The 60,064-nt window shown below is 41.8% G+C and overlaps 1 protein-coding gene across 1 annotated transcript; it reads right to left on the reverse strand.

Annotated features, from left to right (window-relative positions):
* Positions 1-2,148: 2,148 nt before the first annotated feature.
* igsf9a (immunoglobulin superfamily, member 9a) lies at positions 2,149-49,006 on the reverse strand (the record flags this gene model as incomplete). The annotated part of the gene is made up of 19 exons (XM_084382862.1): positions 2,149-2,575; positions 4,246-4,319; positions 4,767-7,037; positions 7,357-7,393; positions 7,784-7,954; positions 10,299-10,383; positions 10,758-10,975; positions 13,155-13,345; positions 15,201-15,312; positions 15,569-15,719; positions 18,345-18,461; positions 19,233-19,373; positions 20,921-21,063; positions 22,806-22,951; positions 29,505-29,646; positions 33,474-33,585; positions 36,256-36,404; positions 39,749-39,895; positions 48,883-49,006. Coding segments are annotated over 19 exons (4,695 nt in total), but the record flags the coding sequence as incomplete, so codon positions are not given.
* Between the last annotated feature and the right edge of the window lie 11,058 nt (positions 49,007-60,064).

Genomic DNA, 60,064 nt, shown 5'->3' on the forward strand with positions numbered 1-60,064 from the left:
AGCAAAGCCCCAATTTTTCTTTTTCCTCCATTGTTCATGAAGAAAGGAGAGCATGAGGCATAAGCATGTTTCTCCCAGCTGGTTCAGGGCAGGGGCGGCAGGTTTTTCACTGCAGTGATCCCCCAGAAATAACAGCAACAATCTACATTGGGAAATAGGGTTTGGCCTGATCAGTGCTGTATGGGTGTCCAATTTTGCAATATTAACATTTTTTAGCGTATAAGTAATATTTAAGTTAATGGTTCTAAATAATGTAAACCAAATATGTTTTCCAAAAACACTAAGCACCATATTCTCTCATAACTTACAATGACTGCACTTCACAACCAAGCCGCTGGGGTCAAGTCGAACATTGCGCAAACTATCCCTCTTGAGAGCGTGTGAGCCGCGAACACGTCATTAACCTATTTGGAGGAAGAAGCCGCTACATATCAGTAGTCAATATTATCTTTATAACATATATTGACAGAAAGTAGTAGTATGGACTAGCTACCATGCTGCTGAAAAAAAGCCGCTGCTCACTGCCTGTCGGGCTAAATGCTGCTGCTAATTTGGGGTAAAAACAACAGGTAAGTTGTGGCCCAACAGGTTAGTTAGATCTCCAGTCTATTGTTTGTAAAAGTGTTCTTGTTGTTTAAAAGCATCGAATATGCATTTACATGAACTAGATGTATACGCTTTGAAATAATGTAATGACATTTTTTTTAAAGAATTGTATTTAAAGGAGCAATATGTGAGAATTTAGATGAAAACATTCAAAAAATAACTAAAATAATCAAGACTATAAATAAATAGCAATTTTGGAATTACAATAACAACGTAGGCCTTTGGTGTTGCCAAGATATGTACTGAGGTGAGCATGCTAACCACCTAGCCCCAGTCGAAAACCCCTGTGCTAGCGGAGTAAACACTAACAGTCTCCTGGTCCCAAAGTTCTCAGTCAATCCACTAGCTGCATGGCTAACTGAGCTAACTGGCTAAGGTAGCTACAGTTAGCAGCAGTCAGCGGTTACTGTGGTGATATGCTGCCCCCTATCCTTTTTCCAGTATGTATCTGACAGGTGACCAATTCTTACATATTGCATTTTTAAGCTAGGACATGATTGGTTTTATACAGTTACAGGAATAAATCATTACGCACGACACAGATTTGCTTCCCCTCTGCAACTAAATCCTTTGAACATATGGTTCCCACTGACATGAATGAACTTGGATCTGAAACTCTGCTGTTACAAACACTGATGTGACTGAGCACTCAAATAGAGTAAAAACTTAAATGACTGAATTTGTAAATTTTCAATAACAATTTACTTTTACTCTAAATTTGGCCTGCAGCATTATGAAAATGACAGCATGACTAAGCAATTTGACTGTCAGTCTATAAACAATAACGTCAAATTATCCCCCAGCCCTACGAGGATGTGTTCAGTGCCTGCTGTTGACGTGCCATCAAACAAGACTTTTAACCACTCGACTGGCGCCACTTGTCAGCACCACTGCTGGCTTCCTAGTGTGAGTGTGATGCAGGTGCCGGGGGAAACAAAGCAGTCATCATTCAGTGAGTTGACCCTTGGTAAATTAAAGTCAAAATAAAAGCTAATCTCCCTTTGTGTCCATAAAAAATAAACAAGGACAAACCACAACGCTAAACTTGACCCTCTTCAATTACTCAACATAATTACAGGTCTTGCCTCGCTGAACAAAGAGAGGTCTGCAGAGGAAACCAAGGCTTTCATCCCAACACACATTTTGTAATCCAAAAAATCTATTCACAGTATTTTAAGGGCATAAAAGATAATGATCTCTGTTGGGAAATTAGACTTTTAGAAACAGTGTTAAAAACCACAACAGTTACAGTGTGGCAGAATTAATTTCATGCATTTATCTTCTTTATTTTATGGCATTGAATAAGTATGTACTCTGTTGAAGTCAGGGACGGATGATGATATCTACAGACTTATTCATCCCCAGCTTTAAACAGTCACTTGATGATGACGACCAGGATCGTTCGTGTTCTCCTGTGTGGCCACTGAGTCATCCCTGGATGATGAATGCTTTTCAAACTACACACTTAAGTATGTGGTGCATCCATGAGCACAATGAAGTGCTTTGATACCAGCAGATATACAAAAGTAAATGTCAGGAGCGTGATGGTCACAAATCGAACACAAACTTTTAATGCTCAGCATAAGGGTAAAGGTGATTTTGTATCTCGATTACTTTAACAAAGACCTGTATTGTTGAAAACCATTATTTTACAAAGAGACAGTGGAGAAAGATTCTGTACTTTGGCCTCTTTTATGTTTGAAAAGAGGGAAGCTCACTCTCTGCCACATGCATTTTCTGTCGTCGTGATGCGAGTCAATAAGTGAAAGGACACACTAGGTGAGATGAGCCGAAGGCTGGCGCTGTCAGAACAGCACGGTGTCTGGTTCTGCCTCAGCAGAGCAGCTGCTTTGATGCCCCGGGAGCATAGAGAGCGGAGTGCAATTTTTCAGTGCCTTGGTGGAGCGCTGCATGCTGGGAAGGCTACAGCACCGAGCAGGCTTCAGCAGATTCAATGAAGGGAGCGGGCCTGTGGGTAAAAAAGAGACTTGTGAAATGATCTTTGAGCTTCTTGATAATTCACCGCAGATGTTATTTCATTAATCGTCGGCACTCTGCTGGGTCTAACGGAACTCCTACAGATATGTAACACTCAGAGATTAAGGGTTGGATATTAAATACTGGCTTCTCACTGCAAATGCAGGTTAGCTTGCAAGTTAATTCACAGGAGCCAAACAGTGAAAACCTGTCTGACCTTTCTCTTAATTTGCTCCTGAAAGAACACTAACAAATGTCACTGAGATCATGGTAAAAATTGCTAAGTGTTCCAGTAATGGCTTGTTAAACGTTGCTCTCTACCACACATGCCGCACTGCTGCGGCAAGCCACTGGATTTCAGTCTATAAGTCTTGTATAAAACATCAAATAAATGTACAAATGTCATGACAAGATATGCAAGCTCGCTGGTTAGAGTTACACCACACTGCACTACACCACGTATATATACATATAAATCATACAAAATTCAGTAGTAAAAAGCAGAATATCTAAACTTTATATCAGCAGATAAATCAGTCATCAGCTGTCCTTTCACTTCTGTATTTGTATCAATTACCACATTTCCACCACAGCTACTTTTCAGGTGCCCAGGAACCATTTCAGGAACTCATGGACCTTAACCTGCAGCTCGACCGGAGGAAGCAGGCTCTAAATTTCCATCCTTAACCAAAACTGCTGGTGTGAGACAAGTCTCTACCCCTGTTGATGACTTTCTAATGTATCGGGAATGGACATTTCTTTTACTATTTATTTATGAAGGTCTCAATGCATCTCACGCCGCTGTAATTTTAACACCATTAATTCATTCATTAATTCATTAAATCTTCACAGTTCCTCAGATGTGTTGGAAACGCAAACAGAAACAGAAATGTGCTAAAAGTGCATTAAAGGAGACATATTGTGCCTTTTTTCAGCTTCAAAAAATGCATCGTGGATTACCAGAATATATTTAGTGTTAAAATAAACAGTTTCTCATTCTGTCCAAGGCTGCAGCTCCATCTGAAACGCTCTGTTTTAGCTCCTGTCTCTTTAAGGTCCCCCCTTTCCCAGTCTCTGATTGGGCAGCTCACACAGGCCTGACCCAGCACTGCTAACAACAAGAGAGCAGCTGTGCTAAATTAATTCTTACATGTTAAACGAGGCGCTAGGCATACAGTAAATTATGCAAATGTGTGACACAGTTACGTAGTGTGATGTCACAAAGTCACGTAATTTAAAGGCGAGACTACTGACGAGGCGTTTCAGGAGCAGTGTTTTCTGTGGGAGAGAGGAGCTTCTGTCGATGCTAACTTTGACCTTTTTAACTTTCAAGATCTTTAACATAACTAAAAAAACCAGCCCCGCTCCACAATGACCAAATCAGAGAATGTCACCAGCCAATCAGGGAACAACTATTGCTCTTCCATGCCATCACCTAAAGGATCAACTAATACCCCACTATACCAAATATGATGCCCCAGGGTGTTACCCCTGTGACAATTTCTTCATCACACTCATTAAATAAAAAGCATGGCTGAATAACTTCCCCCTCATGTTCTCAGCCTATCATTTTGTGTTGCTTCAACATTGTGCTCGGGTTTTTCCACCAGTGTTTTTGCCAAAATGTGAACTGCATATTAATAAGATAAGAACAATCCTCACCATGATGGTCTCCAGGCTGTGAGCAGAAATCAGCAGCATCCCACTCATAATTCTCATCAACGGAGGCCTTTCTCCTGGAGAGGTCACAAAACACCACTCATTACATAAACACAGTTGGTATCTTTAATGCACACATGTACACACTCGTAGCGGAGCACCCAATAAAAAATGCATATTGCAAAGCAGAGACTCTTCTGTAAAATGTTCTGTCCGTCTTTTTTCTGGTATGTTGCTATTTTCTTCTTCTGATCCTACAAAGAAATTGTCTTCTTTGTTTATTTACACAGCACTGAAGACATTTTTCTAATTCTCAGTCATGAAACAGTCTAGCTCAATGCAATATACCAATGTTTGCTGGGCTACACAAACAGAGAAATAGCTTTTTCTATTATATTGACATTTTCAGACTGAATAATATACAAATGGGAATTTGAGATCCATGCATTTAAGGACTGAAATGTAGTTCCTGGTAATAGTATATAGTAAAACATTATTTCCCTCATTCATTATGTCTTTAATACCTCTGGCCTGGCTCCATTTGGTGATTGTGCTTGTCCTCTGTGCTCCCCTGGCTCTCCTCTACAGTCTCGGGCGAGCTGATGAGGGTTGGGGAGAGGTGACACAGGGACAGGCGTCCATTGGCGGGCTCCATGCTGCCTAGGCCGCTGCTGGCGTAACTGCTGTAGCTGCTCCCAGACTCTGGCACCCCCTCGTAGCCTCCTGCCTCCACTTCTAGTACATCTTGATCATCGTCCTCAGGTGGTAGGCATCTGGAAGCTTCCTTCATCGCCTCCAAGGAACCTTCTGCCTTTTTCATTGCCTCCTGGTAGGCGATCGGCCAATTGGCACCATTGGGATAGACGGATGCTTCTCTCCTTGGCTTGAAATGGCAAGGCACGTTATGGTTTGGTATGGGCCTCTCTGGGCTGCTCCTCGGAGATAACGGATCCACAGCGGGAGGTGAACGGGAGGCGGGTTGGGTAGCAGAAGGAACATTTGCAGGAGACTTAGAGACCTTCCTGGTAGGAGAGGTCTGGGGTTCCCAGAATACAGAATCTGAATGACGGGAAGATGCAACAGAGCAGTTCTCTTGGCTGAGAGAGTCTATCCACGCATCAGGAGTCAGGAAATTGCTTTCTCTCCTTCTCCTTGAGTCAAGACTCCGACTTCGCTGCTTTGAGTCCAAAATTTTAGAACTTTGGGTCACAGCTGTCAAGAGCCCTGGCTGTGGAGGTTGCGGAGAAGCCGGCACCCTAATAACATCGTGACTGCGAGAGTTAAAGCTTCTACTCCTACTCGTGTCTTCATACCGGCCTCCGCGAGTCAACGAGCGGCCGTGTTGCACATGAGAGGCGATTCTGTGGTGCAGCATGGGCCTCGTAGGTCGTATTACACACACCTCCAGCTCTGGCTCATCCACACTCATCTCCACGCACACGTCTTCATCAGTGGGCTCGGGAAACACCACCTCCACTCTTGAGTAGTCTGGCGCCGCTTCTCGAGTCGAATTAGATCTTTCAGTATATTTATTGCTATGGAAAGACGATGTTGACAGGCTGCCATGACTAAGATTGTTCTGTCTCCATGCCTCAGAGAATGAATCATTCGTTTGAATTTCTAAGAGTGTGGATTGTGGTGAATTATCATAGCCCTCTGGTGCTGCCTCTACACTTTCATGTCTCTGGTGCTTTGAGGGGAGATGTGGGAGAGTTAATCTGTCTTTGGAGAAACTGTCTGCCTCCTCAGATTGGTAGGGGGTCTGTTTAGTGAGCGATGGAGGAGGATGATGGGTGCCGGACTTAAAAAGAGTGGGACCAACAGGTGAAGACGCGTTGACAAAAGTGCAGGCCGGGATCAGAGTGGGAGGAGAGGCACAAGAGCGAGCTTCCCAATGCTCAGAAGATGAAGAGAAAGGGTTCGGGGACGGACCAAAGCTCTCCTTGCTTGGCGGGTATCTGTGTGGCAAAGTGCTGCTCTTATATTCCCACAAAGGCTCATAAGCACTTTTTAACTCTGAACGCTCCCTCCGCATGGAGCTTCTTTCCAGAGTGTACCTCCGGAGCTCCCTCTCCAGCTCCTCCCTCTCCTCAGCCAGTTTCAGGCAGTGACTCAGGTTTCCCGCCTCCCGCTCGTGCTCCATTTGGAGAACCAGTGCGCTTGCGTTCGTGGATGGTTGACCTAAGCCGCGTCGGATGTGTGGGAGAACTGGGAATGTGAGAGATAGTTCTCTGTCTTGATGAGGAACGGTGGCTAAACTGCTGTTTGAGCACATGCTGCTGAGGTCAGGAAAGCCATCGTAGCTTGGCTTCTGATCCAAGACGTAGGGGCCGTGACGGGGCAGGCATTGGGTTGTGTCATAAAGCCGCCGTGTGGAATCAGCCTCTGCTGGTTTGCAAGGCAGCAGGTCAACAGAGAGCACAAACGGCGGCTCTTTCCTGTCTTCCCTCTCTGAATGCAGTGACACAGACCTCCTGACTCGAGCAGATTGGATATACCTTATGCTTTTCAGTGTGTCACTGTCATACGGCGGGTGCATGAAGCGCCCGTCTGGACCGCGAGAGATCAACTCAATTGCAGGCGAAATGGGAGAAGAAGTCGTCCTGGTGAGGCGGCCTCTGTTGTAGCTGGACAATAGATGCTTCCGCCGGTGATGATTCTCAGTGCTAAAGGAGGAACAGTCTGTCTGCGAGGAGGAGGAGGTGGTGGTAGAGGAAGTGGTGGGATAGAGGACGCTGGCTGGAAGTAGGCTTTTCTTCAACACACTGTCTGGACTGCCGGTGCCTGAAGTCTTTCTGCGAGAGAGAGAGAGAGAGAGAGAGAGAAAGAGGGGGAGGTAGGGGTGAAATAAGAAAATTGTAAGAGAAACCGGAGGTGTGAGAGGGAGAGAAAATAAGACAGAGAGAAATAAGAGTGAGCAAGAGGGAAAGAGGGGGCGGGGGAGACGGAGAGAGACCAAAACAGCAGCAGTAGCAATAGATGAAGATGAGGCAGAGAAAGAAGATATAGAGAACAACCGAAGTGCTGGCATTTTCAAGATATTTCAGTTTGTAGGGGATGCTGAGGGAAAGGTCAATGGGAGGCAGTATAATGAAATGATGAAGGGGTACTTACATTGATGGGGAGCGTTTATAGATGGCAGGAGGGGGATCTGAAAGGGAGGGAGAGGGGCAAGATGGTATCTGACTCATTAGGAAACAACCACACTGACCAAGAAGTAAAAACATAATCAACCCGAATAAGAGCCCATTATAGCGCCCAAGGCACCCAGGCTTGTCCAAAAAGTTAATTACACTTACATTTATCAGCCACTAATGAGAAATTACCCTAATTAGCGAGTAATGTAAATGACATCAATAACTTTTACAACTGGATGGACGAGCAGGGGTACAAGAGGAGCGCCAAATCCATGCAGTGGGCTATGATTTATATAATGGATTGAAAGTGCCTTCAATATTTTATTGAATAAATGATGATATTCATGATGCAGTTCATCAAAGTGAGTGTCTGCTGAGTCTCTGTGGAGTGAGGGGCGTTTTACCATCCTTCTTCTTTCTGCGGCGCCGGTCCCTCTTGTGGCTGATGATACAGGCGGACCCCAGCAGCAAGACCAGTGCCAAGCACATGAAGCCGACCCCGCCCAGCACGCCAGCCAGTAATGGCTCCGGGACGAACTCCAGGAGTCGGGATGTGGCGGGGTAGATCTCCATCCCTGTGACATCATTTTATCAGTGATGTAAATATTAGTAAATAAAAATAAAAGACGGCCAGGTCTGACTATACTGTAAACTTTAATTAAAGCACCGAAACAATAAGGAAAGTGAAAAAAATCAGAGATATCCCTTTTTTACTATATTACATTTTACTGTTATTATTTATATTTGAAACATGTAGATCATTTTCTCAGAAATCAAAGAAATGGTAAGACTGTATAATAACTATCATTAATAAATCGTACATTTAAAGTTCACTAAACTTTATTTTTACACATATTTCACTGTTGACAAACAATTAAATGCTTTATAAACCATTTATTAAGCAAATGTACAGGTTTATAAACTTCGCAACTTTACGATGGCCATCCAAATCATGTTGGATAGATGGACCACACAGTATTTATCAACCATTTACAAAAGATTATAAACATCAGTTGCAACAATATAATAGATAATTGCTACATAAATAGTTTATTAAGCATTTCATTGTTTGTTGACAGTGAAACAACTATTGACTAAAGCTGAAATTACTACAGTAAAGTTAAAGTAAACTCAGTTGAGTAGAGTGCAACTATTTGCTTAGCTTGCATAATATGGGTGTATGTCATCACTGTGGGTCTTGCAGGTTAAGCAGATACTGGATGTGGTTTGTGGTTGAACAGAGGCTGAAAGATCAGTTCATGCAAGGGTGACAAATTGAGTTTAGAAGTATGACTTCATGTGATAACTATGTAGAATTTTAACAAGGTCATTGGAAGAAATAAAGGGCTGGATAGAAAGCAGAGGATTTATAACCTGAGAATCGTTTGGGACACGAGTATCATATTTCTCTACTCTTCTCTAGAGAAAGGTACCCAACAGCCAATCTATGCTTAAAGGTGAAATATGTCAGGATCTTAGTTGAAAAAGTTCAAAACAAACGAAAATTATCAACAGAGTTTGAAGAAATAATGTTTTGACGTCATGGCGAAGTTAGAATGCTAACCAGCTAGCCCTGGCCTGTCCCAGTCAGACGTTCATGTGCTGGTAGTATAAGCAACAACAATCGCCCCGTGCCCCGTACCAGCTGCACAGTTAACTGAGCTAACTAGCTAATGGCAGCTACATTTTGCAGCAGTTAGCGGTTTTTCTGTTCATATGCTGACCTGTTTGTTTTGAGAATTAATTAGACAGAACGCAGGTTCTTACTTTGCACCTTTAAATTAATTTTGTTATTACAATGAGATACGCTGGACGTTATACACAATACAAAGTATTTTTTATTTAATTATATTTTTAAAATATTAAATATATTATGTGTCTATATAGACATTTTTTGGTCTAAGTATTATTTTATTAGCGGAAATACAGTACATAAAAAGGACATACAAGAGCCAAAGGTCTACTTAAGTTTTTCCAAATTTAACAAACCACAATATACTGTTGATGAAGGTTCTCAGTGATCCAGGTCATGGTAAATCCATGTGCTGTATCGTAGGCAACTGGACTTTTCACCTCTCATCCAAGAAGCTTATTCAGTTCTAACTAACTGGAGAGGAGTTGCAGGCTTTTAAACTCTGTGTGGGAGCGTCCTTACAGAGTCGTTAAGGACACAATATACTGTACAGACTCACATTCAAATTGTGAGAAAACTTCAAAGATGTATAAAGTTTGTATTAATAAATGATTATATATGATATTAAGCTTGAGATGCTTGAAATTAAGCTTGTACAATCATCTGATCATAACGGCCGACCTTCAGTTCACGCATATTTGGTGCCGCTTGCGTCAGTCAATAAGTATGATTCATTTTTATAACAAACAGTGAAACTCATAAAAATAACACAAGATCGCTGCGAGCGTTGCTACCACCAGTTTTAAGTGGATCTAATCTCCAATCCATGTCCCTGATGATCGTTATCGGCAAATCATAAACTTGATTGCTTTGCATAATTCACTCAGGCAGAGTGAAATCATCAGCAGGGCTATGTTAAACAATATACAGTCCTTGGGTGATACCAGTGGGTGTCGTAGATCCTTCTGTTTGATATCTCTGTATCATATCTAATAAAAAATTCATGTTACATTCACATATGAATCAGAAAAGACCAGTACTACTTCTATCACTAATTCTTTTGAGAAGTTATTAGTGGTGCTATTTCTATCATTCAGGCGTCTAATGGGCAGCCTTCCCGGGGGCCCTGCTCTAATTTAGGTCCAACACTGGGAACACAGGGACGGGAAGAAATAAAGCAAGAGAGAAAAAAAAGAGTTGGAGACGAAGACTGAGAGAGAAGGATGGGTTCGAACAGAGGGTGGGGCACGAATGTGAAGGGGGCAAGGTTGCTCTCAGACACCTACCCATTGTTGAGACATTGACTGATGGACTGGGCTCGCTCAGCAACTCCCCGCGACGAGATAGCAGCCGCAGCTCGTACACACAGTCCTGAGACCAGCATCCGCACACACACACACACACACACACACACACACACACACACACAGTTAGGGGGGGCAGAGGATGAAACCACACTTTGTCAACACGGGACTGTGCCTGCAATGCTAATGAAGTTCATTTGAATTTGTGTAGGCCTATATAGGCGAGGAAAAAGAAGGATGAAACAGGCAGAGAGGAGCAAAGACAGGGCACGCAGATTGAAAGACGACAGAAAAGTGATGGCTGCCGTGTAGTGTGCATAATTTGAGAGTCTACAAAAGTAAAACCATGGAGGTATAGCCTAGATAACAAAATCTCCAAGGCATTCAACAAGCAGCGTGGACTGATTAGTCTCAGAGGGAGCAGAGCAAATGGCTTGTTACCTTGTGCAGACCCGGAACGACTATCTCGCTGCTGTTGGCGCTGATGTCCTCGTCCAAATTAAACCACTCCCCTTGCTCTATGCGGGATTGCAGGACGAAGCCTGAGATGGGCGGGCGATGAGCTTCAGGAAGGGACCACTGCAGAACGACACCCGCTGAGCCTTGATTAGCCGAAAGCGACGCCGGGGGCTTTAGTTTACTTCTCCGCAGTGGAGCATCTGATGCAGAGGGAAGCAGAAAGACCTTCAGTCGATCAGCCAGATACGTTGTGGTGGAAAAATTAAATTACAGGGGAGGAAATTGCTGCTGCCACAGAGGTTCAACCTTGAGTGTGAGAGGAGCAGGGTTGGGGTTTGGTGGTAGCTCTTTGCAGAGTCCCAAATAAGCTGTAATATGCAGTTTACTGACCAGTCTGTTGGGTTTGATTAAACATGGCATGAGGCATGTTCACTAAAATTCAGTATTATTTCAGAAAGTTTGATTACTATGGTGATAATACTGTTAGCAGATACATTTATGGCCCAAATAAATGTAGCATGAATATTTGAACATCCCCAATCCCCAATTCAATCACTATCAAGTTGAATATTGGAATAGAATAATAATACGGATGATGACTGATTTTGCATAAATGTTTAATAAGGAGATTTTTGAACTGAAATTGCCATGTTTGGCTAGATTGTGTCACCAGAAATGACTCTCTTCCCAACACAAACCCTTGGGAAAGAATCTAAATGTTATTTTTTGCCTCTGATCCAGCAGCAGGTTGCATCTTCAAAGGTATTTCCGTGATCTCTTAGATGTCTCAAGGATGTCTACTCTCTGCCAGGAAAGGTAAAAATGTTTCCAGGGGGCAAAATCAACATTTCGCTCCCAAGATTTCCACAGTCTGAACCGTCCACTGCCCGGGTCTGCCATAGGCTACAGGGCAGACAAATAAACATACCTATATCTAGGTACGTCCAGAGAGGAAGAAGAGAAGAACATTGTGATGAGACTGCTTTCAGTGTAACGACTTTCCCAAGGCAAACATTTGATCATTCAATGAAGACTGTAGACATCATTTAGCTCAGGAAAATACCTTTGAAGACACATCAGATAACACATGACTACAGCTACACTCACTCTGTGAGGCACAGCCGGGCTTTGAGGTAAATGCTAACGTAGCGTGACAATGCTAACATGCTGATCTTGAGCAAATACGATGGGTACTATGGTCAGCATCTTAAATTAGCATGTAACGCCTTTTAATAACCATAATTAATAAATGTTCAGACGATCTAACTTTAGTTTATAGTTGATGCACTGCTACAGCAATGTAATGCTTTATAAACCATTTATTGAGTTTTCAACATCAGCTGCAACTTTACAATCAGCAATAGCTTTTTAGTAGTTTATAAAGCATTTTGTTGTCTGTTAATAGTGCTAACAGTAACTCAAGTTGAATTTACTAAAACCATTTATCAGTGATTGTTATTATGAAGTGTTACCGTCAAGTATGTTAGCATGCTAGCATTTGCTTAAGAGCAGAAAGTATGACGTACAAGCTGAGACTGATGAGAATATCATTAGTTTAGCAGGCATTTGGCATTGACATATAAGATGGATGAACTGACACCGCCCCAAAAGTGAAGTCAAAATATCCACATTGCCCCCTGGTGGCCGGCCGCAGTACTGATCATAAATCCCGCCCCCTCGATGTTAGCAGAGTACACATTGATCACATTTTTGTTTTTTGTCATTGTAGTTCTTGACAGATATATGTTCAGGTGCTATTTGTTCTGCTAAGTTTGGTTTAAATTAGTTAGCTGCTATAAAAAGTGGATGAAACATCATTATAGTGAGCTACGCCCTGCTATATGAAATATGACTATTTCTGGCCTGATGATGTATGTATAAAAAGAGGATCATCATCATCAAAGTTCTGTCAGTTCATCCTCACAGGGAGGCTAATGAATACTGTACAAAACTTAATAGCAATCCATCCAATACTTGTTTAGAGATTCATGTTTTGGATAGTGTGGCTAAAAATCCTGCTCAGGCTTGTGCACAGACACCATCGTATTAACCACACAAGAGCCATGTTTCATCTTGTCCTCTGGGCGATTTACTCAGGGAGTTAACTTTAATTAGCTACAGTTGATATAATCTCCTGCTGGCAGCGTTTGTTTTTTCAACCGGTGAAAGTGACGGTCAGCACCGGCTGAAAATGAAAAAGCCTGCTAGCTGAATGTTTTGTGCCTTGTTCTAATAAAATGAGTGAGGAGAAATACAACACTTGATAAGAGTTTTGTTAGCCTCGGAGCTCGGTGGATCTGAGAATTTACAAGCCTGAGACTGGATCTAAACTGGAGGCAACTGTTGAAATGCACCAAATCCACAGGAAACAGTACTGACCCAAGGTCCGGGCGGTGGCAATATCGCTGAAGGGTCCTGCGCCCATTTTATTGTTGGACAGGATGCTGAACTGATAGTCGGTGGCAGGAGACAGGCCTGTCACCTGCAGCCTGGTACCGGAGGAGGGGGGCACCGACATAGAGAACCAGTCCTGCTTCTCGTCATTATCGCTCCCTAAAATCTTCTTCACCCTGCCATGGGAGAGAGATGGAGAGAAGAGACGTGAGAACAAAAGAGCGGCGGGAAATTCTTGAAGTCTGGTTTTATGAAACATGACAGAAAAGTAGGTTTCATTAATCATTCATACTCATCATCAGCTCCCGATTTTGTGGCAGAGACAGCACTGATGTATCCCTGCAATTGCACGGAGAGCTTGCAACTCCAATTATGGTGATTTTCATGTTCCTACCGGAGCTGAGGTTCAACACGTCTATTTTATACAGAGCAAATTACTTGACCCGGGGCAAAGAAAATCTATTCACCCACTGAAAACGGGAGGAACTTTTGAAAATTATTAATGCGAGTCTGAAAATACGTCCCCTTTTTTTGTTTTTGATGATGATGGCTTCGACTCAAACGGAAGTATTCTTTCATGAGAATATAGAAAAGGGCATGGAATTACCCGTATTAACAAAGTGTGGATAATTGCGAGGTCTTTCTCTTTTACACACTGTCAAATTATGTATATTATATTGGTGCATGAAACAGGATGTACGTACAAAGCGAAAGACAAGAGCAGAGAGGTTTACTTTCTTTGTGTGTGTTTTTCTTTTCTGTATTGATTGTGCAAGGATGGTGTGAATGTTTGCCACCAGAGCTTTCACACCTGTCAAACAACTGCAAGATCGTTATAATTTTAGTTCGGTGGAGGTCGCAAAGTGCAGCAAGCATCACTTTCTGCCTCCATGAGAAAAAAAATCACATTATATCCTTTAGTTTATGATGTGTATTGTTTTTGACGGTCATAACATGTCAGGTTGTCAGAGGGGGGAGTAGCCGACACTTTAGCAGCGTTTTTATATACTGATCTATTTTTATTGTTTTGATGCCATTTATATTTACGTCTGCGCTGCTCCTTGCTGCGCCGACGACCCAGTTCCCTCTCAGGGATTAAGATAGCTCATCTCGTCTTCATCTGATGCAGCGCTTCCAGGTCACAATGTGATTAAGATAAGCATTAGAGCATGTTCTCTTTATATTATCACCTGCATTCTCTGACATTTTTTTTTTTGTGAACCATATTTTTAAATTTACTTGAAATTAACCGAGACATCTCATACATTAAAGGGACACTATGTAGTTTTGGAGAAGCACTTCAAACTAATGAGGTAATAATACAAACACAGAGATATTTACTTTTTCCATAACTGAATAAACAAGCTGTTCTCAGAGGGAAATAAGGTCCCAGAACACTGTTTGAAGCTAGAAAGGTGGCAGGGTCCGCCACATATAAACAAAGTAAAACAGCATGAAACTGAGTAAACAAACTGACCTTAAAGGACAACACAGTTTACTGTGTTCAGTCATGAAAACAAAGAGAGTTTGTTTATTTAGTGTTCAGTCAATGAACTTTCTTCCCCAAAACTACATACTGCACCTTTAAAACAGGGACAATTTATTACACTCGAGTCTTGAACAGAGGGCACATTACAACAGTTGATTAGTCTGTTGTAATGAGCTCTCTGTTCAATGGTCGGTACATTGTCGCAGTTTTAGATTCCTTTCATTGACAATTGGCTTTTAACACATCACAGACATATCTAACTCACCCAAGTCATTCATCTGTGATTCCTCAGCTAATATCAAAGCGCTGATTCACATATAGCAAATGTGCCGTGTTCTCAATTGCCCTTAACCTCCGATTGTAGCTAGCATGACCACTGCATTATGAAGCTATGCTCTGCGGCACTGTTTTTTATTGTAGCTGCCATGAAGTGATAACAGATAAATGAATTCCTCATCCCAGAGATCAATAGAGTAATACCAGCGCTGTCGATGGCTGCCATGGTTACAGCCCGAGAAGAAAGTGGGAGGCTTTACACCCACCAAACTGAAAATGTCTGTGCTGATCCTCCATCAAAGCCTGCCTCCCAGGATATGTTGGCCTGCCTCACCCCTGGAGAGACGGACAGAGAGGTAGCCGCATGGGGACTGGTTCCTGTAATGGAAGGAACGGAGAGGAGGTGATGGAAATTGGCCAGCACTTCAACTACCTGATCCAGCTAAAGTTTAGAGGCCAACTCTGGATGTGCCACATTTATCTGCTGGAGGCGGACTGGAGGCACAGGCATCCGGCCTGTGCTGGGTGTAATGGAGGTAAAGAGCAAACAATTTGAAACAATACATTTTAATGGGGACGGCTCATGTAACAGACTCGCTTGTGTTGAGGTGTTCTCTCTGCTGCTGGCACTCACCCAGGACGAAAACTCGTGTGCTGGCTTTCACCGAGGCTACACGGTTAGTGGCGATGCACTCCCACGCCCCCTGGTGGTCCTTAGTGAGAGGCTGCAGGAGCAGAGAACCGTTGGGTTCTATGGAGTACGATGTCCGACGGGCCAAGTCAACCTACCAAGAACAAAGACCATTAACGAATGGTACAGCACTCTTCTAACCTGTGTAAATACACAGTAGATCAGTAGATGCAGCTGGAATACACAGCAAGCTAAAAAAAAACGTTCTAATTAACAACAAACTTTTAGTAAAGACATCGTGTTAAAATGTAAAGTTCACCCATATGAATAGTACTCGAGTAAAAGTTTTAAAGTATCTGATATTACACGTACTTAAGTATCAAAAGTGTAAGGGGTTAGTTAAAAGTACATCATGTAAGTATGCTGTATACCAGGGCTGCCCAAAGTTGGTCCACTACAAGGTTCGGTTTGGCCCACCAGTTTCTAATGAAAAATACATTCAAAATAATCATAATATCAGGAAAACGGTGGTAAAAGACTGTCTTTTTCCTGATTTTGTCGGCCTTCACTCTTTTTCCTATGCGATCTCAAGGTGTGCAAAAACTGTACTGTGTTTATGCCAGTTTTTCTTCATTATTAGATACGAATGCTCATTAAACATACATTATTAAGTATTTTTCATAATTTCAGCATCTGGCAGAGTGACACTTTGCGCAGGAAGTCTGTCAAGGGAACTTGGGATCCAAGTACCATTTTGCATCTTAACAATGTAACACAACAGTTGTTTACTACTGACCCCTGGGCCACCATTAAGTTTCAGTTTTGGCCCTCCAAAAGGAAACATTTGTGCACTCCTGCTGTGTACTGTGGCTCAACCAATGATGGACTTGGCTGATTATCAGATCCGATAAACAGCAGATTGCGGACCAAATACATTAATTTGATAATGTGCTTTGGTTGTGCTGCAGCATGCAATCTGCAATGTAACTAGTCACTAAAGTTATCAACTTTTTAGTGGAGTAAAAAGTACAATATTTGTAAATAATGTGAACTTAAGTACAGTATTTGAGTAAATGTACTTAGCTACGTTCCATCGCTGCCAACATAGCAACATGTCTGATAATGTATTCTGATGTAGATTAGGTCATATTGTTCAAGTCTAGTCTGGAGTGCAGTCAGAAAGAATTAAGTCAGTGATGTATTTTTCTCTTTTCTGGCTCTTTATTCTGGCAGACTAGATCTTAAATAAAAGAGCGAATGAGGTTAAGGAGTATCTTAACACTAAATCAGACTTATAAAGCGTGCACGGTCCCCTTTTTATTCTAGCAATTGATTCTGGTCCCGGTGTCAGTGTGTCTGAATTTGACTACTCACTCGATCTCTATGGAAGAGAAGGATGGATGCTGTGATCTCAATGAGTTGAGCGCCGTACTGCACAGTTGTGCGTGAGGCATGTTGCAACCATGTGATGGCAGCATTTATAGAATATTGGTACATCCATAAATGTGCTGTATTTCAGAGAGAACTGGAATATGGAGGATGTCCAAGATGGGGTATAAGTACAAGAAGCTGCACCCACTGTCATTCTGGTGTATGTCTTGTTTGTGCAGGTAATTCTTTTAACCAGTCATCCTGTGCTTAGGTGGCGCTTAGCACAGGATGCAGCGAAGGTGCCCCCCTGCAAAATATTGTTAGGAGTAAACTTGGTAACTGCCAATAAAATGGCTAAATTCCTGCAGGCAACATCTGCTAACTTGTTTAGGTCCATACACCTCTCCCTCAAGCGTCATCAGATCAGGAGCAGGATGATGAGAGGGAAATGAAAAAATTAGATCTTAATTACGCTCTTTTGAAAATCTAAACAAAGTTTTCGCTGACTCACACACACACTCCTACATGATATTGCTGTTCTAGGTAATACCGCCCACTAGCTAATTGTCAAGTGCAGTTTTACACGATATTCCGGGTTAGCTCATCGGCCCGAATCACATTTAAATGGATAAACGTTCCCAAGTGCAGGATGAGTGATTTGAAATGTTTTACAGGATGAGAAAGAGAGGGATCTTGACGTAAAACAAACTGTGATTAAGTGAGATAACTGCACAATTAAGAAGTTGACACAGGATTTAGGGATTGTTTGACAGCCGTACTGGATACATTCTGTAGAAATGAAGCTATATTTGACACATTTTGCTCCAGGTGCAACGGGACAACAACAATAGAACAGAGACAAAACGTCAGAAAATGTGTCACTGCCCTGATGAGATAATTAGATTTTGGTAGATGTAAAAAGCGACCCAAAAAAGTTTGACCCCCCACCCCTCAGACTCTCCCCTGTTGCCCCTGGTAACGAACAGACCCACTTGTTATAAAAGAGATTTTGTTTCAAACCTTGAGTTGTTTAATATAGCCTAAGAGGGTACTTACATTTTGTTAAGACTAACCTTGCAAAACAAAACTGAGTGAAACCAAATCCCTTATAAAACCATCTCACCGTCTATTTACTATCGCTGAATTATTCATTTATGCAGCCATAAACCGAAGATAATAAGCCTTTTTCCAGTAAACATATCTAAACTGATCCGCTTATACATACTGCATGTGAAGGCATGTGTTTCTGTTTTATAGGCTCTTTATAGTTTTGCGACCTTGCACGTTCTGACATGAGCTATGTTCAATAGAAACATACGACAGGAAGAAAATGTTGTCCTCGTGAATAATTCCAGTGCCATGATGTGGCACTGCAATATTCTTGAATATTCTTTCCCGTGTTATTTACCTTGCTCCAGGTCACTTTAATTGTTGGGTCCTCGTTCCCTTGACACGGGACGAGCAGGGTGCTGCCAGCCTCCTGTTTGTACTGCTCCTCCGGAGTGACGCTGAATGATGGGGGGTCCTGTGAATTGCCAAGGCAATATAGCGGAATCAAGGAGATTGCAGCAATGCCAACAATGGATTTTAAGACTGGATTACTGCCGCTTTGGACAAGATTATCTTAATAACAAAAGGATTAGCCACACAATTAACTCCCCAATAGTGGAGGCATTGTAGTGAGTCTGAGTTGACTTCCATTAATGCCAAAGGGCTCACACGTCAGAGTGAAAAGGTCAATAAAATGTCGTTTCTGTTAAATTTTTAATTCGCTGTGACGGATGCAGTTGTGGTTAATTAAAATACACGCAACACTGGTGCAGACAGACAGTTTAGCAGAACTGGAAAGACAGATTCAGGGGTAGGTTCAGAGCTTCCCGGACATGATTAACCAACTATTTGGTGGTTATGGTGCAAGACATGTAGTCTTCCTTACATGTCCACATAGCGTTTTTCTCAATTGTTCCACAATGAGGAGCGAGTGTCATCGGCATCCGGCAGCCTTTTCCAAGCATGCCACATTTTCTGTTCTGTATGCTTCAAGTTGAAAATCTCACTGTCACTCTTTTTCTTTTGGGCGATAATTTTCACCGTATTTTTGCCTCCTACGGATCATGCACCCACATCCTTCTGCTCTGGACAGTGTTGATCATACAGCCATATAGACAAGACGTATGTGCAGCGCCAGGGTGAGTAGATGCTGGATTCTTTTTTTCACTTTTAGTTGAACTGTTCCTTTAAATGACTTCACGTAAAGCATCTCTACGCTACGAGTTGGCCTGGACTGCTCACTGACCTGTAGAATCACGTCCGTCGGCCCGGATGGACCCATGCTGCCGAAGCTGTTGTACGGCGTGCACACGTACACGCCTGCTGCATCGTCGTTGACTGTGGCCATGAGCAAAGAGCCCTCTGGGGTCAAGGTCCATCCGGGATACTGGGAGAAAAGCACAATGTTCATACCACATAGACAGAAAAGGAAGTAGCACATGCAGTCTTGACTGATACATAGCATGAATGTAAAAAAGTAATATTAAGTTAGAAGTGTGCAGAGAGCTTAAAGTGGTAAAAGGCAGAAAATCTGTAATCACTCCAAAGCCACGTATGAGCTCCTCAGCTGTGTTGGAGGGATTTACAGAAATATTATTTTGATATCTTCCCGCCACAGTCCTGCACTGGTTAAGTACTTAAGTCTCCACTGGGCAGATTACTTCCAAACTTCTCTAAAATTGTGTATTATTTATTGGTATTGTCACAGCTTTTACACGACATGTAAAAGTTGGAGTGATTGTTTGTTCTTTTAATTAAAAAAAAAAACCCTTTTAAGATTTTCTCTTGATCATTCCTCAGGTGAATCCAAGCAGCAGGCAACTGAACGAGCTTTTCGAATTAATTTTTGAAGCATTTGCATGAAAAGCAGTTACATTTCCGAGTCCATTTTTTTCCCATTAAGCCTTAGCGGAAGGCTCGTGTTGCGCTTTAGCTGCGCGAAAGGTTCCCACTCCGTGTAATGAAGTCAAAACTGCTATTATCCTCTCCAAAATGAGGCTGCGAGGACGTATTACTGTGGGTAGGAGAGCTTGTGACATCCAGGGTAGAATCGGAATAATTGGCAGAATAACAGCCTGACTCCGACGCCCTGTGTCCCGCACTACAGGAATCTATCACATTTCCCGCTGCGCGTCTCATCCAACGGCATGTCTGTCGCTCACACCAAAGTGCTGAGGGAGGTGGGGTCAACTCAGCATGGGAAGCCGGAGGAGGAAGTGGGTGGAACTTTTTGCACACAAGACAAAGAAAATGTTTTAAAAGGCGGCCATCCTGGGCTCTTATTTAGAAAAAAGAATCATGGTTTTTCTGATCTGAAAGGCAAAGATTAAATCATTTGTGAGGAACTTAAGAAGACACGTCCCTTGTCCCTCATCTACTGCATCAAGGTTCCTACGCCCATCCCTCAGACGAAGTGAAATTGCACTGGAAGTGAAAAAAAATAAAAGAACAAGAGGGCAAGGGGCGACACGGAGCTCCTTTGGGATTGCTAAGAAAGCTTTTAAGATTGAACACATCCTTCCTGTCCATTAAGATGTATGTGGCTGAATGACATCTGAGTGGAAATAGAGAGGATATTTCAATCAGTGGTACCAGGAAATGTGCCATAAAATGCCTGAAAACGAACGTGTCCTTCAGTGTTCACGTTGAAATAGCAAGAAATAACTCGCTCTTCTGTAGAGCAAGATAAATGGGCTGATTGATAGAAAAACGTTTGCATGACGGGCTGCTGACGGCTTTCTTAGATGTCGGTGGTGGTGTCTGACATTCCTCTGCTAAGAGAAAATGAATGGATTCAGCTGTCAGTTCCCGGTGATGCCTGCAGTACCAGTAAATACAGTAGTGGTGAAGAGACAAAGCAAACGGCAAAATTTTGAGTTTGGGGCGCACAGTAAAGGTCGAGCAGTGGCCTTCAGGAAATGATTATTTTATTACCAAGGACAGGTCAAGTGGTTCTCCATCTTTGGTCCAATCCACACGGAGCAGCGGAGGCTGAGCCGCCGCCGGGCAGGCGACCACACCATCCATACCTGTGGGGAGGAACGTTTGCCGGGGCATTCGGAGAGCCCGGGCTGGGTCTAAACAGAGAGGGAAGAAATACAGCTGTTTACTTTGTAATTACTACTGCAGTTAGGATACACCCTGCTGTTTCAGTACCGTGGGAAAACACATGTAGTGGCGCAGAGAAACCTCGCTTTGATTCATTTTGAGAACACGGTTGTTTTGTTGCAATCAATTTTCTATGAGGTTCTGTTTTACTACAAGTGCTGTTCCTTGTATTTACAGCTGACTGGATGTGTCTGAAGGGTTACACGGGTCTAGAGACAACAGTAAAATGTTGAGAGGAACAGTGATTTCTAACTTTTAATGCCTTAATCCAAGCAAGTGCATTACAAAATGAGCATTTCTTTAAAAGGAACCGCCCCCATGATCTCCTGCTATCACTCCCAAACAGATTAACATGCTGTTTAATACAGTGATTACAGAACAGTATCTATATCTCAGTTATTGCTGATGCTGTTAAAGGTTAAACTGATAAAGAGGCTGCCATTAGCTAGTTAGCTCAGTTAGCCAGGGGTCGGGACTCGGAGCTCAGAATGCTATTAAAAGAGTAGACAGGCCAGAGCTAGCTGGTTAGCACGCTAACTTCAGTAGACATATCTGCAACACAGTACGTAGACTTCTTTGAGATAATGTAAAAGATCTTGTTTCTTCACATTGTGTTGTCATTTTAGTTGTTCTTTGGATTTTAAACGTTTAAAGAAGACTCGTCAGCATTTCTTGAGAAATAAGAAAAATATCTGATTTTCAAGGGAAGCTGTGCTCCTGCAGTTTCAGTTTTAAACATCAGATGAGTAAAGTGTTGGTGCTAATTACCTGTAAGACACTTAAATTGTTAAATAATTAGCCTGAATGTATTTCAGTTACACGTAAATGTTCTAATTATAATAAGTTCAATCAGTCAAGTTTAATGCAAAGGTTTTCAATCCTGTTGAGTCCCCGTGTATAAATAAAATAACCAGATGTGTGATTAATTACAGGAGACAGAACACGTGAACTTTTCACTTTAAATGCGCTAGTTGAATAACACATACGTTAACACATGTACACAGTAATTCAAGCAGACAAAGTTTTTATCTTATTCACAACGTATGTAATAGAATAAGATGGAAAAATGTATATGTAGCTAAAATACTTTTTTTTCTTTTTTGGAGTGTACCGTGACTGCAGCTAAAACAAGACATTAGACAGAAAAGTGGAAGACGCTTCTAAATATGTGGCCCCCTCGCTGTCTTTAACCTGAACCAGGAAAGAGCAGTGAAACCTACACTGTAAATGTTAAAAGTCAGAAAATGTTTCCTCAACTTTTTTAAAGTAAAGTACCTAACCTTGTGTTATACCTACACAAACTAAATAAACAAACTCTCTTTGTTGTCATGACTGAATAAACTGAATAAACTGACCTTCAAGGACAACACAGCTTCATGCTGTTTTACTTTGTTTATATGTGGCGGACCCGAGCAGCTTGTTTATTCAGTATATAATATTGTAAATATTAAAATTCTGAGTTTGAATTTCTCCAAATCTACATAGTGACAATATTCAGCAGTAAGAAATGAGCATTGAATGTCTAACAATAATTGTTTGTTTATATTTTACTAAATTAGACAAAACAGTTTTAAAATGTAAAAATTCCCTTTGGTTGTCAGCTTAATTGTTGAACCATAATGTGTTAGAACAAATATAAAAACAGAGAAACAAAAGCAACATCTGATGTCTCGGGAGGACTCACGACTACAGAGCACACACAGAAACGTACGCATCACTGTGAGGTTGGCAGAAGCTGTGGGCGGGGTCAGCAGGCCGTTGGTCGGCATGCAGGTGTAATTCCCAGAATCCTCTGGGACGAGACTGGAGACGAGTAGGGTTCCATCGACCATGATCTTCACTCGCGACTTGAGAGACCTTGAGAAGAAAACAATGAGGAAGTCTTCAGCATGCAAAGAACAAGCCAGCCACTTCAGAGCAACAGCGAGAGGTAATTCAGCTCTCCCAGTCAAACAGGCTCTCACAGCATCAACAGTGTAGGAGGGCTGGTTTTTTTTTCACTCAGAGTTATTCAGCAGTGTGTGCAGATGGAGGTTAAGGAGAATTTCATTTCATTTCGGTTGGAGTGGGAAGAGGAGAGCCCACTCATTTTATACATTCTTACATTTACAGAGAAACCAGAGAGAAAACCGCGGGACTCTGTCAGGCTGCAACACCCTACAAACAGGTTACATATGCACGCTGACACCACGCTATGTGTTCGTGGGACGACTAACAGTAACATGTTTCAGCTAATTACTCTACAGCCGGATGACTCACGTACTGTAAACAACCTGGGTAATTCTCATCACTACTCTGTTTTTCCCTCACTGCATCAATATCAATGTCAACCTGTGCTACTGAATGGTGCTTTCATTTTAGCTCCACTTACCAATTTATATTTTTATATTACCATTGAATCAAATGACAATGTGAAAGAGGTCCCCTGTAGTGACAAACCCATAAAGTACTGCACAGCTCTACAGAGCTTTTAAGCCTTTTTTTTCCCCCACGAGATTCAGTTTTACTGCACATTTACTATATTGACCATTCTCTGCAGTGTTCCCAGCAGCAGCCAGATATATTCAACAAACTAGCCCCCGCTGTACAACACCTGCCCAGCACGAGGAAATGAAGACGGTCGAACATACAGTATAACATCGAGCGAGTCAAACCAGAGCTCAACAGAGAGTGTGGATTTGTCTTACAGTGATCAGTTGAACATAAGCTTTGCAAATATTTAGGCTGCAACTGCTGGTTGTTTGCATTATGGATCAACCCTTCAGTACTTTATATATATTCTACATTGCTCCAACAGTGATCCTTTCCTGATTTGTTTAAGAAGAGGGCTTACTCGGCGCAGATTTGAGAACCTGAACTCTGACAAACTGAATTTCTAACTTTTGTTGTTTATTGTTGAATCACTAAAGCGTGGTGTTTTTTTTGTTGAACTGTGGAATCTGTATTTTTGATTATATCATCTGAACACCACGATAAAGTCAAGCTGCTGATGTCAAATACCAGAATGTTTTTAAAGGAGAAATTGAAAATGTCAATGACGGAATGATTTGCCAAGGCCGAAAACCAATGATGGGTTGATCTTTACCAATTCAAATGTGATGGTCTAACAACAGCATAGCCATTGGTGCTGAAAAACGTTTTAATCCAAAATCAAATGGAACTGCAGCCTTAAAATCAAAGTCAAACAGAATCGCAGATTTGGAGAATCGTGACACCCCTAATATACACTAGCTGATTAATCATTTCAACACTAAAATGAGCCCAAAAAGCAAACTTAAACATATTTAATTTACAAAGATATAAAAGTGTGTAAGTCAGTCAGTCCACTTCGGTCCGGACCCAAATATCACTACAACTATTACATGAATTGGAAATGTAGCACAGAAACTCGTGGTCCCCAGAGGATAAATCCTGCTGTCATAAGATGACTTTAGTGACTTTTCATCTAACATCATCATCAGGTCAAAGTTTCTTGACTTATATGGTCAAATACATGCATAATAAACTGGGCATATAGTGACGTGTAGGCCGGCCTATAGTGCCATGTGTAAACAAGCTGGCAGCAGTTGTAGCATGGCTAATGTTAGAGGTGCGTTTCTCCTCTGGTGTCTGAGTTGAAGGGTTTGTCTGAGTCTGCTCCATAAGTTATTGTGGCTCACAATGTCTGCACACTTGGGATAATAATACAGATAACTTGTCAATATGTCTCAATAATACGTTGTTAGCTGACAGCTTCGCCAATATGGACAGTGACTTATCAGACCGTCACATGATTGACCATCATCAGTTTTGTCAAGATGAAATCTGTTTTATTGAATTTATCTCTGCTAATAATGTGTAGGATTCATGTTAACATGTATTTTCAGACATACTTGTATGTGAGGTGCAATGTGTAAGAATTGCCTACCTGTCGAATTCATACTCAAAACAAATAGGGGACAGTATATCACCACCAGTAACCACTAACTGCTGCTCACTGTAGCTGCCATTAGCTAGTTAGCTCAGTTAGCCATGCAGCTAGTGGTTCGACAAGGAGTTTGGGGCATCAGGGAAGTGTTTACACCACTAACACAGGAGCTTTGGACCAGGATGGGCCGAGGCTAGGTGGTTAGCATGCTAACTTCACTGGACACCTCTGGAACACAGTATGAACGTCTGACCCTCACCAGACAAAAAATGTGAAATAACCAGGGTCCAGGGTACAAATCGCGTTAGGTCTCATCAGTAGTAGTCACTGCCAGTTCTTTACAAGTATTTGTATAAAATGTAGATATAAGATGGATATGTATATGCATTTTTAAAACTGCATATCTAAGTATGTCGAACATACTGTACCTTTTTCACGGTTATCTACAATGTAGGCCTACATGTCTGTAATCAGAGTGCAAAGATAAACTGTAATCACGACGTTAGCGTTTGGCTGAAAGCACTACTGTAACAAAGTACAGTCTCAGTGAGTGTCGTTAGCATAGCTGCAAACTTGGGCCTCTTCGCCTTGCTCACTTCTCTGGTTGTATAACCACATTTGCATGTTTCATTTCAAAATAAGAGCCCAGAATAGCAGCTTTTAAAAACATTTTAAAACCACCCAGCAGTAAGCACGCATGTGGGCTCTTAGCCTTGATGCATATTAAATGACTTAAATGGTGTATGGAGGAAAAACTCAACGGAAACTTTCTACATCCTCAAAGGGCACCTCACCGTTTTTACCAATGCAATTACAAAAGAGCTTATTTCACAGAATTAGTCACAGATAATCAGAATAATCCTATCGTGCTCTACTCAGCTGTTAACAGCATTAAACATCGGCACCAAAAAGCCTCTCTGAAACTTTTCCCTCATCAAAATCATGTTGAGTATTAACCTGAGTGTAACTGTAATGCATATGTGTGATAGAGAAATGCTCAGGAGGAGAAGTAATGCAAATTAGGCCCTCCACCTGCCGGGCTGACCCTATCCCAGCCACCGTTTTTTAAAAGAGTGTTCAATTGTCTGGTGGATGATGTGCTGGCAATCATGAAGGACGCGCCGCTTACTCAGATCTTCTCCCTGCCACTGAACACGGCTATTGTGAAGCCTCTCCTACAGAAAAGCTCATTCTGTGCTTCATAGTTTCAGGCCAATTTCATTTTTGCTTTTAAAGTAACATGACTGAACCTTTTATTCACTCCTTTTTTCTACTTGTCTATGTGTGCTGTATTTTGTGTGTAGTTTGTGTGGCAGAGACTGTAACATATTGTCTTCATTAAGTCTGCTTTAATTTATTTTTTGCCCGTTTGGGAGAATAAGAGCTCACGTGTGAGCCGACAGATCAGCTGGCCTATTATTACCGTATGAAGTGATTATCCCTAATATGTTGGGAAACAATTGCCTTACACGCCCGGCAGACATGGAGCAGCATTAGCATGCATTTAGAGTCGTGTGTCTGCCTACCTGATGAATGTAAGTGCAATAATCGCTCTCCTTTCTACCCCTGGTTTTGTCTCCAATAACAGCTGTGACAATTTTGGCTGTTCAACCCTGTACACCAGCTATTGCTAACATTGTCTGCAGTTTGAGATGGAGCGGGTAGCGCCCAGTGGAAACAGGGTAGATGAGAGTGATGAAACTGAACCCCACAGTAAAGTTCACCTGTAGAAAGTACAGTGTGCCGTAAAACAAAAACAATGAGCTAAAACAGGCTATGATGCTATATCCTCTGTGAAAGTCCTTCAATTACATTGACTGTATCAAATATGAACATTGTTTCTAATGGCCAGCAGGTGGTGATGCCACTGGTTGCAAAAAGAAGTCAAATTGTATGTAAGTTTATGAGAAAACAGTAAACAGTAAACAGTTTTGTAGGGAGTTTATGGTCTCAATCATTAGTTCATGTCTTCTTCAACACAGCATGATGTTCACTCTGTAAATTGACGTCCCATTTAGAGTAAAATAAGCAGGGTATGCTTCAGGGCGTGGCTACCTTGGGACTGACAAGTGGCCAGCAGTTAGATCCAATCATGGTATCATCCCCCAGCTCCACCCTCTCCTCGAAACATCGTCATGTCCAACTCCAAAACAATGGCCATGATGCCAAACTTGAGGCTTCGTCAATGTCTAAAACGCTCTGTTTTAAATCCTGTCTCTTTAAGGCCCCCCTCCCAAACACCCAATCTGCTCTGATTAGTCAGCTCACACATGCCTGAGCAGAGCAGCTGTGGTGAATTAATTCTCACATGCCCAAACTAGCTGCTCGGAAGAAATTATGCTATTGTGTGACGAGGCTATGTACTGTGACGTCACAAAGTCACGAAATTAAAGGCGAGACTGCTGACGAGGCGTTTCAGGAGCAGTGCTTTGTGTGGGAGAGAGGAGCTTCTGCGTGCACAAGAAGCTACTGTATACAGAACACAAAGGTAAAGGGGAAAAAACGAACGTTCTGAGTTGGACACATTATGCTGAGGAAGTTGCTAAGGAGTGAGACATCTGGCTTCTCTCTCATCTCTGTTGAGAGAGGCAGCAGTCAAGGTTAATGAGGTCAATGATGTTCAAACATGCCTTGAACAGAGACAAAGCTATCGCACATTAAGGTCCTTAACTTCAACGCAGGTCGTAGCATAGTGGCATGTGTGGGCGCTGGGTTTTCATTGCAGCTGATCGGCGCTGGAGCTGGTGTCCAAAGAATGTTTTTGTTCTACTGGAGTCTGCGTTATGTTATTACTATTATGCACCTGCACAAGGACACATTAATGCACATCCTTGTACTGCTTCAAGCTATTTCACTAATTGATGGCTGGTGGCAAAAGCCTGCAGAGAAATAATGAAGAAAGAAATGCATTCAACATGAATGTTAGACTGAAGGATACCCACAATGCATTTCGCATCAAACTTGTCAGGTATTTAATCTGTTTCATAAGTAACATAAATAACAGACTTAAAGCAACTTCACAACTTTATAAATTATGATGTATTTATATTTTCAATATCGCAATATATAATTAAATATACCATAATGGATTGTGTCACTATTTCCCACCCCAGCTTGTGAGTCACCCTGAGCTCTGCTCTGGCAGCTGTGTCACTCAGCCGTCAACAGCACAGAGCCGTGTGCTTCTATGTGATATGTATGACGATGAAATCATATCAACTTGTGGATGTCACCATATCTCTTCCGACTGAACAGGCATAACACTGAGAAGCAAAACATTGCAGCAAAGAATCCGAAAAAGGGAAGCTGTGCTCCAACTTATAATCCCTGGCACAAAATGTCAAGCCCCGAGCCAGTAACCTTGGTGTTGGTTTTTTTGATGCTGATTTGAATTTCACATCAGAAGGAGGGGAAAAAAATCCACCTTTTATCATCTCAGGAATATTGCCGATGTACGGCTCTCTCTCTCCTTCTCGCTCTCTCTCCCTCTCCTGGGCAGATACTGGAGGAATAAAGTATTCTTTCATCACTCACAGGCTTGATTACCGCAAAGCTCTTTCTTTTTTTTTTCTGGTCTACCAAAGAAGCCTTTCAGTTTAGATGTGTGTTGGCGTGAACACATTCTCTGCAGCCCAAGTTAACTGCAGGTGAAAGGAAAAAGTTGCAATATAAATTACTTATTGTTCATTTTGATTGATACGGTTCTGCTTCTGCCCCTTTAAATATTTTACTCCTACCTACATACTGTGGCATCCAGAGCTGTGATCTCTGTAGACACTCAGGGCACTGGCACACCACACTGTCTTTGTGAATAACAAAAAAACATATGTAGAGGTGCAGAACCGTCTCTGACATCGCCATACCACTATCAAGTCTTACAGCGGATAGCTAAGTGTTGCTATTTTAGTAAAAGTTAGTTGACTTTGTCGGGCTCAACTGTGTTCTGAGAGTGTGATAAATGATTAACAGTGACGCGTCAAACATATAAAGTTAATGCTTTTTGACTTTAAGTTACATCAGTGCATTTTGTGTCCTCATGTGATCCTCCATCTAATGTCACGCTCAGTCGCCAGAACTTGTAGTTCACATGTGCAGGTCCTGCAGCAGAGCAGGTAGTGCACCTCTTTTTAAAATCACTGCACAAACTTACATTTTCTAAAAAAAAACAATATTTGTCATCAAATCATTCAGCGGACCGGCACACAATGTGAAACAAGCTTCTTAAAAATGTCCGTCCACTGGGACTCCATTTTCATTTTTATTTGATCTTTCTGATCTTACTGTTTGTCCTCTTTATTTCACATCACTGCCATTGAGTTCCCAATTTGTTTTTGTTGATTTTCTGCCTCTTTTGTTTTGCAATCTTCTGTAAGCTCGATTTGAATTAGATGTAATCCTCGAACATTAAGAAAACAAAGGGAACATTTTACTCCACCTGCCCGAAAAAGTGCTACAGAAAACATCAACGACTTCTCAGGAACAAAGAGTGGCGACTGCACTCACTCTATGTGATGGACGTTCTCTCCATCTTTGCGCCACACGTAGGTCATGTTGGGGGGGTCGGCCACCGCCTGGCACTGCAGCAGTGCATTCTGGGACATGTTGAGGGAGGTGCTTTTGGGAGGGACGACAATGACAGGCGGACCTGGTGGGAGGCAGGACACAAAAGACATCATGTATGTTCACAAAAATGGAAGTATATAATTGTACAGCGAACTGTAGCAGTTCTCAGAACACCTTATTTTCCAGCAAAAGGTGGTGGCTCACATGAAATAAGGAAAAAAGAAAATAACTCCATCCTTGAGCCGTCACCGTCTTCAAAATGTCACATGCATTTATTATCGCTCAAGTCATGTCAGTCACATGTTTGAGGATCAGTCGGTGTGGCAGAAGACGCTGAAATTGTGTCTCTTCGTGCTTCATTTCAAAGACTTCAACACAGTAACCCAATAATAAAGTCATCTACAGCCAAATAAATAACTCATGTCATACAAACAAAACATTCACAGTTTTCACTTTTCTTGGTCATGTTTAGTGTAAGTTATGCCATTAAGAGTAAGATCAGCAGGAGAAGACGGGGATAAAGCTGCAGAAATTAGTCGATTAGTTAATCAGAAGAATATTAGATACAAACTATTTTGATAAAAGATGAATTGTTTCAATCATTTTTCAAGCAAACATGTCAAACATTTGCTGGTTCCAGCTTCTTCTTTGTCATTTATGACAGTAAATGAAGAGTCTTTGGGTTTTGGACTGCTGGTTGGACAAAAGAATTCATTTGAAGACGTCACTTTGGGCTCTGTTGGATATTGTGATGAGCAATTTACCAGAAAAATTTTGACATTTTTAGATGCGACAATTCAATTGTTAGTTGCAGCCCTCGAAGATGTTTGCAGGAGCTACAGGCTTGAAAAATGGGAAGAGATAAAGTCAAAATCGATTCATTTAAAGACAAGAAATCCAGCTTAATGTATGTAACTTTTTTTTTAAATTGAATCATCTCTACCCTGGTATTTTCTAAATGTCTACAGTGCAACGAAGACAATGCAGATTTGTTTTCTTATGCTTCAGACATGTGAGAGACTGGAAAGCTATTACAGCAGACATCAACATACATAGAGATTTTAAGCGTATGCTCTCCTGGGGGACTGTGATTTGCTGTTTCAGAGCAGTTTACTGTCTCAGAGTAAACTGAAACTGTCATACGGGCCGTGACAGCAGCTAAGAAATATATGTTACTATGATGGAAGTCTATCTTACCCACCACACAACAGCAACTGTGGAATAAAAGCACGTTGTTGAGTTCTGTGACACATGTACAGTAAGTCAGGTGAATAAAAAGGTAAAGAGGATTTTAAATTAAACAAAGTATAAGCTGTGTCAGATGGAGCCGGGTATATGAGAGTGGGTCACACAGGTTACAGGCTGTGAAAATGAATACTGAAAGGGATGAAAACATATCAAATATCACATACATCACATGAATGTAAAGGAGGAACTGTTGAAATGAAAGTGTAAACCCTCCAGTCTATTTGGTCATGACATTTTTAAAAAACTAAAACAGTAAAATACGCAGAAAGATATTTTGGCATGCTGCAGCTGTCTCTGCTGGACCAAACACATCACAGACAATCTATTTTTCAATATACTAGAGACCTGCTGTCCTTCCCTGCATATTCAGTGGCTGTGCTACCTTCAAAAAACTCAATTTTACCCTCTGTGGCATAAACGTGATGAGCTACACTAAAGAGTGATAATGAACAAGTTGCTATCTGAAGCTGCGGACCGTATTTTTTTTGGTTAATGAAAATACAAAACAGTATCACAGCAGTTTGTGAAACTGTCCCAGAATATAATCTGCATGATTAGTGCACGTGGACAATAATCAAAATTGTTTTTGTGACTTTCAGCTCGACTATCTTTCCTGCCTGCGCCACGTTTCTTTGACTGAATAAAACAGAAATTAATTTATGAGCCGCCATTAAGGTTTGATGACAGGCGTGCGTAGTTCAGAACTGCCGAATCAGCATCAGGGTTCTCATCCAGTCTATGGTTAGGTTTAGGAAACAAATGAACTCTGGTTAAAGTCATGAAAAGATGTTTTTTCATTCGTGAACAGCCCAGTTGTCAGGATAAAATGTTGGCAGTTAGCGTCTCTGCAAACAACTGATGCAAACAGCTTCACTCACATCTTTATTAGCTGACTTTTATATCAGGAGGTGCCTAAACATGACCACAACTTAAGCAAAATTGAAAGTTGAACATAAAGAAATGTAAAGTTTCAACATATCTGCGGTTTGCAGAAACGCTGTATTGAATCTGGTGATTGGGTTGCCATGAAACAGTTACAAAATGTATTGTGTAGGATTCACTTTGGTTAAGGCTAAAGAAGTTTCATGTAATAAAAATGTGTTTGTGAAGTAGTGATGTAATGTCATCTTCAGGATCTTTAACGAACTGAACTGAAACTGTTTAACGAAAAAAAAACGACAATTCCCTCCTGTGTCACAAAAACTATAGATTTAGCTCCATCATGCAGATATTTCACCGACATGTGAGGACTTACAGAATGAGCATGTCGATGAACGTGCCTGAGAGTGATACAAACCAAGGAGAAGTCAATGCATCACCGCGATAAGCAACCAGAGGCACGTATAGCGTTGAGAGAATTGAGTGGATTTGATGAGTGCACACCGTGTGTTAAGAATAATGATTTTCCTTTGATGATTATGCCAAAGCAACTGACGGAAGTGTCGAACACACTCATGTAATTTCCTTGGAACATAATCGCATACATCTACTGCAGCGCGGTGCTGTAATGTCACATTCATGTCCTCCCTATCCCGTGCCCACCTCCGACACGTGTGCCATTTGCAGAGAGCTAATAAAGGAGGCGTGACATTCCACATTTCTCATGTATAAATGACCACATGATCTCTACAGCAGTCATTACTGATCAGGTCTATAACCTTTAAAGCTCCATGGGTATATGCATGAGTGACAGTTTAGAGGTTACTTAGGGCTTTCACACTGACTTCATCCAGATCAGCCATTAGTCTAGTGTAATCCATCCATATGGCAACCGCTGTGGGAAAAAAAAAAAAACGCCAAAGCTGAGATAATGTGACTTAGACTGAACAGTATTAGGCTCACGACGATTATTATTCAAAATGTGGCCGCTGCCTCTGTGAGATTTCGAAATGAAGTGAAACCTCGGTGAGACATTATGCCAAAACAAAATGTTTCCCCGTGCGCCGCGCTTCAGACGAGTCCTGGTTCTCCGGAGAAAATCAGCAGTAGGAGTAGGAGTAGGAGTACAGGAAGAAGTCATAAATAAATTCCACGATGTATTATGCTGTGCTGTGTCGGTGTAATCCTATGATACACGGTAGGATTTTTGCATATTCTACATGCATTTGTCCTTAAAGTGGACTGTAAGAAGCTGTAGAATAAAAAATGTCTTTGAATCTGTCAATGGTGCATTAGGACTATTGAAAACATTCAAGAACGAGAGCAACCAGGAACATTTTTGGAAAAAAAAAAGATGTTAATAATATGAATTCGATGACCAAACAGAGACATTCTCATTCCGCTCAGCTACAGCAGTCACAAAAGTTCAGAAAACAGACAAGTCTCTGAAATGCTGCCTTTAAAATGAGCAAAACACATGAGTTTTTATCACGATAAAGCAACACCCCCCCCCTCCCCACAATCCCAGATGATATCCTGTCTCATATCATGATATCAATGTTATCTTCACAGGAGCCGAGCTGAATTCAGCATGACTTTCTGTTGCCACTCTGTCATATGATGCAAGAGCGAGAAACAGAAAATGTAAATTACGGTGGCTCGCAGCCAGTCAGGCACACAGGCATCACAGAGACTGAAGGAACTGGCAGGCAGACAGACAAACAGACAGGCAGAGAGACAGGAAAACAGGCAGACAGACAGGCCGTCCAGGCAACAACTGACCTTTGATCTTCACTTTGGTCACGCGAGTCACGTTTCCCTCCGAGTTGGAGGCGTGGCAGGTGTACCGTCCTGCTGACTGCATTCTCACTGCTCGCAGAGATAAGGCTCCGTCCTGGTAAATGTGATGTGACAGTTAAACTGAGATACGGATGGCTGCAAATAACACATATAGATACATACTATGGGTAGACGGAAAGTGGAGTCCCCAGAACACTGTTTGAAGCTGGAAAGATGGCATATAAACAAAGTAAAACAGTATGAAACTGTGTTGTCCTTACAGGTCAGCTTGTTTATTTTGGTTTATTCAGTCATGAAAATGAAGACAGTTTGTTTATTTACTTTGTTTAGGCATAAAAACATCCATCTTTCTTTCCCAAAACTTCATAGTGCACCTTTAAGTACTTGTACTTTACGTAAGTACTGAGTGGGGGGTGGTGGTCTGGCCTCGCTCCTCTTTGCTTTATTAATACAATGTTAATTATTATATTTGTTTTTATTTCATTATATTATACTAAATTGTAAATACTGTTGATAACAATAATATAATGTAACTACGATCATACTGTATCATATTATATCATATCATTCATTTTTTATTTCAAATGTTAACATTTCTTCTACACCATATATTTATTACCACTTTACCTTGACCACAAGTTATTTTTTTCATACTTTTTCATATCAATCCAAACACACACACACACACACACGTAGAGTGCAGGCAGGAAATATCGTCATGCTGTTCCCTCTTCACTGTGATCTACTCTGTACTCATATCATATCATATCATGTCACATACTTCACCATAATTGCTTTTTCTTATTTCCTGTCTGTCTGACTTATCAACCTTCTGTGCCACTCTTTTCTTGTCACGCTGATTCACCAATTTAAAAAAACATCTTAGTATTGAGGATTAGTATATATATTCCATTTTACTCCTCTGTGTTTCTTTGACAGCTATAGTGGTAGTTCCTGTGAGGATTAAGATTTTTTTAAATGTTTAATGTTAAGATTAAAGCAGTGTTTGTGCTGTTTGTGATGTCTTATATAATGCAGTGTGTAGTTGTGTCAGTGACCCTTGGAGGGAGCTCAACCCCTGTGCTGGGAAACACTGGACTTAATCATCTGCGTGTGTTCATAAACCAGTTGAACTTTGCTCCACCTCGACCTGCTGCGGCAGTAAAATGCTGCTTATGCACTGATAAAAGAGTCACTGGGGGCATTTTTGCCAGAACAAAATGTTGGCAGTAACACTAAACACGTACCGTGTAGACATTTCTACAATATGTGTCATATGACGTTCACATTACATTTATACGACCTGACTTTTATATCCCAAGGTGGCGGGGATTGGTGTCGGAGTTACAGAAGAGAAGGTTGCCAAGCCAGTGACCACAGATCAACACTGTGTTTGTAAGTGTGAAACCACTGGATATTTTTAGGAAACCTTGCGACAATTTTTTTGTGTTTCTGGCAACCAAAATTGTTTTTATTTAACGAGCTCTCAGGACTTCTCCTCCCGTGTTTATGGCAACCAAAACAGGTTTTTTTAAGCCAAAACATTATCTTGTCCTGACCCTAACCAAGTGGCTTTTGAGCCTAAACCCAACTAGACAATAAGCACAATGCTGTCACAATATAAAATTGAAAACTGAACCTAAAGAAGTTTCAACATATCCATGGTTTGCAGAAACATATTTTGCCAACATTTACATGATTACTTTTGATACTTCAGTTACAGTTTGCTGTTAATATTTTTTTTTACTTTTTTGCAGGACTTTGATTGCTGGACTGTATAGCCTCTTGTACAGGTGCTTTACTTTGACCAGCTATAGTTAAAGTACATACAGTACAGAAGCTACTATGTATTCATTAAAGCGTACATTAAACATACTACAAGACGTTTTTAACTGGTTATGAAACGATTTAATACTGATACCTCTAAACCACCTACATAAGCAAACAGGACCATCAGCAAGAAGACTGATAATTTCCTAGGTTTACATTTTCTAAGGCAAGGTTTGGCACTGAGGAGTATGTTAGCCAGTTAAAAGGAAGCAGGAGGAGATTTTCCTGTAGAAAAATGTTATGGTCGTGGCTGAAACTGGGGCAGGTTCAGAGGTTAAATTGGTCTGGCATCCCTGACAGCCCCGGCAGCCTATGACAGAAACATACTCATCACCTTAATAAGGAGAAAGCACAGGAAGTGGATGCACCGGACCAGAAAACTGACCTGATGATCGCTGCCCACAGCATCCTCTGCCCACCCCCCAGCCAGACCAGCCGGACCAAATTACAGCTAAGATAACCAGGCTTGGGCCAGCAGCAGGATAAAAACAAGTTGCTTCTTTCTTTCACTTGTTTCCAAGACAAATCAAAATAATCTTTACAACTCGAGCGTGGGTGGTGCTCATACCGCTTTTGTCCACAGAATCAACACAAATGAAAGTCTCTTCTAGCTGATGGGTAGGACTGCATATGTGAGAAAAGTTGCATTGTTGGTAATGTAGGCGGCAGCTTTTGAAAAAAAAGAATAAGTGGAATAAAAAAGGTGATATCACCATTTCATCCTGCTTTTCAAAACCTGGCACCTACATTACCCACTGTGCAACTTAACCACTGCATGACATCACTGGTAGAATGTATCAATTACATGCAGCTTCCTCCTCCCTAACCCTGTTGTTGTTGTTTGCTGTAGTTCTCCCAGAGAGCTGTAAACACACTTCAACGTGTAAAATTGGCGGCGTTACCCTTTAACGCATACACAATTGTCCAAACATACCTGATAAATTATTCTTGGAATCACACCGCCATCTTTCAGCCAGGTGATGGTCGGAGTAGGGTTGCCATTAGCAACACAGGCAAGAGAGAGATGGCTTCCAACCAGAGCCTCCACCTCAGGGGGCGGGGCTTCAGTGAAGGTGGGTGGGGCTAGGGAAGAAAAAGATAAGGGTGAACATTTAATTAAACACATCTATGCACCGAGGAAACCAACACTGTTTAAGACACACAATCATGCAGTCTGTCAGATATGCACACTTCACTGTCTCCAGCAAAACGCTCTCTTTCAAGCAGCAGCAACTGCAAAGAGGGAAGCCGGACTAGCAGACAATAAATCTTTGTTTTATACACAGCATGACAGCAGCTCGGCCTTGTTTGTTAACAGCAGCAGCCTGCGCGCAGTTCCCTGACAACAAGTTACATTATGATTTCACATACCCAAGTAAAAATGGCAGCTACGCTGCCTTTCAGATCTGCTAACGTGACGGTTTTGCTGCCATTTTTAAGTCTCAGATCTCATCGGAGAGCAGACGCTCAAAATATAAACAAAGCACTCGCAACTTCGCCAGTTTATTACAAGTCCTCATACTCTTATTGTATGCATGATAAATATGCTGAGGAGTTTTGAGTTTGGCAATGGCGCTAGTATTTTTCTTGCCACAAAGATAAAAGTGATTTTTCTTTTCTTATCTGAGCTACGGGTTGAGATGTTCGCTCCAGTGTCGGTACAAAGGAGGGACCTTGTGAGACTATTACAAAAACACGTACCAAATACTTACTCCTGCTGCATGACAACTAAGCTTTTGCATGCATATATTTAGTGGCACACAAACAGGTGGACACCCCTCCTGCTGTGTGTTTCAAGCCTGTGAAGGCCACTGAAAATCTCAAATGTTGAGGCCGAGCGCAAACAAAAGGATGTGAAGAGAGCATCTGCAGGGCACGTCAGTTAAGTTACAGCCAAGGCCTCAAATACGGAGTCATAGTCTGTTATAATTCTCATCTCTAACCTGACTCTCACAGACCAACTCTGTGAAACTGTCTCCCCTCACTTTGATCTGCTGATGCTTTGTTCTGTATGTTGAGAGTCACAGCTAAGGTTTGCTCAAATACATAAACTTCAAAGCGCAAAAATAATGATGCATGCTTCATATTCAGATGTATTATTTAAAGCTATCAATAAGTGTGATGATAACCATAGTCAGGGTTGAGTCTTTCCAAAACCCGCGTGAAGAGCATCAGAAGTTATCCAAATTACCTGATCCGTCACGAAGGTTTTTTAAAAGAGGTATTTAAAAAGTTTTCACAAAAGTTGCTCTGACTTCTTCTCAAAAAAAGGAAATTTCAAAAGTTCACAGCGCCTGTCAAGAAATGTTCTTTAAACAGTGTTTTACAGAATAAATGATGTAAAAGACAGGGTGGGTGGAAGACTTTTAATTAAAAGTGCACCTTCAATGAGACTGAAGTGCTCGATGGGGCTGAAAAACACAACATCTAACAACCCACAGCTTTGCATTATTCGGCCATGATGTGGACGACTGCTGAAATCATGTCATTGTATAGGAAGTGACAAGTTTAAATATAGGATCTACAAAACGTGCTTCGATACAGCAGAGAGCGGCTCCTCCGGAGAACACTGGATTCAAAAGAGCAAAATTACACACTGCCAAACATTCATCCCGAGCAGCCAGTCAGAATAACTAAAGAACTAAGTACACAGTGTGTGTCGCAACGGGATAATGAAGAACTGCGAGGTCACCTCTTGCTGACACTGGAGGCGTGCTTAGTGAAGTTTCATATTGAACCGAAACTCAAATTCATTAAGAAAAGAGAGATCAAGGAATATATTTTAGTTTATCTATTTTTCTGCAGTGACAGCATCCCCTTACGTCAGTGTTTCCCAGGGGACAGGAATTTTTCGATTCTGTCCGTACTACACTTTGTTGTTACATGCTAGTTGTTAGCCTCATCCGTGACGTCAGCGCTCCCTGCATCGCTCTTCATGATCCATACAGGACCCATTGCAGAAAGTTCTGGTCATTTCTCATCACCACCAGGGGGCCCAGTGGTGGACTCAACAGTGATGCACTTATGATGAAACCTTTCCAAACCTGACTAGAGGCCAACTAATGCAAAAAACCTAGCACGTAGGGCAGCCTGTAAGGCACTACATTGAGTTTTCTGCACTGGAAGCCCACCCCTGAGAAATCCCTAGTGTCCTTGCACACAGGGCCCGTGGATCTAATGAGGGAAATCTGCATTGCATTGTCAGAGTTGGCACAGGAAGCCAAGAAAGTTTGAATTCCTGGATGTAAATTGACCAGAACATCTGCACCTCCGGGTCAGCCCTCCACTAACTTGAAAGGGATTTAAAACAATTTCTTCATATTCTCTTTGAGACTTTCAAAATACTATCAGACTGAATGAATCAAATTGAAATAGTGAAATGAGCTTTTCACAATGCATCCACAGTTTTATAGCAGCCTGTTACAGTCACCTATCAAACTGGCTTTAAAGCTTGGCGCTGTTAATGGGGACCTGATTGACTGGCACCAGTGGATGGACCCACGGAAGACAAACAGCTAGCTAGCTAAATGCTACCTAAACCCCCCTTCTCTGTATAACGTGGGACAATTTATAACACTGTGTGACAGCCGCTGACGGCTCAGCAGGTGTTAGAATAACATGACTGAGGATAACTGTGAAAGTGGGAAGACATGCTAATGCCAGCCGGCTAGGCTAACCAGGGTCTACCTGTGAGATACAAATGTATCACCACAAGGGTTCCTTCCAAATGATGTGAAGGAACAGATGTCTTAAAGTCAGTCATTAGTGCATCATGGGAGCTGACAGTGCGTCTCCTAGCAACACCGACCCTCAACTTGTCAGTCAAGTGCTGCCATGGGAAACACCCACCCAGAGGCTCGAAGCGGAGAAAGTGCTTCAACAAATGTGTTTTGAAAAGATATTCTTCCTTAATTACACACAACAGCTGCAGCGTCACGTTTAAGTGTGCGCTTACACAAAAGGAGAAAATAATTAGAAGTTTGAGTTTGACTTCAGTTTGACAGTTTTGACCCCACGTAAAAAACAAGCAAACATGTATTTAATTCAAATGTGTGACAATTAAAATGTGTGACTTGTGTGAAACATTTGTGTTAGTTTGCTACAAGCCCACACTTATCACATATTAAATGTTTCCTCTGTAATCAAAAACAATTTTATAACTCTGAGCGTTCACTGCTGGTGCTTGCCTGTATCTACTACTGAAGTGAAGTGAAAGCTATCCGCTCTGACTTCTTGCATTTTGATTGACGTACCAGGCGAGGGCCGTCTTATGTAATGCCACCAAACCTTATTTATTTACATTTCACATTTGGATCACTGATTTTGCCTTACGAAGCTAAATATAATCGCCTCTCAGCCATAGGCATGAAGCCAAAACACACACACGTACACACACAAATACACACACACTACTACATAAACCTCACCAGTTACAGAGAGTACAGTCCAGGTGCCATTTTGCAGCTCATCTGTGGGTTCATCCAGTAAGAGGATTCGACACTCGTACGAGCCCTGGTCATCCAGCAGCAGGCCCTCCAGCCTCAGGGCAGTGACTCGGACCAGAGACACCCGACCTGTGGAAACACAGTGCACTTAAAGAGGTGAGAGGGCGGCGCGTGAAGAGGCATGAGACAGGCCAACTGTGCGTGATGCTGATTCCACTTGTCATTTCTCAGGTCTGATTTGTGTGGAACTGTTGGAGTGCGAAACTCTCCCGTGCTGACAGAGAACATTGTCCTGAAACGTAGCCTGAAACACCGACACACACGCACGCAGACGCGCACAAACGGCAGCTGACACGCGCGTGCACGCAAACTCGGAAACGTGATCTCATGGTTGCCAGGTGACGGCTCCCTCGAGCCGGAGTGAAGCTTTGCAACATCAACCCTTTATCTTCTCCAGTCCGCAGCCCACACCTCCCTGTGTCCGTGCAGCTTCACACTTTATCAGACACATAAGCGGCCAGCGGCCTGACAGGATGTAACGGCATCTGAAAAGAAGCCGTCAATGAAGGCGTTACGTAAGGACTCAGTCTTCCCTCTGCATCATCTCAGGAATAAAAACATGTTAGCGGGGAAAACACACACAGCAGCGTGGAAGCCTCGGTGCCACTGAGATGGCTGTGTTGTGATGGTAATTATTAACAGAGGCTGTGATTTTTGGTGACTGTAGCAGGGAAGGGACAGTCCTGACAGTCAAAAAGAAACCAGGAAGTTAGAGTTAGGCATGTTGGCAGTGATAACACGCCTTATTTACTTTTCCAAGCTGCCAAAGGGGACTAAATCCACAGGGGGAACGAGAGGAGGGAGGGTTAAAGCCGAGCAAAACACACATCAGCATACACTCGGGGGATTAGTGCATTTCAAAATCCTACCCTTTGACCCCTGGCAGTTTTTTTTCCCTCGCCTGCTCTCATGTTTACTGGCGCTGTGTGATATAGGTCACTACAGCACCTCAGAGGAAAGGTTGTGCCGAGGGTAGGATGCTGTGGGACCGACTGCGTGTAATCAGATAAGAGGGGGAAGGGGAAGGGTGGAGGTGGAGGTGAAGTCAGAGCGTGAACCGACGCCACTCCCGCCGCCGTTTGAAAAATGCATGACTGCGAGAGATTTCAAATCGAGGTAAATTGAGTGTGAGGCCGGATGAGAGGGAGAGCAGGGAGAGGAGGGAGAGCAGGGAGGGGGGCGGACGAGGGAGAGTCAGAGTCTCTGAGCAGCACGAGCTGCAGCGACTTCTGGGCGTGCAAACAAATGAAGAGCGTAGTCAAATCAGGTGGATTGTTTATGTTAATAAAACAACAACATTTCCCTTTGCTTTATTCAATCTCAACTCAGTCTGAGGTAAAGAAAACTTCAGATAACAGTTGTGTATGAGTAGGTCATCCAGTGGAATATAATTCTTTATTCTAAAAGTCCCAAATAAAAATGTGTTCTGACAGTTTAGGAGGTATTGGATAAGTATCAGTTTCAATGGTTTATTAGGAAAATAAAAGAAAGGGGATATTATTTATTTTTGAGAGCAATTACTCATTGAAGCGTGCAGCAGAACAAGCAGCAGCACTGCTGACTCTTTTACTAACTAGTATTGAATTTCATTTATTTTGCCAGTGTATTTATTTGCTAAAAGAATCTTAATGCTAGCGAATGCAACATATTAGACCACAGTGTGCTTCTAACTTTGTGGCGACTGTTTTCGGGTGTAGATCCTCTCCTGTTTCAACATCCCTGTGCACAAAGCCAGGGGAATAAAGAAATGGATTTCCCTGCTTGGTGTGGAGGAGCTTCACTGCCCTGCTCACAGCCCTGACCTCAACCCAATCCAACACCTGTGGGATGAACTGGAACACCTATTGTGAGTCAGACCTCGTTAACGCTGGACTTTACTACTCTTGTGTCTGGATCCCTGCAGTCTGGTTCTGGTGGAGACCCTCCAACCAGAATAGTTATGGCAGCAGATCAATGTTTGAGGAATGGGAACGAGGAATCTAACAATTACATATGGGTGAAAAAGTGTGGCGTCCACAAACTTTTGGCCATATGAAGGATATACAGGCTACATCGTTTTTTCACGCACCGGTCAATGTCGAGGTTTTGCTGCGATGACGTTCTCTTTTAGGGTAGTGGAAGGAAGACATCCAAAATACACGTTCAGATTTCTGTTCTGTAATTGTATGCAAATGAATGCATATTTAATTAAAAATGCCTGATTTGCATTTTAAACATTAAATATCAGAAAGCTTGTCACACAAAAGGGAGTAAGTGATCATCTGGGGAAGATTCATGGTGATATCAGCTGGTTATTTTATTTATTTTTTTACCCTATTCACCTGTAGTGTCCTCTGATAAATTCCCTGCAGTGATACGTTGCACTTTGGGTAATTTGGGCACCAGGTTTTAAAAAAGGAAGAAGAACGCACAGAATAAAAAAGGTTCAGGTTCTGCTCTATCGCTTCGGATAAAATGCTTTAAACTGCCAATAATAAGGGCCAACAGTGTTATAGGAGTGCAATGCTAGACCAGCTTTTAAAAACCTGGCGCCTTCACTACCCACAATGCAACATAGCCCCTAAGTGACATCACTTGGGGTTATTTTTTTTTCAGATTACATGCAGCTTCCTCTGGAGCCACAAAAGGCTTTATACTACTTTGACACATATTATGCAGTAGTACTCCCCAAGACCTGTAAACACTTTAATGAGTAAATGAGTTACCCTTTAATAAAACTGCTCTGAGGACCAGCAAGACTAGTTGTTTTTGCTATGGCCAGTTATCTTGGCTGATATTTAGCATTTTTCTTGTTACTGGTATCTGTTTTTAGTTTCCACTTGCCGATAAATTAAACAATACGCTACTTCGGCTCTGATGCAGCACCCGTTCTCTGTCTGTTGTCACAACTCCAACACAACACTATCTGATTGATTGCACGTCATGTGTAAAAGCCCATCAACACTTCATTATTTTGAATCTGCAAGTAACTGTAACTCAAGGTATCAAATACATACTGTATAGAGGAGTGAAGGTGTGAAGTTGCAGAAAATGGAAATACTCAAAAATTGTACCAGTAAAAGTACAGTACTTGAGTAAATTGTACTTAGTTACATTCTGTCATGGGTTATATTATTACTGCAAATGTATGAGATCAGTTCCAAATTTCGATTATGGGTCAGTATCAGTATTGGTCCTGAAAGAACAGTCGGTTGATCCGTAGTTGAGAGTCTACAGGCATCAAAATAAATACAAAAGATAATCTTCCCTGTGCTGCTGTTTCTCCAACATTTAGTCATTAAGAATCTAATCTCCTGCTAGAAACTAGCCTCAGTATAGCCGCTGTTAGTGACTCAAAAATGACTTCAAGTTTTGCTGGAACAGAAACTAAAATGATGCCACAGATCACCAAATACAGGTGCTACAGCAGGGACTGAAAATGACACTGGCAACAGGTAGAAGCCCCGCCCCCACCTCCACCACCACCCCCCCTCCTCGTGTTGTCTGCCCCGCTCCACCTCCCCTCTGCTCACTGAATCAATTAAATCAGCCAAAGAGCAGCTTTTCGACCGGCCCGAGCTTAACAATCAGTTCATCTCTGGCACACCCACAGCGATGCACCGCTCCCTCAAACACACCACTGACCGCTGCATTCATTTGCCAAACTGTTTCCAGCTGAAGCCCCCCACCCCACCCCCACCCCCAGAGGCTTCGTCCTTCAATACACTCTCAGGTGACAGAAACCCTAAACCATTCAGCGCTGTCAGAAATACAACCTTCCGAGATGAGAAGGTTGAAAATCCTACAGAATCAGACAAGGTTATTAAACACAGCAGTCATTATCTTCCTTAAGATATTTGAAAGGATACATGTAAAGTTATCTGCATTCAGCTGGAATACCAATTAAAAACCTTTGTGTGGCGTCGTTTGAGGAGATCAGAGAGCAGCGTGAAGATCCTTTGTGTTGATTGGCTTTGTAAAAATCCCACACAAATAAATATGTTACGTCTCATCCGTCCTTTTGTTTTACACTGTTAAACCTTGATTTTTAACTGTTTGCTTTAGTTTATGTCAATTTTATGAAAAGCATTGATGTCGAAAAGTAAAAAAAAGTTCACTTTAATACGAGTTCACTCTAAATCAACAGTGACAGGTTATAAAACTCACTAAGACGCAGGCCCTTTACTGACAATGGAACACTTTAAAGGCCACAGTGTGTTTTATTCAGAGTGAAGGATGCTCCAGAGATATTGATTTTCCTCTCTTCCAAAATGGATACGTAACATTTTGGAAATGAAGTTTTTTTAAATGATAAAACAAAACGTCTTCAGGCTGGAATCAATGGGGGAAGTGTCTTGTTTGGTTGGACAGGCCCCTGTGCGGAAAAATTATATAAATTCAATACCATTTTGCGCGACACGGACGTTTATGTCCCTGAGAATGTGATATCCGCGGGCAGGGAGCCCACATCTTTTCTCTCGGAGATGCCGTCAGCTCTTGGCAAGCCGCGCCGAGCCATTCAGGTTTCGGTTGGAGAAAACAGGCAGATAAGGTTTCACTCCACGCTGCTTGTTGCTCTATTAAAGCTCCACTGTGTGATGGTTTGAAATTTGAATTTAGGAGCTCTCTGCCTATCCAAAAAAAAAAAAAAAGCGGAGCCGCTCGCCTCTGCAGAACGGACGTGAATAATCCCACTGCAAACTCTCATGTTTGTCCATGCGGGGAAGGAAGCATATTAGCCATGTTAGCTGTGTGTAATGTGTTACGCCTGCACACAGTCTGCTTCTGCTGATTGTGATGGGATTTACATGCGAACAGTGTATTTATACAGCTGTATTTTTATGGAGTCAGCAGCTGTATGGCTGCTGAGGGACGTTCCTGTCCTCTTCACAGAGTAGACACTAATCCTTTGATCTTTACTGCTCTATTACAACAAATACATTTAAACCCTTTTAGCTCTTAACACTCTCGAGGGAGCAATCTCAAGGAAATCTAATGTATCTGACACTCGGTGGGGCTGCACACACGCTCGAACACAAAGAATATTAATGGAGGAGGTGACCCGCAATCAGGGAAGTTCAACTTTTATCCTCTTAAGGTGGCGATGAGGGAGGAACGGTGGCAGAAAGCGAGCGAGCAGCAGCAGCAGAGGGAATCACGTGAGAATCACAACCACTAAACAACAGTTGGACTCTGGGTCCTGAAGCAAAACCGCCGCGACACCGGAGAACATTCAGGGCCCGGGGAGGTGAAATCCACACCAGGGTTTCCATCTCTGAAGCGTTACTTTCCCATGCTGCACCTGTTACCTTCACACCAGCCAGTACCTGTGAGAAAGCCTGAGCTCAGCATCAGATCGGACAAAGCACCTTTTTCAAACCTTTTGTGTCCACTAAGAACAGCAGCTCTTCTGTTTGTCACCGGAGAGCGTGTGATTAGCATACCTTTTAAAGCAGGTGCTTTGGTGGAGTGAAGAGTGCAGGAAGTGTAATTCATGAGCCAAAGGGCAGGCAAACTTTAGGGTTTTTCACTTACAGAATCGCCCAACTTCTTCTGAGACTAACACCCGGCGTAATGAAGTGTGACATCAGCGTGCGTTGAGGGATCGTCCTCAGAGTCAGCCACAAAAGGCTACTGTCTTTTATGAGCCCGGGCTGGAATTAAAGTCTGCCCCGCTCCCACTTACGATAATTCATCAGCCAAGGTTCACCCTGACTTTATTGCTATGTAAATGTCTGTATCGTATTTCCTGCTCGCTCGGGGTTAGATGAGGGAGTGGCGTTCGACTCAAATGAGAAAGGCCCTGGCTCAGCTGAATGCAGGCTCTGATCCTTTGACAAATACACACCTAAAAGCAATGATTACCACTCTTTACTGTGTGTCAGTACAACCAATAAACCTGTGATACCAAAAGGTTTTTCTACATTGTAATAAAACAGTGGCTTAAAGGATGAGGCTGGCAATGTTCTGTACGTTAAGGTCGAAACAACAATAAACTGATCCTCCGAACAGGCATTTTATGTTTGGCCAAATTCTGATTCTGAGGTCACCGGGCAAACGCTATTAGATCATACTCTCATGGCGGCCATTTTCTTCTGACATCGCCCTCAAGGTGGGAAGCTTGTATGCCGGTTCCAGGTTGCAAATCGCATAAATGTACAGAAGCTGGCAAATTGTTTGTCATTTCATTACTTCCTGACTGATTAGCTGAATTAAAAATAAACGTACACATTGTGATGAACGCTGTCCTACACATCTGACAGCCCGAGATGATAAGCAAACAATGCACAGACGATGCAGCTGTGCCACCCGTCATTTTTATTTGACATTGCTCTGAAGCACAGATGACTCCTCTCTCCTTGTGTCTCGTCCACGCCTCCTCCGATCACATCTTGTGTGAAGGGACTAATGCACAAGGAGAGGAGGCGAGAAAGGAGTTGAGAGTAGGCAAACAGAAATGAGAAGAGGGGAGGGCCTTTTTTGCCAACTGGAGCTTAAGGTTCCTATATCTTGGGTCATTTGTCTCTTTTTTACTCATTTTGTCTGAAAAACAATGTAAAGAAATCCTAAAGCATCAGAATGATTAGATCGAAAAAGGTCCAAATATTCGCATTGAAGAGACTTTACAGGCTGGAAATCTGTAGCTTTTTCTTTCATAAATTACCTTAAATTTTGAATCAATATGATTAATTCTCTGTTGGTCGACTAATGGGGTAACTCATTTTTCCCCCTTACTTTATCTCCCGAAAAGTATCTTTCAAAAATTGGAAAAATTGGATGAAGACTCATTCAATGCTGTCTGAGAGTATCTCAGACTGTATTAGCTCATTCCAGCTATTGATTGAAGCCACGATGTTCTTTAGAACTCCATCAAAAAGAAATATTCTTGATGGCTTGTGCACCATTTTCTACAAAGTTACCTAAAATTCAGTCTGGCACATTTGGTATCTTTGGAAAACTTTAGGATCTCCACTCGAATTTCAAATGAAGCTCTGTGGGTTTGAACAATGTTTAGCCTCACAGGATGAGTCTGAAATGAATGATGCAACAGCAGGTAAGTAGGGTTTAAGAGGTTGAAATCTCTAATTGTTTCACAAATGTTGATTCTATCTGCCGGTACTGAAGCCGCTGAAAATAACTGACAAGTGGTAGTTAGCTGTCTGCTATCTGCTGCCACCTGAATGTTAAACAGCAAGAATTCATTCCAGTCTTTGAAGTGGGATCCTCGTGCCTGCTTGAGCAGTTTCTTTCCAAAAGTGCATTTTGGTCAAAACTACGGATGGTGCTCCAACAGAAATTCTAAATATTCTTCAGAAAGGTCGATAGGTTGAATTTCTCCGCAGGCAGCTCTATGGAAAAGAAAACGACTTTGACAAAAGAAAGATCTGAGCCACCCAGACATGCTTTCCTTTTGTCCACACCAGTCCCATTGTTTGTGACTTTAAAGGATAACAGGAGGTACATACAGGTATTCGCGGTCCATTGAGGATCTTTTTCCTCACAGACTCTCTTTGTTCTCGAGGCTGTGGGCAGCAAGTGAACAATAGGTGGTGATGCAATGTGAGAGTTTCAGCTCCTTTAAAAAAGGAGCTCCCACTGAGGCTGCTTTGAAAAGGCCATTAAGGTGTGGTGCTGGATATACTCTGAGACACTGATACTGGTAGCAATCTCTTAGTGGGAGAAACTGGGAGTGAAGCATGCCATGACCGTCCTCATTCTAATCATTTTCAGCCTGGGGCTTACATTTCTGCTTTCTATGATAATGACAATTTTAGTTGCAAAGTGACCATTCATATATATCAGATATACGTATATCTATGCTGCCCAGTCTCGGTCAAGCATGTGATAAACAGGCCCATCAACTTCAGGACTGAGTTGTATGACGGTTGTAGTCTGCCACGCCTATAGGTGGGGAAGTACAAGCGTGTATGAAGGCTTGGTTCCGGAAAATGTGCGATAATGTCAGGAGCAAAGGACGGTCGTAGTGGCAGAATGTAGAAAATGTATATAGGGAAGACTTTGGGGTCAGTCAGGTGGAGACCAGGTTTGAATCCCGTTTAGTTATTTTAAGCAAAAACATCATGTTTTCCAAAACCTAAACCTAAGTAGTTTTTGGGGCCTTTATTTTGAAAGTGCAACTGGACGTTGCATATTTACTATTGCTCACTTGCCGTGAAATGAGACTGTGTTGTTTTGATAGGCAGGTGAGACCAAACGGCAGATCTGTAACACAGTTTAATCCCTGATAAGATCAAATCTGCTGATGATATTTGCCGTGCAGATGTTTCAGACACTACTTAAAATTGCTCTTCATTATGTGTGAGTGAGTTAAATTAGTGCGTGACCACTGCATATAAAAAAGTACAAAAGTTTAATTATGAGCGTAAAAGCCTTTTTTTACAACAAGCGCAGATTTTTGTCCCAAAAATTTTCACGGATATTTCCAAAAACTGATTGAATGGGTTCTTAAAATGTTTGCACACCGCTGCAGAAACTTTGTGTGGGGGAGAAAACCTCAGAGTGATGGTAACGTAGCTGATATTCACTTGATTACCTGATATGTTGGTTGAGTAAAGGGGGTATTAGCAACTTTAGGGATCCAAGGTGAGCTTATTGGGCCTCATTCATGAAACGTACAGTAACTGACCAAATCTGATTGTGAAGTGTACTTATTAACTTTTGCACAAACAAGAGACGAGGACGGGGACAGAAACTGACCCCGGTGTGCATAGATGTCCCACAGAAAAATCACATGCAGAATGTCAGTATTGCTGCATCGCATTTTCCCACTGCACTGCTGGGAAACGGCTTTAAGCATGTATAATAACACAATATGCTGTTTCAATGATAGTAAGTATGCATGTACTGCAACCCTCCAAAAAACTTGGACGCTGTGTAAAACAGAATGTGATCATTTCTTAATCCTTCCTGATATGTACTCAATTGAAAACAGTACAGAGACAATATATATTTCATGTTTTCCTCATCAACTTCAACGGTTTTTGTAAATGGGTTGGGTTGTAACGTTACAATGTTCAGTTGGATTACGTGTTACGATCATATCCGTAGCAGCTCACCTTCGTATTGTGGATGGACACGAGGTGCGTAGGATCCAAATTTGATCAGGACGGGGATTTCAAGTCCCTGTCGAACCCACTCCACCACGTGCAGGGACGCTGAGGACACAGCTGCTGGATCTGATGGAGGAAAGCTACACTCCAGCTCCACCGGACCTCCGGCCTTTCCGCGCACCTCCGAGCTCACACCTTCAGTGGTCACTAAATGACAAATTACTTTCAGTTAGTTAACGGTTATGTTTGATAATGTAAAATAATTGACTAGTATGAACAATGGTGTGCACATATCATAGAAAAGATTAGCAGAAAGTACAGTGGGATGCAAATGTCTTATCAAACTGTGGAGATACTTACAAAATAGGCAAACCACAGTGAAAGTCTGCAAATATGATCTGGCCGACCCCATATCTGTCACTCATACAACCTGCAGCATGTTCAATCTGTTGGCAAAAGAGACACAATTGTCACAATCGCATTACTTCCTTGGCTGCGTGCGAGAAGACAGCCATCTGTGACAGATTTCCAAACTAAAAAGGCTACAGCAGGGCTGCCGCTTCTGTCATAATTTTACAGACAGGGGGGAGAGGAGCGCTCGGTTTTTTATACAGCTTTCCAATAACTGGAATTCATCCCATATCATTACACAAATGGGCAGAGCTGCCTCCGCTGCCAGAAAACTCCCTGGCCCTATATCCTTTTCTGAAAGTAAATGTCATAAATGTCACATAAATCTTTTGAGAGTCACGTGCGGAGCGACATCTAAGTGTTTTATTTAGAACACATCAATGAAGACGTTTGGCTGGAGGAGCCAGGAGACTCAGCACTCAAGGACGGAGATAAGCTGAGCTGATGGGAGCGTATAGGCTGCATCAGGCATCAAGGAGTGCAACTTAATGTCAAGACCATTCAATCCCGTCAAAGCGACCCCTGGTTGGATTTTATCAAATTTGTCAACCGGAGTGAAGAAGCCAACACGATAGGTCAGATTTAAGATACACACACACACACATTAAAAGTTATCTATCATTTTCACCTGCTATGGTAGAAGCTACAAACATGTGTGTGAAATTGCTCTGTAAATTCTCAAAGGTCCTGTAAAGTCCTAATTTTCAAGTTCATGCGCTTATTTTGGGTGCATACTAAAAGAAGTATAAATGCTTTAATGTTCAAAAAAAGATATTATTTTTCTCATACTGTCCATTGCTGCAGCGCCTCCATTCACCCGCTGTCTGAATGCTCCCGTCCGCTCTTATTGGTCAGCTCACACAGGCCTGAGCAGGCACCGCCCACTGTGTTCCTGACTCATGACATCACAATTTTACAGAAGTTCTGACGGGTTGTTTGAGGCACAGTTTCTGAATACAAGCTGTGTATTTCTTCTTGCATTCAGCAATATGACACTTTGACGGTCTTTATTCACAATAAGGGGCCTTTAAATGTCTCACATGCTGTTGCAAGTACTTCTCTTCTACACGTGTCCTGATATCACACAGACAGGAAATGGGCTGGCATCCGCTCTGCATCCACACACCGGTCCAGCCTTGCTTGCTTTAGCCCACATCTATAACATCTCATAAAGCTAAGTTAATGACTGTACACCCACGTAAAGAGTATGACTAATTTTCGGTGGCAACGCCTCAAACAAATGCTGCATGCTCCAGTTCACATGTCTACTCACTCACAAAGGCAAACATCAAGAAGCGTGCCAGATAAGAGCAGAGAACTGGGTCTCTGATCCATGAACAAACAACACTGACACTGTGTGTGCTCAAAACATTTTTCAGATTCTTTATCCAAAGTGAAACTAGGTGCCCACAGCATTTTCTGAAGCATTTAGCTAAAACACAAAGCTACTGAAATAGTACCACACATGGAGAGTCATAAAGTCATTTAATGTCTGCTGCACACCTTCATTTACCTTAAAGGGAATGTCAAAAATGTAAACTGAGTCATGACCTACTCACCCAGGTGTGGATGGATGTGTCAGGTGAAGTTTCGTAAACCACAAAACATTTCTGAAGCTTCACAGCAAATTAGCGTTGCAGCACTTTCCTAAACAACTGAAGTAGATGGGGAATTGTCTGAAAACATAAAAAACAATCCCAAAAAGCCCCCAGAGAATGGCTCCATATAGCTCGTCCTGCCATAATCCACTGAAAATACAATTGTACGTGCACCCACTTTAGACAGGGCGTGCACTTTTAGCTGAGAAGCTACAGTGAAGATTTTGACTTAATAAAGGGTGAGTTTTCCTTTAAGTTTGTTACCATTAGCGAGCATTAGCCACCATAAGCTACTGGTTAAATACTAGACTTATGAATTAAAATTAAAAAAATGTTATGGGCCTCTCGCAAAAGTTACACAGTGTCACTTTAAGTTAAAGTAACAGTACTGGTATTACTACATAATCCATTATAAGTACAGTATATATAGTTTTACATTTGTATATGCTGATTAATAGTTTTGTATCTTTCCTATATTTCCTTATAACATGAAATGTAAGTCTGAAATGTAGTGGACTGCTGGAAAAATAAAGAAAACTGCGCTCCGGTAAATTAATTAACACTGTCAATGAAGTGGTGGAAAGTACTTCAATATACTGATGAGATAAAGTACACTGGTTGAAATTTTTTTCTTGAGTGTGGTGTCAATAGACATGTTTACTCCTCAATGTAAAGACACAACACAGGTAAAGTAGCCAACCAGCGAGAGAGAAGTGAAGGTTGTTGGCAGACGTGAAACAGCTCCAATGAAAGCTCAACAACAACCAGTGAGAAAAACAGGCCCATAACCTTGTGGTAAAAAATAAGTCAGTATTTGTGAAGAGATCTCTTATTGAAATTGGAAGTTACAGTTTGACTGACAGCACGCGGCTTATATAATTTCAGGCTGTTGTAATATAACATTAATTTCTTGAATGCTACCTACCACAAAATGCGATGTCAACATTGGCACATAGAGTGCAATACAACTTCAACCATAATGGAAATCTGTCCTTGGCATTGTGTATATAGAACACTGCAACATTAAGACGTGATATATTACAGACAAAGAGAACAGGTAGTAACATCTGAGACGTTTATCACATCAAATCTACACATACAGCCAAACAAGTACTCCTCAACAGTGGCTTTATACTTTATACTCACAGGACTGTATGGTGTTAAGAGCCGCAACAATGAGTCGATTAATCAAAGAGTTGTTTTATATAGGAAAGTTTAAAACTTCACACCAATGGGTGCTCCTCTCTCCCACAGAAAACACTGCTCCTGAAACGCCTCATCAGTAGTCCCGCCTCTAAGGCCATGACTTTGTGACATCACACTATGTCACCATGTCACACATTTGCACAATCTTATGCCTCGCTGCTAGTTCAGCACATAAGAATTCATTTAGCACAGCTGCTCTGTTGTTGTTAGCGGTGTTGGCTCAGGCGTGTGTGAGCTGACCAATCAGAGCAGACTGGGTATTAAAGTGGGGGTCTTAAAGAGACAGGAGCTAAAAAAGAGCGTTTTAGGAAGGAATACAGTGCTGAAGTACTGGACAGTATGAGAAAACTGTTTTTGGAGCCTTAAAGGTGCACTATGTAACTCTTTTTTAGTGACAATTTTGGTTATACAGTTCTGTATTCTTGAACTGTATATTTCTGAATAGACAATGTGCTATTTTTGTACTCAAACTCAAAATATGCAAACTCGTGGCCTTTAAGTGCATCAAAAACTAATTTTAGCTTTTGCAATTCTATTCCATGTATCAAGAGCTCCGTCGTTTTGTTTACAGGCCTATACAAACTTGCATAGTGCACCTTTAAAGCATGTATACCTATTCTAGAAATAACCCAAAATAAAATTATGAACCTGAAAATTAGCATTATATGTCTCCTTTGTCTCTAGAAACTATTTTAGTATTTGATTTATCATTAAAAATCATTTTAAAGAAAGAAAAATGTCCAAATTATCTGACTTTAGCTTTTCAAATGTGAATATTTGAGGACATTTGAGGAAGACATTTGAGGATTTTGGACAATGGACAATATTTTTCACCATTTTCTGACAGTTATAGACAAAACAACTAATGGATTAATCAAGAAAATGGTCGACAGAATAATCAATAATGAGAATAATAGTTACTTGCAGCCCTGATGGGTTGTTTGAATTTGGGACACAGTGAGAGCTCTAAAAACATATATACATATGTTGATTTTATGATGTTTCTTTTGCATAGTTTCTGTCTATCTATGTTTACGTGTGTGTTCATAACCTTCATGATCAAGGTCCATTGTTAATAACAAGGTCAAGTACATCTGTATGGTTTGATGAATGATGTCATCCTCAGTGAGTATGAGCAGCGAACACACCCTCGTCCCAGCAGCACAGGCCATATCCATAAGGCTTTTATGGGCTTTTTCATTTCATGGCAGGGGCAAAGTCTGCACCGGTGAAAAACAATTACGCCGGCTGTCAACAGCTGCAGCGCCTTGTTCCAACACACTCCCATGCTTCAGCAAACAGCGCGGCGTACACAGATTCCCCACAAAATCAAAGTGAAAGTCAAAAGAAATCCTCAATCTGCGCTGCGTCTGCTGATCGCTGCCTGTTGGAACATCAACAGACGCCTGTCAGACTCCCGTCTCCTGCCCTTCACCCATGTGGCTTCATGCAACGCAGCACAACACAGACTTCTACTGAACTTATTACATTTATTATCATTAATTAGACGTCGAGTGCTTGCTGAGACAGAGGTAAAACTTCCATCATTATGATTTCGTTGCTTCTCATCCTCGCACAGCGGGCGAGTGTGACAGACACACTCACACACATGCACAAATTAAGACTGCCTGTTGCCATGACTGAGCCAGCAGCCTCTCATCCCTGTTAGCCAGATAATTAACAGATGCTCGGCATCTTCTCCTCATTCTTCACCGACTGCCTCTTGTTAACTCATATGAATAGAGAGATGATAAGATCTGAATACCCTGTAATGATGTTCATCATGTCACTAATTAAAAAATATAACCAGACACTTCTCCTCTGCATTTGCCATCCCAATACGGATAGCTACAGATGAATAAAAATGTTGTTTATAGTTTTATGGCTCTAATAAGGTAAGACGTATTTTGTGCGGCTGGCAAAGTAGCACGGCATTAAAGTGGAACAACAATGATGAAAAAGAAACCTGTTATCGTGAGAAAGAGAGCCCGCAAATTGTGGCAAACGCAGCAAGAAGAAAGATGAGAGGCAAAAAAAAGAATCTTGTTAAGCCGCGGGACATTTTCTGTCATTAAATCCGCACCGAAAACTCGCAGAGCTGCCAAACAAAGCGCCCTGCGCAGGTGAAACGTTCAGCCATGGTAACACCGACGGTCTCCAGACACTTTCCCTCAGACTCACCAACCTGCCTTCCTCTGACACTGCACAGGAAATGCATAAACATAAGCACAGTGACAGCACGGCACTCTGGAAAATGTTTAAAGCTATAATAAATGAGCCAGTGGCGCACAATGGAAAGTGGCCCGTCTCGCACAGATTTATCAGCTGACAGAAATAGAAATGTCGGTGACAGGCGTGCTGTTGAAATTCTGTGTTGTTGCCGTTTTAATCTACACATGGTGAAAAATGGGGAGCAGCTGATTAATCGTGACCGAGCCACGGCAACAGATTTATCGGCCGCTCTGCCTCCCCTTAATCCAGCACACTTGAAACCAAAAGATAAAGGAGACTCTGTGCATTTGTTTTCCCATCAAATGCCATTTCGTTTACACCGGCACTGCTGTGGGACATGCTTGTCTGTGTCTTTTCTCAAAACACCTCCTTCATGATGTCCCGAGTATTGATCTGGACAGCTGCTGGTACTGTGTTCTGTGCACAGGATTTTTGTTCCGTGGGTTAGGATGATTTTCAGAGCTGTTTGTATCTGCCAGCAGGCTTAATTGGACATTAACCTCTGGCCAGAGTGAGAGTAAAGCAGGGGAAACAAAGTCAAACCCTTAATGGGCTTTGACCCAGAGGGGATAAACAAATTAATTTAGAAAACTTCACAGAAAAATAGTGCTTTTAACTCAAACTCGCAAAAAGTGTACTCCACAGATTTGGCTGTAACACTATCAGACTCACAGAGGATCAAACTGATGCAGCAGAACCAGATACATCATCTCTTTCCTCCACACATTGTCAGAACCTGGCACCTACATTACCCACAATGCAACTAAAGTCACTACCGATTCAGGTTCAGATATCGATACTTTCGCTCCGATATCAGGTTGCAAAAGATACCTCTTTGATACACGTGGTGAGCCCCGTCTCTGGCCGTGACCTAGTGGGGATTGCTTTGCATGTCTCGAGACCAGCACTATCAGATCTTGGCACAACAAGCATGCTGCATGCCTATTGGCTTACTCAAAGGTGATTCGCTCGGTGCCATAACAGTATCAAAGTTCGCTACCCAACCCTAAATTCACACAGCTTCCTCTGGAGCCACAACAGCTTCACACAACTTTGGACTTGAGTTTCCCTTCAACTTGACCGAGCTGCAGAGCTGAGACTTGAGATGTCGACTCGAGTCAGGCTTACAGGCCCCTGTACTGAGTAATTGGGCTGTCTTAATAAACAGTTGTGACAGCTGTGAGGGACATGTGGTGAAAACTTCAGTCGGTACTGAATGGTCCCAGAAACCACAGTGAGACACGTCAACCAGAAGTGACTGCTGCTGAGACATGTTGACTGAAGTGACAATTCTTTTAAACAGTGTTGGCTGACGAGACTTGTTGACTTGTTTTTGATCGCATTTCTTTTCCCAACTGCTCCGTAACAGCTGTTTGTATTTCTGATCAATATGCAGACTTTTTATTTTTGTCTTCGATCAATCAATTGATTATTCTGTTGATAAAATATCATGAAACGTTGAAAAACCTGTATCATTTCTTAAGCTGAGGCCTTCATATCGATAACGTTGTCCGACCAACACTCCTTTACACAAAAGTATTTATTTAAAAGAAGAAAATCTTCCCATCTGAGAAGTTTAAAGCAGAGAATGTTTTGCATGTTTGCTTGAAAAATGACTTCAACTATTAAACAATCCTAAAAAATAATTACATTACTTTCTGTGGATTGCCTAATACATCAACTGACTAATGGTTTTAGCTCTGCTGTACAGTCATCACAACAGAGAGTTTCTTACACTGTTATTGCGCTGTGTATTTGGGCCTTGTTCGGACTAAGAGACTAGATTAACTTTGGACTTTGCTCCCTACGGACTTGACTCGAGACTTGAAATTAAAAATGTCAAGTCAACAGAGAGAAGGTTTGACCTGTTAAAGTCCCAGAGCAATAAAAAGTGAGTAAGGCAGTGACATACAGGCCCTGTAACGGCTGACAGCTTGAAATTTAATTAAGCTTCTGCATTAAAAGGTACTAAAATGAAATCCAGCAATCTGAAAGACTTGTGATTGACTTGAAATTTACTTATGAAGTCGTTGAGACTAAACCTGGACTTATTCCAATAAACTCCATATGCACCAGATTCTGATCATTTCTACCTGTCACACACACACATTTCCTCTTTGCCACATTTTCACAGACTTTTTAAACGGTTCGGTCCTTTGAAAACTCTCGTCAGGTTACTGATTGCCTCTCGCAGCTGAAAAATGCCGCTCATTGGCATTCAACAAGCTCTAACCCACCTCTGCAGCAGTAATTGTTATTGTGATTTAGTTACCTCAGAGCTTAAGCCCTTCTCCATGAGGTGCTTACATTATTTTGTCTGCCCCCTGTAAGTGTACATTTTATTTTTCCCGTGGCTTGCACATGGCTCAGAAAAGCCCATTTTCGGATTCTAACACAAGCTTCCCATCACAATAGAAACCCTCTGCGTGGCTCGGTTTGATGTGCACTTAAGAGAAAATAGGACGGATTGAAAAGGCGAGAGGAAAAAAGGAAAAGGGAAAAATAAAGAGGTTTTCTCTGTGTGGGTATTGCATCTCTATGCTCTGATTGCAAACATTAGGTATCTTTTCTATGAATCACGGAGCAGGCAGGCAAATCCAGATGAAAGCCACAATTTTTGTGTTGATGTAATCCATGAAATATACTTCAGTCATATAGAGAACAGAGAAGGTGTTGGGTTGAGAGCACAGATAGGACAAAGTCAGTGTTTTGCAAATTATAAATACGTCTTCAGGCTATAAAGTCAAGTCCAAAACATATAACCACCGCCATTTAATGCCACTTCAATTATTCAAATAGACTGACATCACTTTGCATTTCACTTATTTGTGTTTTTATCCATGAGATGTACAGAAAATCTATTATCTTTAACATTTTTATTTATTCCTTTACAATTAATTTGAGATTTTTTTTGTTTTGCACGTAGCCATCTGTTTTTTGTTGATAACAGCAGAGTCTTTACATCTCAGTCCGATAAGCTGAGGAATCATCTGTTGTCTGTCTGCTTGTCTTCACTGCCAAACAGCACCTTTTGCCTTAAGCTACCACAACGCGATTGGCTGCTGTCAAACTGATTCAAAGCATGTCTGGTGTCGAAAATGGGGAGATTTTACCACATGAAATCATTCCACAAATAAGAAGCCTGACTGCTGCTGATTTTGTAATAGTCATTAGATTCCTGACTGGACTGAACACCTCGTTAAAAGTTTGGATATCCTAGACAGGAGGCAACCTGAGTGCAAAAACAGCTGGAACTCAGTATTAGGAAGGCAGCCCAATCACCAGAATAAATGCTGGAAACATGCAAGCCATGGATATGTTAAATCTTAACATTTGACATGTTGAAGTTTAAGTTTCTTTATGTAACACTGTGCGTATGGTCCGGTTAGGACTAGGAGCAACAATCACTTGGTTAGGGTCAGGAAAAGATTATAGTTAGAGTTAAGGGCTCCATGGTTTTGTTGTTACAAACATGTCACAAAATTGTCCCGACGTCTCGTTCAAAATATCGAGTGGTTTCGCGCTTACAGTGTTGGCACGCCGTCTCAAACAGTGTTCTCTCGCCTGGCAGCCGTCCCTCAAGCCATCACCACCCCCTCCACCTCCTGACGTGACAGTCAGGGGAGGTGGTGGAGTTCAGCAAGGCGAGAAGGCTGCCAGGCCGGTGACCTCAAGACTGTTTCAACACGTGGAAGCATGAAACCACTGGACACACTGTTAGACTCTGCTGTAATTACTGGAGTTACTAAAGGCAAAATGCCCAGTTAACTACTGTAATATGCATTGCATCCTGGGTATTGTTCATGATATTTCATGCATTCATGTATTGTACTGAATGTTGTGAATTTGCTGTATTCTACTGTTCACACAACAGCAGCATTGCTACTGTAGTCAAAGAAGAGACTTCTAACTGTAAAAGAAATGTGTCAGTAAAATTATTAATATTCTCACATAGCATCATTTTTTAATTATGTCTGGTCTGACACATTATCCAGCCGTGTAAATAATTGAATGAAAATCATGGAGAGAAATAAGGACGTTGCAGTAAGTAGAAAACTGATATTCTTAATGAGACCTTGGGACATCTCTCGCCGTGTTTGTGACAACCAGAGCAGGTATTTTAAGTACTATGGGTTGAAAGATCCGTCAGCAAGTGCTAATAAAATAAACACATTTGAAATGTGCTTCTTTGGCTCTGATGCAGCGTGCAATCTGCAGAGTAACTGGTAACTAAGGGTATGGAATAAATGTAGTGGAGTAAAGAGTACAATATTTGCCTCAAAATGTAGTGGAGTGGATATATAAAATCGCAGTACCTCAAAATTGTACTTAAGTACAGTACTTTAGTGAATGTACTTAGTTACATTCCATCACTGTTTACATGAACACACTCTTTTGTACCAAAGCTACAAAACATCTTGGTTATTTGCTGTAAGAGATCTGTTTTCCTTCTTGTTGCAGTCTGAAGTGGGTGGGGCTTAATTCAAAAAAGGTGATCTCACTTACATTTGCACCAATCAGCAACGTTTGAACCAGAACCTGATGATAGTCCGTCTGCTGGGCCCGTTTAATCCTAATGAAGCCGACTGAGTTCTGAGCGTTAAACTCCCTATAAAGAATACCTCCTGAAGTCAACTTGCCCAGTCATAACTATCAGTGTTATAAAAAGAATGACTTTAACTTTTTAAAGGTCATTACTAGTCTGTTTAATATTAATGCCAGTTTTAATTATGTCGTCAGTTGTTGGTTTCCAGTCACGTCATCAGTGTTGCACAGACTTTCAAGACATGGATAATTCATCACAATGATCACAATGTCTCCTGTAATGTTCGTCAAAGTTACATTATTGTCAAGTTGTGAGTCGGCGAGTTAATCTCCTCTCAGATGGATTCTAAATCAACATTACAGCAGACTCTCCAGTCATGACAAATGCACCGGGGGGAGCGCATGCAAAAACACTGGTGACGGCTTATTAGTGTTTTGCATCTACTTCAGCCTGCTTTTAATATCAGATCTGAAGTGTTTACTACAGCCGTATATTTCAGGTGATGTCACTCAAGTCCGTGTCCTTCATAGAAAAGTACATAAAATGACTTTCCATCCACCTCCCTCCGATGTGCCCATCTGGCACTTTAACAGACTCAATTACACCAGGAATAGAATGTGAAATGATTAAATGAGTCTGGGGAAGCTACGAGAGTATTTCTCCCATAATCTGGGAAATAAAGATGAACACTGATGTCAATACAAAATGAGCAGCAGGAAAAGATTTCGTATTCTGGCTCCGGCTCAGATATTGCACCATCGTAGGGTTTTAAAGGAGCGCTGTGTAGTTTTGGGGAAGAAATCTCAATGAGAAGAGAAATATCTTCGCAGACTGATTTTCATGCCTATATCATCTCACCACGTTTTCATGACTGAATAAGCAAACTGACCTTCAAGTACAACACGACTTCATACTTTTTTACTTTGTTTATATGTGGCGGACCCTGCCACCTTTCTAGCTCCAGACCAAATAAGGTCACCAGACCATTATTTTCCTCTGAGAACAGCTTGTTTAGTCAGTTATGGAAAAGATACATATTTCTGAGTTTGTATTTTTACCTCACAATATTGTAAATATTCTAAACACAATTCTGAGTTTGAGCTTTCTTCTTTTGAATTTCTCCAAAACAGCAAAACAACCTTTAAGCTACATGTATCCAAGTAAGAACTCGTGTCTATCCCCTTCAACAGGGTAC

The sequence above is a fragment of the Pagrus pagrus genome (assembly GCF_965226575.1).
Source record: "Pagrus pagrus genome assembly, chromosome: 19".
Taxonomy (NCBI): domain Eukaryota; kingdom Metazoa; phylum Chordata; class Actinopteri; order Spariformes; family Sparidae; genus Pagrus; species Pagrus pagrus.